Consider the following 72089-nt stretch of genomic DNA (forward strand, 5'->3'; position numbering starts at 1 on the left):
TCAGCGCAACCAGCCTGCCTTTACTTACTATAGGTTTTGGGTGGGTTATTCCAGTGATCATCCATATTCAAACAGCATATATTGGCAAATTTTGTCATTTTTACCTTGCACCTCAAGTTCATATTTAATATTGACAAAAGTTATATACTGTATATAGTATATATAATGCATATTAATACATACAATACCATATATACGACATATAAAACAATGAAGATACAATGACCCATTAAATGATAGGGTTAATCAATAGAGTGCCAATTAGGAAGTAGTCTGGCACGAATGTAGATATCAAGCCTAGACTCGCAGGTATCAGTAGAAAAACCATCGCCCTCGCTGTCACCCCTCCCAAGTCCTCCCATAAAAGGAGTAGAAAGACCTGTATATGTTCAGCATCAGCCAACTGAGCTGACACACACATCTTCATCAGTCACCCAAGCTACAAGCCACCCAAGCTACACAGCAATATGAGACCACTTCTCCACTTTGTGCTCTTCATCACCCTTGTGGGTCTGGGTAAGTCTATATTTACTATATTGATGGTGGCCAAAAACAATGGCTATAGACATTAGGAGGCACCATTTCACTGCCCTCAGGCTTTCTGATTGGCTAAGCCAGTCTTCTCAACATTTTTACCATGGAGGAACCCTTGCAATTATCTTTAGATGTCAGGGAACCCCTGCTAAAAATGATTCTATCTACACCTCAAAATACATTAGCATAATTAATACATTGTAGGTACTGTATATTTATAAAATAATAAGATATGTACCCAGGGCTGGGACAAAGGGTGGGCAGGAGGAGTAGCCACCCGTACAGGAGGGGTAGTCACCCGGGGGGGCCACGTTAATGTCTACTCTGACAGCTAGTGCTCCAACCTTGACACAAAAAACATTCCATGGATGCAATGTGTAACTACCTTCTAGCTGCTAGAGACCAAGCAATTTGCCACACATGTGCAGTCCACACTCCATGCCAACCATGGGCAGTCAGAGCAAGGGGGGCCTGAGAATGGGCTCAGGGCTTCACACCCAGGGCTTTTTTTCAGTGGTAACGCGGGGGAACGCAGTTTCGGCACCTTCAGCACTGAATGTATATAATGAGAAGGGGGTGCTGGAGGGTCTATTGATGCTGGCTGCCGGGGTATCTATTGTCGCTGGTGGGGATCCGTTTTTGTGTGGGGGTCTATTGTTGCTGGTTAAGTCTAGTGTTGCTGGTCGGGGGGGGGGGTGTGTTTTATTTTGCTGGCTGGTCAATTGTTGCTGAGTGGGATCTACTGTTGAGGGAGAGGTCTATTGTTGCTGGCTGCTGAAGGACCTATTGTTGTTGTGGTGGTATTTTGATTTGCGGGAGGTCCATTGTTGCTGGGGGGAAGTCTTTTGTTGTTTGGGGGGGGGGGGGGTCCATTGTTGCTGGGATGGTACTTTGTTGTGAGGGTGTGGGGGGAAGTATTTTATTGTGTGGGGGCCTATTGTTGCTTGGGGAGGGTCCTTTGTTTCTGGGGTGGGGTCTATTGTTGCTGGGGTGGGGTCTGTTGTTGCTCATTGCAAGGGATCTACTATATTTATTGTTTGCACTAACACATTTCATAAAAATTACTGAGTAACACGAAATACTTGGCTCTGTATTCTCTGAATGGTGCTGTACTGGGAGATGGATAGGGGGGTGGAATCAAGGCATGGTGCTTAAAGTTGGGTAGGTGGGCAGAGACGAAGGGTGACTTGGAAGAGGGGAGTTCCTGCACCTATTCCCTGAGAAAAAAGCCCTGTTTACACCCATTCTACGGCATTAGTAGCAAGGAGGAGGGGGGGGGGGGGCAGTTCCACATCCTTGCCCTGGGAGATAGACAAACCTGTCCCAGTACTGCATTTACCATCCCTAGAACACCTACAATGGCTCTATATGACAATTATCTATGCACTCCTCATCCTCCTGTTTCTGTGCAAAGCACTATGGGTGGTATGGAGGAGGCTCCCTTTAGGTTGGTGGTCAGCTGAAAAAGTGATTTTCATGAATTGTCATTCACAAGATGAAGGGCCCATAAGATTGCTGGTCACTGGGCCCCTTTACATTGGTGGCCAGTTAGAAAAAAGCCTAATTACATTGGTGATAAATGGGAGAAGGACCCACATAGGTGGCCATTTGAAGGAGGGCCTCCTTATATTGCTTGTAACTGTAAATAGGGCCCCTTCCATGGGTGTCTAGTTAGAAAGGAGCCCTTTACACTGGTGGCTAGCGGTAGATGGACCCCCTGCCCATGTACAGTACTGTACCTTTTTTTTGGCTCTCAGCGTTTCTCATGTTTCTGGAAACGCACCCAGAAATGTGCATTTCTGCCCACGTTCCTGGAACTAGGGTTGCCACCTCATCCCTTTAAACCTGAACAAATATTAATTACACAGGTTCTGTGGCTGATTAAGGTGCTAATTAACCACTTACCAACCGCTGCACGCCGATATACGTCGGCACAATGGCAGCAGTGGGCAAATGAGCGTACCTGTACGTCTCCGCATACCTGCACGTCTCCTTTAAGAGGCGCACCCGCCGCCTACAGCGTGACCGTGCCCTCGGGACTGGTGGACTCAATGTCTGCTGGTCTCCAGGCGATCGTGTCACAGAGCCGCAGAACGGGGAAGTGCCTATGTAAACAAGGCATTTCCACGTTCTGCAGAAATCTACTGCTCTCTGTAATAGGGAGCGGTGATCTCTGTCATGTCAGTGGTTGCCCATCCCCCCACAGTCAGAATCACTCACTAGGACACACTTAACACCTTGATCGCCCCCTAGTGTTTAACCCTTTCCCTGCCAGTGTCATTTACACAGCAATCAGTGCATTTTTATAGCACCGATCGCTGTATAAATGACAGTGGTCCCAAAATAGTGTCAAAAGTGTCCGATGTGTCCGCCATAATGTCGCAGCCCTGATAAAAATCACAGATCGCCGCCATTACTAATAAAAAAAAAATTAATAATAAAAATGCCATAAAACTATCCCCTATTTTGTAGACGCTATAACTTTTGCACAAACCAATCAATATAAGCTTATTGAGATTTTGTTTTTTTTTTACCAAAAATATGTAGAAGAATACAAAACTGAGGAAAAAAAATTGTTCTTTTATATATTTTTGGGGAATATTTATTATAGCAAAAACTAAAAAATGTTGTGTTTTTTTTTCAAAATTGATGCTTTTTTTGTTTATAGCGCAAAAAATAAAAACCGCAGGGGTGATCAAATACCACCAAAAGAAAGCTCTATTTGTGGGAATAAAAAGGACATCAATTTTGTTTGGGAGCCACGTCGCACGACCGCGCAATTGTCAGTTAAAGCGACGCAGTGCCGAATCGCAAAAAGTGGTCTGGTCTTTGACCAGCAAATTGGTCCGGTCTGAAAGTGGTTAAAGGAGAAGTACAGACAAAGCTCATTTGGCTGTACTTTTATGGATCACAGGAGTTCAGTTCCTTCTGCACTCCTGTGACCTGTTTTCAGCAGGCTGAAGTCTGCTGTCTGTTGATGTCACAGAGCAGGTCCAGGCTCAGGAAAGATCACGACCATATGGTCGGGATTTGCCCACATGCCTGGACCAGCACCCGGCTCAGGCTCTCAGCTGAGAGCCTAAGCCGGTCGCTCCCGCCACCTTCACAGCCCAGCGTTCCAGTGAGTGCGGTGGGGGAGCAGAGCTGAGAGCCAGTGACTGACCATCCCCAGCTCTCTGCTCAGGGAGCTCTGAGAACTGATTGGCATTGTTTGATCGATTGGTTCTCAGTCGTAAGCTCCATACACACTATCAGATTTTCTGCTGATTTTTGTCTTTAGATTTACCAAAACCATGTAGTGCAAGGGCCTGCCTGATTGCATGCAAATTGAAACTCCTAAGGTTTGACCTCATATTATATGGTGTTGGCAAATCTGAAGGAAAAAAACAGCAGAAAATCTGATACTGTGTATGGGGCTTTAGAGCCGGCGGGGGACAGATGCAGCATTGTGCCTGCTGTACCTCGTACTTGTATGAGAAAGTATCCTGTTCTCTTTGTATTGCTTCCGTTTTGTCAAATCTCTGGTGTCCCTGTTAGTTCCTCTGCTTTCCTATTAAAAACTGACCACACTAAGCAGGAGAGTACAGCGTGATCAATTCTATAATGTGCTGGAACTCAGCCTGCTCCCCCCCCCCCCCCAGCACCGCCTTTCACTGTGAAGATCAGCATGCTGCTGCTTTTCCTTCCCCCAGCTCTTATACAGCTGAGAACAGAGGGTAAGTGATCACTTATAAGAAAGGGGGGAAAAAGGTGTAGCAAGGGCCCGACCTACAGAGGCCTAATGGTGACCTCCAGAGTCAAGATAAGCTGACATCCTTCTTTGTAGAGTGGGTTATCAGGCATAGTGGGTGAGGTGCAAGAAGGAATACTGGGCGCCAGTCGCTTTTTGAATGTGAGCACTGGTGAGCAGAGTGGGTTAGGACCAGGACACCCTTGAGTAGATGCAATGCTAATTGGCAGACTTCTATAGGTAGAGAGCTATACAGTGGAAGGCCTCCAGCCAGATACTTCTGTATAAGTAGGACCGCTGTCTCCTATGGCAACTAACCTTGCAACAGTCAATAGAAGGTAGTTGTATGTAACTCTTGGTAACACAGAACAGTCCGTTTCTTATCTCACAGTATTGCACTGTAGATCTTCACTCACTGAGCTCCCAGTCTCTCACTAGACTTCCAGATCCAAGTCATCACTGGATCCCCCTGTCAGGGCTGGGCTCAGCCCTTCCTTCTCTGAGCTGGCCGCTCAGCTGTTGCTAATTGCCAGCTCCTATCTCTCCACAGTTACTCAGCTGTTGATGATATCCTGCTCGTCAGTCCTGCCTACTTAAGCTGTCCATTCCAGAGGTTCTCTGCCTTTGCCTTGGTCAACATCACAATAATGATCTACTAAGATCCTGTTCAAGACTTTCTTTGCTGACATCCCTTCTGGCTCCAGATCCTGCTTGCTGTTCCACTACATTGATCCCTGACTTCTGGCTTGGCTGACTATCCATTCTGGTTACTGAACCTTGGCTATGTTTTGACTGTTTTAACTCTACTTCTATCTCGGCCTGATTTCATGGTTTCTGACACCCCCTGAGCTCTTCTACAGCTATCCTGCTGTATACTCCTCAAGTGTCACCCCCGTTATCTTGCTGGGTCCCTGGCTTGGCACTTGCTGAAGCTTTCCCACTTCTTTGCAGTCCCCGGTTGGTGAGAAGACTGCTCTGGTACTTACTCAAGCTTACTCACTGTAGTCTCCAGTAACAAAATGGATGGTCCCTTAGTGGCGACTTTTACCTCCGATCACAACTGGTTCCCTGTCCGGCTGAACCTTCTCAACTTGGTTGGACTACAATCAAGCAGTCCCAACCCTACGCTGCTTCTTATGCTCCTGGATAGGCCTCAGACAGCCTAGCAGCCAGGTGTCTCCAGGATAGGCCTCAGGCTTCTGGCCTAGCAGCCCAGGGTGACATAACACATGTCCACCCAGACAGCCGTCCAGGTGGCACAGAACCTCGATCACCTGTCTCCACCCAAATAAATAGGCTCTGCCAGCAGGCCAAGAGACTAAAGAAACCCCTGCCAATTGGCCCTCTGACCCTGACCCTGCGAAGCCCCCTGTCATTCTAATGACACCAGCCACAGTGCCACCTAGTGACAGAAGAGAAGAGGTGCAGCAATTCCAGAATTAGAGTGGAATCAAATGATCTTCTAACGATTATCCAGGAAAATTACCACTTTGGCAAACTAACTTTATTAGCAACCCTGCCTAAACACCAGGGTACTACAAAGGTATTTATAATGTATTTATATATCCATACATAGATGTTTTGCCTTTCATTTCTATTTTAAACTGAAGGAGTTGTTTTACAAGGTGGTAGCTCACAATCACTGTAAGGCCGCGTACACACGGGCGGACTGTTCGCCCAACCTTGTTCGGCTAAGGCCGCGTACACACGGGCGGACTGTTCGCCCAACCTTGACATATACCATGTGACCCCGCCCCATTGTCACTATATAAGTCACAGCGCAGGGCGGCTCTGGCATTCCGGCCGGAGGGAGCGACGTGTCAACATCGCCTGGAGAAGAACAAGAAGAACAAGAAGAAGAACACGAACGGAAGGCGGCGACGGCGACAGAAGACCGGGCCACCGCCTGTAAAAGAGCTACAAGAAGGCGCGGTGGCCCGGCAGAAGAACCGAAGGCGGCGACAGAAGAACGGAAGACGGCGACAGGAGACCGGGCCACCGGACCAGGCGCGGTGGCCCGGCAGAAGAACCGAAGAGGGGGACAAGACCCCCGAAGTCGGGAGAAGAGGCCGGCGGCGGGGAGGAAGAAAGCCGGACTCCTCCGCTGGCAAAAGAGCTACACACACATAGCGGAGGAGTCCGGCGAGAAGACCCCCGAAGACGGAAGACCCCCGGCTGTGCAATAAAATATTTTTTCCCCCTGTGTTGTGTTTTTATTTGTACTTTATTTCACAGGTGAATGGGTAGGGGTACATTGTACCCCATACTCATTCACATAGGGTGGGGGGCCGGTATCCGGGGGCCCCCTTCTTAAAGGGGGCTCCCGGATTCCGATAAGCCCCCCGCCCGCAGACCCCGACAACCAACGGCCAGGGTTGTCGGGAAGAGGCCCTTGTCCTCATCAACATGGGGACAAGGTGCTTTGGGGTGGGGGGGCCGCGCGGCCCCCCCCCTTCCCCAAGGCACCCCCCCATGTTGAGGGCACGCGGCCTGGTACGGCTCAGGAGGGGGGGCGCGCTCGCTCGCCCCCCTTTCCTGGCCGGCCGGGTAGCGTGCTCGGACAAGGGTCTGGTGTGGACTTGGGGGGAACCCCCACGCCGATTTTTTTCGGCGTTGGGGTTCCCCTTTAAGCCCATTCCAGGCGGCGGAGCCCGCGACGTCTCCTTCGCGGGCCCCGCCTACCTGTACACGCGCTCGAAATGGGCGGACTTGCCTCCGCCTTATGTGGGCGAGTCCGTTCATTTCAAAAGTTGAGCGAACTGTTTGCCCAACCTTGTTCGTCAAACAGTCCGCTCGTGTGTGGGCAAGTCCGCTCATGCAAATTTTGAGCGGACTGTTTGATGAAACTGTTTGCCGAACAAGGTTGGGCGAACAGTCCGCCCGTGTGTACGCGGCCAAACAGTTTCATCAAACAGTCCGCTCAAAATTTGCATGAGCGGACTTGCCCACACACGAGCGGACTGTTTGACGAACAAGGTTGGGCAAACAGTTCGCTCAACTTTTGAAATGAACGGACTCGCCCACGTAAGGCGGAGGCAAATCCGCCCATTTCGAGCGCGTGTACAGAAGGGCGGGGCCCGCGAAGGAGACGTCGCGGGCTCCGCCGCCTGGAATGGGCTTAAAGGGGAACCCCAACGCCGAAAAAAATCGGCGTGGGGGTTCCCCCCAAGTCCACACCAGACCCTTGTCCGAGCACGCTACCCGGCCGGCCAGGAAAGGGGGGCGAGCGAGCGCGCCCCCCCCTCCTGAGCCGTACCAGGCCGCGTGCCCTCAACATGGGGGGTGCCTTGGGGAAGGGGGGGCCGCGCGGCCCCCCCACCCCAAAGCACCTTGTCCCCATGTTGATGAGGACAAGGGCCTCTTCCCGACAACCCTGGCCGTTGGTTGTCGGGGTCTGCGGGCGGGGGGCTTATCGGAATCCGGGAGCCCCCTTTAAGAAGGGGGCCCCCGGATACCGGCCCCCCACCCTATGTGAATGAGTATGGGGTACAATGTACCCCTACCCATTCACCTGTGAACTAAAGTACAATAAAAAACACAACACAGAGAAAAAATATTTTATTGCACAGCTCCGGGGGTCTTCGGGGGTCTTCTCGCCGGACTCCTCCGCTATGTGTGTGTAGCTCTTTTGCTAGCGGAGGAGTCCGGCTTTCTTCCTCCCCGCCGCCGGCCTCTTCTCCCGACTTCGGGGGTCTTGTCCCCCTCTTCGGTTCTTCTGCCGGGCCACCGCGCCTGGTCCGGTGGCCCGGTCTTCTGTCGCCGTCTTCCGTTCTTCTGTCGCCGCCTTCGGTTCTTCTGCCGGGCCACCGCGCCTTCTTGTAGCTCTTTTACAGGCGGTGGCCCGGTCTTCTGTCGCCGCTGTCGTCGCCGCCGCCGCCTTCCGTTCTTGTTCTTCTTCTTGTTCTTCTTCTTCTTCTCCTGGAGATGTTGACTCGACGATCTCTCCGGCCGGAATGCCAGGGACACGCTCCGCTGCCACTTATATAGTGACAATGGGGCGGTGTCACATGGTATATGTCACATGGGTTGGTCACATGGGTTGATGTCACATGGGGACTATGACATCGTAAGGGGGCGGGGTCACCATGTGACCAACCCATGTGACATATACCATGTGACACCGCCCCATTGTCACTATATAAGTGACCGCACAGCGCGGCTCTGGCATTCCGGCCGGAGAGATCGTCGAGTCAACATCTCCAGGAGAAGAAGAAGAAGAACAAGAAGAAGAACAAGAACGGAAGGCGGCGGCGGCGACGACAGCGGCGACAGAAGACCGGGCCACCGCCTGTAAAAGAGCTACAAGAAGGCGCGGTGGCCCGGCAGAAGAACCGAAGGCGGCGACAGAAGAACGGAAGACGGCGACAGAAGACCGGGCCACCGGACCAGGCGCGGTGGCCCGGCAGAAGAACCGAAGAGGGGGACAAGACCCCCGAAGTCGGGAGAAGAGGCCGGCGGCGGGGAGGAAGAAAGCCGGACTCCTCCGCTAGCAAAAGAGCTACACACACATAGCGGAGGAGTCCGGCGAGAAGACCCCCGAAGACCCCCGGAGCTGTGCAATAAAATATTTTTTCTCTGCGTTGTGTTTTTTTTTGTACTTTATTTCACAGGTGAATGGGTAGGGGTACATTGTACCCCATACTCATTCACATAGTGTGGGGGGCCGGTATCCGGGGGCCCCCTTCTTAAAGGGGGCTCCCGGATTCCGATAAGCCCCCCGCCCGCAGACCCCGACAACCAACGGCCAGGGTTGTCGGGAAGAGGCCCTTGTCCTCATCAACATGGGGACAAGGTGCTTTGGGGTGGGGGGGCCGCGCGGCCCCCCCTTCCCCAAGGCACCCCCCATGTTGAGGGCACGCGGCCTGGTACGGCTCAGGAGGGGGGGGCGCGCTCGCTCGCCCCCCTTTCCTGGCCGGCCGGGTAGCGTGCTCGGACAAGGGTCTGGTGTGGACTTGGGGGGAACCCCCACGCCGATTTTTTTCGGCGTTGGGGTTCCCCTTTAAGCCCATTCCAGGCGGCGGAGCCCGCGACGTCTCCTTCGCGGGCCCCGCCTACCTGTACACGTGCTCGAAATGGGCGGACTTTCCGAGCGGGAACAGTCCGCTCATTTCGAAAGTACAGCGGACAAGCCCACACACGGGCGGACTGTCCGCTCAAACACAGTTTCAGCGGACAGTTTTTCGGAATTTCCGAAAGACTTTGTCCGTCCAACTGTCCGCTGAAACTGTCCGCTGAAAGCCCACACACGAGCGGACTGTCCGCCCAAACACTGTTCAGCGGACAAGGTTGGGCGAACAGTCCGCCCGTGTGTACGCGGCCTAAGTATCCAAACATAAAAAAAGTCACAACAAATGTTGATAACATAAATACATATACAGTAAGACAACATAAGTAAGTAGGTAAAAAATAGTATATTTTAGAGAAGAAATGATTAAAAGTGATTACCTCGTTGAAGCCAAGGAGTCCATATTTGGTGAAATAGATTATTTTTTGGGATATATTTTAGCATCATTTTTAAGACACTAAAGTATACATTGCATCTTGTTTACTAGCTTCCAGCCTCCAGTGCTTCCATTTTAATGGCCTGCCGGACCACGCCCATGAGGAACAGGTGGTGAAAACTTGTGAGAGCACTCACCAACACTGCTCCTCCTCACTTTTTACTTATAGAGGTGAGTATCAGACCCCCTCAAGTCAAACATGTAATGAGACAAGTCTTGTGCCTGACTGCTGCTGTCATACATGAAGAAGGAGGAGCTTATGCTAATACATTCTTATCAAAGTTACAGCAAGGCTGTTGGAGATATGCATAAAGGGGATCATGTGCTCCTTGGGGGGGGGGGGGGGGGGTCAACAAAAGTGCAGTGAGAGGAGATCCAATTAGAGATCCAATGGGGGAGGAGCTTGTGATGGCTTGGTGTTATCAACAAATTAGTGGGAGAAGCTTAGCTCTTACCTGTCTGTTAGCAGAGATTCAGTGGTGAGGTTCTTCTGGCTATCTGCTAGAAAAGATTCAGTGGCAAGGTAATCCTGCCTGTCTGTTAGCAGAGATTCAGTGGTGAGGAGATCCTGACTGTCTTTTAGAGGAGATTCAGTGGTGAGGTGTTCCTGCCTGTCTTAGCAGAGATTCAGTGGGATGGAGCTCCTGTCTGTTAGCAGAGATTCAGTGGGAAGGAGCTCCTGCCTGTCTGTTAGCAGAGATTCAGTGGTGAGGAGATCCTGACTGTCTTTTAGAGGAGATTCAGTGGTGAGGTGTTCCTGCCTGTCTTAGCAGAGATTCAGTGGGATGGAGCTCCTGTCTGTTAGCAGAGATTCAGTGGGAAGGAGCTCCTGCCTGTCTGTTAGCAGAGATTCAGTGGGATGGAGCTCCTGTCTGTCTGTTAGCAGAGATTCAGTGGGATGGAGCTCCTGTCTGTTAGCAGAGATTCAGTGGGATGGAGCTCCTGTCTGTTAGCAGAGATTCAGTGGGATGGAGCTCCTGTCTGTTAGCAGAGATTCAGTGGGAAGGAGCTCCTGTCTGTTAGCAGAGATTCAGTGGGATGGAGCTCCTGTCTGTTAGCAGAGATTCAGTGGGAAGGAGCTCCTGTCTGTTAGCAGAGATTCAGTGGGATGGAGCTCCTGTCTGTTAGCAGAGATTCAGTGGGATGGAGCTCCTGTCTGTTAGCAGAGATTCAGTGGGAAGGAGCTCCTGTCTGTTAGCAGAGATTCAGTGGGATGGAGCTCCTGTCTGTTAGCAGAGATTCAATGGGAAGGAGCTCCTGTCTGTTAGCAGAGATTCAGTGGGATGGAGCTCCTGTCTATTAGCAGAGATTCAGTGGGATGGAGCTCCTGTCTGTTAGCAGAGATTCAGTGGGATGGAGCTCCTGTCTGTTAGCTGAGATTAATTGGTGAGGAGCTCCTTCCTGTCTGAGATTCAGTGGGAAGGAGCTCCTGACTATCAGCAGAAATCCAGTGGTGAGGAACTCCTGCCTGTCTGTTATCAGAGATTCAGTAGGAAGGAGCCCCTGTCTGATAGCAGGCAGTAAACCAATGCACCTTGTCTTTAAGGCTGGGTTCACACTGGAGCGATGCGGGAACGCCGCAAATCCGCGGCGGGTTCCCGCATCGCATGCCTCCCGCCGGCAGTTCACACTGCCCTATGCGGACTGCTGGGAGTGTCAGTGAAACCTTAATGACACCCCCAGATCAGTTCGCATATCGCAGTGCGATCTGCAAACTCGGACAGGAATCGGATCGCATGGTGTGATATTGCCATTACTTACCATGGTAAAAGGAGTGGGGGGCCGTATCAAGAGGTGTATTGTCTATGGGTATAGAGCAGAGGTGGGCAACTATGGCCCTCTAGCTGTTGTGGAACTACAAGTCCCATCATCCCTCTGCCTTAGAAAGTAACTGTCAGTCTTCCCATCATGCCCCTGCCTCTGGGAGTTATGCTTTTATCTGTCAGTCTTCCCATGCCACATGGGACATATAGTTCAACAACAGCTGGAGGGCTGCGGTTGCCTACCCTTGCTATAAAGTAACTGCTATTATTTTTACCTCTAGATCTATTGATCGGAGATGTGTTGGTGAAGGGCTGTTCTACCGGGAATACCTGTAACCAAACGCAGAGCGGCCCTGTGAAATTCGTCCACACCAAGGAAACCGTCCTGTGCTGTGACACCGAATTGTGCAATGAACACTTGATGCCAGGTGAGTACCGATTCTCAACAAAGATGTAGGATTGGCTGCACAACTGCGGGTTGTCATCTCCATCCTTGTTTCACTGGGAGACTGGGAGCTTCACCTTCACTGGTGCATACTTTAAATATATATATATATACACACACAACCAAAAACATTAATGTATTTTATTGAGATTTTATGTGATAGACCAACACAAAGTGGCACATAATTGGAAAATGATAAATGGTTTTCAAAATTCTTTACAAATAAATATCTGAAAAGTGTGGCGTGCATTTGTATTCAGCCCCCTTTACTCTGATACCCCTAACTAAAATCTAGTGGAACCAATTGCCTTCAGAAGTAATCTAATTAGTAAATAGAGTCCACCTGTGTGTAATTTAATATTCGTACAAATACAGCTGTTCTGTGAAGCCCTCAGAGGTTTATTAGAGAACCTAAGACCCCTTTCACACTGGGGCGCTTTGCAGATATTACAGCACTAAAAATAGCGCCTGCAAAGCGCCCTGAAAGAGCCACTCCTGTGGGGCTTTTACACTGGAGTGGTGCGCTGGCAGGACACCAAAAAAGGTCCTGCTAGCAGCATCTTTGGAGTGGTGAAGGAGCGGTGTGTATACTGCTCCTCCACTGCTCCGGCATTGAAATAAATGGGCAGCGCGGCTATACCACCAGCAAAGCGCTGCTGCAGCAGTGCTTTGCTGGTGGTTTTAACCCTTTCTCAGCTACTAGCAGGGGGTATTTAGTTAGCGGCTAAATAGCACTGCAAAATTGATGGTAAAGCGCCGCTAAAAATAGTAGCGCTTTACCACCCACTGCCCCAGTGTGAAAGGGGCCTTAGTGAACAAACAGAAACATGAAGGCCAAGGAACACACCAGAGAGGTCACAGATAAAGTTGTGGAGAAGTTTAAAGCAGGGCTAAGTTATAAAAAATATACCATGCTTTGAACGTCTCACGGAGCTCTGTTCAATCCATCATCCGAAAATGGAAAGAGTGTGGCACAACTGCAAACCTACCAAGACATGGCCGTCCACCTAAACTGACCAGCCGGGCAAGGAGAACATTAATCAGAGAAGCAGCCAAGAGGTCCATGGTAACTCTGGAGGAGCTGCAGAGATCCACAGCTCAGGTGGGAGAATCTGTCCACAGGACAAATATTAGTCGTGCGCTCCACAAATCTGCCCTTTATGGAAGAGTGACAAGAAGAAAGCCATTGTTGAAAGGAAGCCAAAGGAATACCCGTTTGCAGTTTGCAAGAAGACATGTGGGGGACACAGCATACATGTGGAAGAAGGTGCTCTGGTCAGATGAGACTAAAATAGGACTTTTTAGCCTAAAAGCAAAACGCTATATGTGATGGAAAACTAACAATGCACATCACTCTGAACACACCATCCCCACCATGAAACATTGTGGTGGCAGCATCACGTTGTGGGTTGCAGAAAACCTGTTAGGGTCTGCAAAAGACTTGAGACTGGGGTGGAGGTTCACCTTCCAGCAGGACAACGACCCTAAACATACAGCCAGAGCTACAATGGGACGGTTTAGGTCAAAGCATATTCATGTGTTAGAATGGCCAGACCTAAATACAATTGAGAATCTGTGGCAGGACTTGAAAATTGCTGTTCACAGACGCTCTCCATCCAATCTGACAGAGCTTGAGCTATTTTGCAAAGAAGAATGGGCAAAAATATCACTCTCTAGATGCAAAGCTGGTGGAGACATCCCCAAAAAGACTTGCAGCTGTAATTGCAGTTCAACAAAGTATTGACTCAGGGGGGCTGAATACAAATGCACACCACACTTTTCACATATTTATTTAAAAAAAAATTGAAAACCATTTATCATTTTCCTTCCACTTCACAATTATGTGTCACTTTGTGTTGATCTATCACATAAAATCCCAATAAAATACATTTATGTTTTTGGTTGTAACATGAGAAAATGTGGAAAAATTAAGGGGTATGAATACTTTTTCAAGGCACTGTGTATATATATATATATATATATATATATATATATATATATATGTATGTATATATATATATGTATATGTATATATATATATGTATATGTATATATATATATGTATATGTATATATATATATATATATATATATATATATATATATAATGTATCTCACTACTCCCTTGGGAGCTGCTGATATTATTTTGAGTCTTTGCCGTCACTTCTGCCCACAGTTCACCATACCAGAAACTAAGGCCGCATACACACAGGCGGATTGTCTGCCCAACTTAGTCCGCTGAACCGTGTTTCAGCGGACAATCCGCTCGTGTGTGGGCTTCAGCGGACTTTTTCAGCGGACAGTCTGACGGACTAAGTCTTTCGGAATTTCCGTAATTTTGTCCGTCCAAACTTGGTTTCAGCGGACAGTCCGCTCGTGTGTAGGCAAGTTGGACGGACTAAGTATGGCGCATGCTCAGAAAGGATTTACACGCCGAAGGTTGCATTGCAGTGTATTGGACGTCGAATTTCTAGTCCTGTCGTACGTGCTGTACACGTCATCGCGCAAGCTTTCGGCGGACTGTCTGCTCATCGTGTGTGGTCAAGTCCGTTCATTCAAAACGGACTGTCTGTCGGATTGTCTGACGAACTTAGTTGGGCAGACAATCCGCCCGTGTGTACGCGGCCTTAGAGTCTATACTGGGCCTTGTGCCCACCGATGTATGCACCAGTCACTTAGTTCTTTTTTTCCAATGCTTTTTATTAAACAACTTGAGCAGTAGAAAGATAGAGGGTTAGGGGAGAGTTCAGATTCACCTTGTGCAGATCATTGAGGAACTTGAAATCCCAAAGACAAGTATACATTCAGTCAATGGGTCTTGCTCACCTGGATAGGCCTCTCTCACTGACCTAGCAGCTGGAATGATGCACGGACAAAAGTCTCTGCCACAGACTTGATGACGAGAACAATAACTATTAAACAATCCTCTGCCACAGGATTCAGTATTAGTGGATCAATCCTCTGCCACAGTATTAGTGGAACACGGCAACACAGTACCAAAGCTCCTTTAGCCATCTGGCAGTACTGTGAGGTAGATTGGTTTGGATGCGTCCTCCAATTAGGTCACCAGGCTCCTCTTGAGATACCAGCCTTTCGCTCGGTCCTCTACAAGATGAGTCCTCCCCTGGATCTTTCAATTGTTGGGCTTCTTCCCACAGGACAGACAGCGCAGGACCACCTCTTTACCAGTAGGCCCCAGACAGCTTCTGGGCCTACTTGCAATAACGTAGCCCCGAGCCAACAAGGCCCCAAGGCAGAAGAGGAGTTGTCACATACCTTAGGCCAGGAGGGCCATGAGATAAGAGACGAAAAAATGGCATCTGCCCCTTAAGTATCATTTCCCAGAATGCACAGCGGTGAACCACTCCCACTGACTATTTCTGGGGAAAGAGGGACACTTAAAGAGGGATTCCACCTAAAAAAAAAATATTAAAAGCCAGCAGCTATAAATACTACAGCTGCTGACTTTTAATAAAGGACACTCACCTGTCCCGGGTTCCAGCGATGCCGGCAGCCGAGGCCGATCGATCTCTCTGCTGCTGCCGCCACCATTCTAGGTGAAGGAATCAGGAAGTGAAGCGAACCGGCTTCACTTACCGGTTCCCTACTGTGCATGCGCGAGTCGCGCAGCGCAATAGGAATTGTCCGCGCTGTCACTGGGACCCGTGTGTGTCCCAGCAGACAGCGCGGCAGGACAGGAAATGACATAGACTCCCATGGGAGTCTATGCCCGAAAGTGGGTGTAAATACCTGTCTTTGACAGGTATCTCCACCCCCCTCCCTTCTGTAAGGTGCCAATTGTGACACCGGAGGGGGGGAGGGTTCCGATCAGCAGAAGTTCCACTTTAGGGTGGAACCCCGCTTTAATACACCTTAGCTTGTTGCCCTTCCATCACTGGCCTGTGGTGACAATGACACGAACAGACAACCCAATAAATTTACATGCCTGATCAAAAGGAGCAGGGCACTACATATATATAGACCACATAGACTAACAATTATTTTTTGTTTAAGGACCAGTTCTTCCGGAGTTGTTATGGGCTCTAATGTTACCCTGCCATATGCCTCTGCTTTCATTAATGAATTTGAACATAAGTACATATTCCCTATTGAGCTATTATAAACTCATTGCGCCACTTGGTGGCACTTCATTGACGATACTTTCATCATATGGCAGGGCAACATTGAGTCTTTGATAAGATTTGATGGGATGCTAAATAAATTTTGTCCTGGAATACAATTTAAAATTAACATGGGTTCCTTTTTTAGACACAAGAATCTACATCAATCAGAGCCGTATTGAATCTGATCTATATACTAAACCTACGGACAGTAATCCATTATTGTCATTTCACAGCTTCCATCCTCCACATGTGTTAAGATCTATTGTGAGGAGTCAACTCTATAGGGTAAAACGCATAGTGAGTGATGTGATTGTAAGAAAGAGAAGACTGGAGGAGATGTGTCAAAAATGTAAAGAACGGGGATACCCTGAGAATATTATTACCCAGGAATTTAGGAAAGCGCAACAGTAGGAGACAAAGGCAATTTTAGGGAGATGAAAACATGAATTGTGAAGATTACCCTTTTCTTTGCAGTTCCATAGTTATAGTGAGGACATTTTTAAAATCATCAAAAAGCACTGGCCCCTACTGAAACGGGCCACAAATAGAAGTTTTTCAACAGATCCCAATGAAGACTTATAGGAGAAATAAGACACTCAGAGATTCATTGGTGCGGTCAGAATATAGGCCGGGGAACATGAAGTAAAAATGAAATTTTTAGGCAGGAAGAAAAAAGGTTGCTTTCCCTGTCTGAATTGTATTCAGTGCAATCTGTTAATGAAAGGTGATCACTATATACATCCTGGCAATGGGGAGAGGATCATGATAAAAAGTTTTCAAAAACATGCCAGTCCTCTTATGTAATTTATATTTTGACATGTCCTTGCAACCTAATATACGTTGGAGAGACTACTCAAAAAATTAAAGACAGGATTGCTTACCACAGTAGTACTGTAGACACAAACAACCAGGTTCGCCAGTTTCCAGGCATTTTCTCGAACAAGGACATAAGGATTCAGATTTAAGGTTTATGGTTCTAGAGGAAGTATTCAGAGATCGGAGAGGAGGTGATAGGATTTTAAAATTGAAACAGAGAGAAGTATGGTGGATAAATAAATTAAAGTCCCTGTATCCTGAAGGAATGAATAGGGACTGTGATTTAAAACTGTACTTATGAAGTTTGTGGAAGGTAAAATCCATGTTTCTTTACACGTTGAATGGAACCATGTAATACGATTAATGTGGAGTAAAAATTTGAGATGGATCTTGGCTTTCAGTCAGCCCAAGGAGACAATAGAGATGTGATTTTGTGTGTTTTTTTGTCTTTTTTATTTTTTCTGCTTTTCCAATCTTTGAGCCTTATATGAATTGACTGATTTGTTGTAGTGTAAATATGTACAGAGATTGCTCCTTGTTCAGGAGGATAAATAACGGGCATGCACTAATGAATGTTTAGATTTAATGGGTATAATGCCCCGTACACACGAGCGGATTGTCCGTCGGAAAAAGACTTGGATGGTTTTTCCGATGGAATCCCTTGCATACACACGGTCACACAAAAGTTCTCTGAACTTTCGACCGTCAAGAACGCGGTGACGTACAACACTACGACGAGCCGAGAAAATGAAGTTCAATGCTTCTGAGCATGCGTTGAATTATTTCCGAGCATGCGTAGGAATTTGCACAGACGATCGGAATTTCCGATCTGAACTTTTTCCAACCGAAAAATAGAGAACCTGCTCTCAATCTTTTGCTGGCTGGAATTCTGCAAAAGTCCAATGGAGCATACACACGGTTGGAATTTCTGACCAAAAGCTCACATCTGACTTTTGCTGGCAGAATTTCTGATCGTGTGTATGAGGCATTAGGATCCTAGTTTGGGGAGGGTTAAAATTTTGAATTCAAAGTGATGGTATTAATGGGATACACCTGTGAGGTTACAACCTGTGGTATTGGTATAAAAATGAGGTTGTTAGTAGAACATTGCACAAAGCCTCTATGAAGAGCATGGTATTGTCCCAAAAGGGAAAAAAACAGCTGTAACTGATTATAAAAGTGTGAGCTGGAATTTAAAACTCCCTTACCCCCAGACTGATGATGCTGTTGTCTGAAAGTGTCTCTGTTGCTCCTTCATCCAGAGTGGAGGCAATGTAAGGAGCAGCAGACTGATGTGTTATCATTCTGCTCTCCTCTTCCTAAGGAGCTTACAGTCTGTACTAAAGACACCAAGTTTAAGGTGAAAGTTGAGTGCCCAACCAGTGTGTAGGAAAAGTAGAGCACCCTGGTAAAGCCTGCACACACAGGGAAAGCACACCAGATCCATGCTGATGGCATCACTGGTGGAATTTTATAACCCATGACTCCACAGCTTCCAGCCCAGAGCACTCACCACCAAATTACTATTAATATTGCAGATCTAGGCGAGGATCCACGGATAGAGTGTCTGGCATGTCAAGGAAATCCGTCAACTTGTGGAGGCAGCAATCATCCAAGCCTGAGATGTGGGCCGTCCCAGAAATCCTGCATTGAGGTCTCCATCACCACTGCACTCAGTCAAGGTGTGTTTTATCATATTTACTACAGTTAGAATGAAAAATATTATATATATATACTGCATATACCGAAATATTGAATACATTTTTCTTTGGCCAGTATGTGGAGCTCTAGGCTCCTTTTTTATGTGTTTTACATGCTATCCTTGCCTGCTTTGCTTATAAAAATGTTGTTTACAGAGATCAGTAGCTCAACATGAAATATTCATGTGTATGAGTCAGAGCAGTAAATCACCCCCTTCTGCCCATGCACACATACACACACTCTAGTATCATAAGCAGCTACCTTTGTTGTATCTTAGTTCTGCAGCCTCCTGCAGCCTTTTTGCAATCACTTCTTTTCTACATGCAATGGCTTCATTACATTTCTCAGGACAGCAGTTGACCTAGCCTTTGCACAGTATGTGTTGAAATGCCCATTTGTACCCTCAATCAGTTGCCTGTGGGTCAGGATGATAACACAGGAGCACATGGGAAACAAGGACAGAGAATTTTAGTCTTATGTTGCTAAAGGAAACTTAAAGCCGAACTCTGGGATAAGCAAATGTAGTGCCCTGGGGTTTAGTCTGGGAGCTCCTCACCAAATTCCTTAGCAGGGGTACCAACCATAGTTAAATTGTTAGCGATCCATTGATTTCTCCCTAAGCTTTGCTTTGTTGTACTTTTCTCTTCTACCACTAGGTGGCCGGGGACTTGGTGGTACTAGATACGAGATGGGCAACCCAAGGTCAAGTTATGGGTATGTGGGTGTCCCAGCCAATAGGCAGGGGTTTTCTTTAATCCATTGGCCTGCTGGGAGAGCCTATATATTCTGGTGAGGTCAGGTGATCTGTGCCACCCGGACTGCGTCTGGATGGATGTGTGTCGTTTTCACTCGACTGTTGGGCATATCCTGGGGGCATCTGGCTGCCAGGCTGTATAAGGGCCTATCCAGAAGTAAGAGGGCAGTGCAGGGTTGGGACTGCAGCTTGCAGTCCAACCAAAAGGGATGATTCTCTCAGCTGGAGAACCTGTCAGTGGTCGGAGGTAGAAGGGAAGCTGTCGCCACTAGGGATGAGCCAAACACCCCCCCCCCCCCCCCGGTTTGGTTCGCAGCAGAACATGCGAACAAAATTTTTCGAACACGCAAACACCGTTAAAGTTTATGGGACATGAATGTGAAAAATCAAAACTGATAATTTTAAGGGCTTATATGCAAGTTATTGCCATAAAAAGTGTTTGGGGACCTGGGTTTTAAAACGGCAAGGAGCAGTGATTTTAACCACTTCAGCTCCGGACCAATAAACACCTTAAGGACCAGAGGTCTTTTTGCAATTTCGCACTGCGCTGCTTTAACTGGTAATTGCGCGGTCATGCAATATTGCACCCAAACGAAATTTGCGTCCTTTTCTTCCCACAAATAGAGCTTTCTTTTGATGGTATTTGATTGCCTCTGCGATTTTTTTTTTTTTGCGATATAAATGGAAAAAGAGTGAAAATTTTGAAAAAAAAAGATATTTTCTTCTTTTTGTTATAAGAAAAATCGAATAAACTAAATTTTAGTCATACATTGAGGGCAAAATTTATTCAGCCACATGTCTTTAGTAAAAAAAATGTCAATAAGCGTATATTTTTTGGTTTGCGCAAAAGTTATAGCGTCTACAAGCTAGAGTACATTTTCTGGAATTTACACAGCTTTTAATTTATGACTGCCGATCTCATTTCTTGAGGTGCTAAAATGGCAGGGCAGTACAAATCCCCCCCAAATGACCCCATTTTGGAAAGTAGACACCCCAAGGAAATTGCTGATGGGTATGTTGAGCCCATTGAATATTTATTTTTTTTGTCCTAAGGGATTGAATAATGACAAAAAAAAATAAAATAATTTTTTTTACAAAAAGTTGTCACTAAATGATATATTGCTCACACATGCCATGGTTATATGTGGAATTGCACCCCAAAATATATTCCGCTACTTCTCCCGAGTATGGCGATACCACGTGTGTGGGACTTTTTGGGAGTCTAGTCGCGCACGGCACCCCGAAAACCAATCACCACCTTCAGGATTTCTAAGGGTGCAAATTTTTGATTTAACTCCTCACTACCTATCACAGTTTCGAAGGCCATAAAATGCCAAAATAGCACAAAACCCCCCAAAATGACCCCATTTTGGAAAGTAGACACCCCAAGCTATTTACTGAGAGGCATGTTGAGTCCATGGAATATTTTATATTTTGCCACAAGTTGCGGGAATATTACAAACTTTTTTTTTTTTGCACCAAGTTGTCACTAAATGATATATTGCTCACACATGCTATGGGCATATGTGAAATGACACCCCAAAATACATTCTGCTGCTTCTCCCGAGTACGGGGATACCACATGTGTGGGACTTTTTGGGAGTCTAGTCGCGCACGGCACCCCGAAAACCAATCACCACCTTCAGGATTTCTAAGGGTGCAAATTTTTGATTTAACTCCTCACTACCTATCACAGTTTCGAAGGCCATAAAATGCCAAAATAGCACAAAACCCCCCCAAATGACCCCATTTTGGAAAGTAGACACCCCAAGCTATTTACTGAGAGGCATGTTGAGTCCATGGAATATTTTATATTTTTCCAAAAGTTGCGGGAATATTACAAACTTTTTTTTTTTTGCACAAAGTTGTCACTAAATGATATATTGCTCACACATGCTATGGGCAGAAGTCAAATTACACCCCAAAATAAATTCTGCTGCTTCTCCCGAGTACGGGGATACCACATGTGGGGGACTTTTTGGGAGCCTAGCCACGTACGGGACCCCGAAAACCAAGCACTGCCTTCCGGATTTGAATATAAAATGCTATAAAAAACAAACTAACCAGAGTCACCCGTAACACTTATACGGTGATCAGTGGTGAAAGGGTTAACTAGGGGCAATCAGGGGGTTCAAATTTTTATTAGGTAGTATATGGGGGTCCCTGGCGCTATATAAAAACCTGACGGGGAACCTAAATAACTAACTGGCTAACCAGCGTCACCAGTGACACTTATACTGTGATCGCTGGTGAAAGGGGGTGAAAGGGTTAACTAGCAGCAATCAGGGGGTTAAAACCATTATTGGGTAGTATATCGGGGTACCTAGCGCTATAAAAACCTGGTGGTGAACCTAAAAAAATAACTAGCTACCTAGCGACACTAGCGACACTGATGCAGCGTTCAGAAAAATGATCGCTTAGTGACACTGGCAAAAGGGGGTGAAAGGGTTAACTAGCGGAAATCAGGGGGTTAAAACCATTATTGGGTAGTATATGGGGGTACCTAGCGCTATAAAAACCTGGCGGTGAACCTAAAAAAATAACTAGCTACCTAGCGACTGTAGCGACACTAATGCAGCGATCAGAAAAACGATCGCTTAGTGACACTGGCAAAAGGGGGTGAAAGGGTTAACTAGCGGCAATCAGGGGGTTAAAACCATTATTGGGTAGTATATCGGGGTACCTAGCGATATAAAAACCTGGCGGTGAACCTAAAAAAATAACTAGCTACCTAGCGACACATGCAGCGATCAGAAAAATGATCGCTTAGTGACACTGGCAAAAGGGGGTGAAAGGGTTAACTAGCGGCAATCAGGGGGTTAAAAACATTATTGGGTAGTATATCGGGGTACCTAGCGCTATAAAAACCTGGCGGTGAACCTAAAAAAATAACTAGCTACCTAGCGACTGTAGCGACACTAATGCAGCGATCAGAAAAACGATCGCTTAGTGACACTGGCAAAAGGGGGTGAAAGGGTTAACTAGTGGCAATCAGGGGGTTAAAAACATTATTGGGTAGTATATCGGGGTACCTAGCGATATAAAAACCTGGCGGTGAACCTAAAAAAATAACTAGCTACCTAGCGACACTAGCGACACATGCAGCGATCAGAAAAATGATCGCTTAGTGACACTGGCAAAAGGGGGTGAAAGGGTTAACTCTAGGGGCAATCAGGGGGTTAAATCTTTATTGGGGGGGTGATAGGGGGCTACCCTGGACCTAACACTAACTGTCCTGACAGTTTTTACTGTCACAACTGACACTGAATGCATTGATCAGTAAAGAAATGATCAATGCAATCAGTGACACTGTGACTGGGGGGGGAGGGGGGGCGGGGGGGGATCGGGGGGCGATCGGGGGGGGATCGGGGGGGGTTTGTGTGCCTGTGTGTACCTACATGTCAGTGTAGTGTTGGTGCACACTTACTTTTACTCTTCTCCTCGTAGTCCGGTCAAAAAGACCGCCCCGAGGAGAATGACATCACTTCCTCCTTCCTGTGTAAACAATACACAGGGGAGGAAGCTTCTCATTGGCCAGGAGCGATCCAGAGGGGGTGGCCGAAAACCAACGGCCATCCCCTCATCACGGAGCGCTCCTGGACCGAATCGGACCGCCGTAAACAGCGGGAGGGGGTCCGATCGGACCCCCCACCCGCTGGAAGGCAATCACGTAGATGTACGTGATTGTGCCTGCCTGTGCCATTGTGCTGACGTACAATGGCAATACGGCGGTCCTCAAGTGGTTAATAATGCTTAAAGTGAAACAATAAAATGAAATATTAATTTACATATAGTGCCTGGGGGGTATCCTTAGTATGCCTGTAAAGTAGAACATTTTTCCCGTGTTTAGAACAATACTACAGCAAAATTACATTTCTAAAGGAAAAAATTTAATTTAAAACTACTCGCGGCTGTAATGTATTGTCGGGTTCCAGCAATATAGTTGAAAATCATTTAAAAAAGGGAATGGTCCTCCGACCAAGTCCATTACCAGGCCCTTTGGGTCTGGTATGGATATTAAGGGTAACCCCGCAACCAAATAAAAAAAAAATGGCGTGGGGTTCCCCCAGGCCCCCTATACTCTGAACAGCAGTATATATACTATACGGCCTGACCTATATACTCTGCAGAAAATTGGGCCTTAGGTATTGGTGGTACCAGAATACTGTAAGCCCTCCCAGTTACTCATGTAATTAAATCAAAAAATGTAATTACATGCCCCTGTTAAACAGGGGAAGAAAAATTGGGCCATGGGTGGTGGGGGTGGTGCCAAAACACTGTGAGGCCACGTACACACGGGCGGACTGTTCGCCCAACTTAGTTTGTCAAACAATCCGACAAACAGTCCGCTCAAAATTTGCACACACGATGAACGAACAGTCCGCTGAAACCGTGCGCGATGACGTGAACGGCACGTACGACGGGACGAAAAATACGACGTCCAATACACTGCAATGCAACCTTCGCCGTGTAAATCCTTTCTGAGCATGCGCGAAACTTAGTTTGTCGAACAAGCCTACACACGAGCGGACTGTCCGCTCAAACCAAGTTTCAGCGGACTGTCTTACGGGAATTCCGAAAAACTTTGTTCGTCAGACTGTCCGCTGAAACTGTCCGCTGAAGCCCACACACGAGCGGACTGTCCGCTGAAACACTGTTCAGCGGACAAAGTTGGGCGAACAGTCCGCCCGTGCGTACACGGCCTAAGCCCTCACAGTTACTTTTGTTGGGTGCAAGAACGGGCCCTGCTGTGAAATATTATATCAAGAATTGTAATTACATGCCCCTGTTAAACACGGGCAGAAAAATTGGGCCTTGGGTGGTGATGATGGTGCCACAACACTGTAACCTCTCACAGATACTCTTGTTGGGTGCAGGAACGGGCTCTGCTATGAAATATTGGATCAAAAATTGTAATTACATGCCCCTGTTAAACATGGGCAGAAAAAAATGGGCCTTGGGTGGTGGTGGTGCCCTCAACCAAAAATATTGTTGGAAGCTAGCATCATCAAGATTGAGGAGGAATAGGATAATCATCATAGGCAGTCTTCTAGGGATCCCACATCCATAGCAAATCCAATCAGTTACATCAGCATCAGGTGATTGATAGCTGCTGATTCATTTTTATGAATATTAGTCTATCAATGGAGTCTATGGACAGGCACACTCGTTGATCCATTACAAACCCTCCAGCAGCACTGAATGTGTTTTCAGAAAGCACGCTGGATGCAGGACAGGCCAGTAGGCCGTGGTCCACATCCTCAAGACCCAGTAACCCAATGGATGCTCTGTTGGAAAGGTCTCCAAGTCTGTTCTTGTCCCTAGATATTCCTGCACCACCTTCTCCACCGCTCTTCCTCTGACTGAACGAAGCCTCAGCAACATGTTGTCCAGCACCAGGAAATTGTAACCTCCCAGGGTCTGGAAATGCATTGCACAAACCTTTCTTCAAGGCCTCCTGAAAATGTTGCATCCTTTGCTCCCTCTGCAAAGGCAGGATGCGTTCTGCAACCTTACCCTTTTAACATGGATCAAGAAGGGTTGCCAGCCAGTAATGAAGCCTCTCCTTGATACCAAGAATTCTAGGGTCCTTTTTCAGGCTTTGCAGAATCAGGGAGGCCATGGAGCATAGGTTTGCAGAGGCATTTGATTCTGAGTCCTCCGGTCACTAAGGATCACATGATCCGTAACTACCTCCTCCCAGCCATGTACAACTCCTTGAGTTTCTGGGAACTGAAAACCATCCCTTGAAGACTGCTGCTAAGTGTTATCCTCCACATCCATGCTGACACAATCCTCCTCCTCCTCCTTTTCTTCCTGTGCATTTGGTGGGCCTGCAAAAATGCTAGATAAAGGGGGCCTTGAGATATAAGGAAGTCCTCCTCTTCCTCCCGCTGTTCTGCCTCAAGTGCCTTGTCCATGATTCCACGAAGTGTGTGCTCCAACAGGAAGACTAGAGGGACAGTGTAGACAGAGTGACAGGACTGATGCATGCATTGTCGCAGCTCATTATCCTTGTGTTCACCTCAAATAGTGACAGGACAGTGCCTGCATCCTTGATCAGTAGCCACTGGCATGGCAAAAAGAAGCCAAGCTCCCCTGGCCCTGTCCTGGTGCCATACTCGCACAGGTACTCATTGATGGCCCTCTGCTGTCTATGCAGCCGCTGAGTTCCACCTGGTGGGCATGTCACAAATGAGGCGGTTGGTGGGCAGGTTGCATTCCCTTTGAATGTCAGCCAGCCGAGCACTGGCATTGTATGACTGGTGGAAATGATGACAGACTTTTCTGGCCTGCCTCAGGAGATCCTGTAAACCTAGGTACCTGCTCAAGAAACGCTGCACTACCAAATTCAGGATGTGTGCAAACATGGAACATGGGTCAAGTGTCCCAGTCAGAGGGCGGAGAGAAGGTTGGTGCCATGGTGCACAATATTGCAAAAACATTGAAAAAAGCTGAAAAACTCACTGCAAAGCTACTGGCGTTTTTATAATGTTATTTTAACGTCCAGTGTGCATGAGGCCTAAGGCCGCGTACACACGCGGGGACTGTTCGCTCAACTTTGTCCGCTGAACAGTGTTTCGGCGGACAGTCCGCTCATGTGTGGGCTTTCAGCGGACAGTTTCAGCGGACAGTCTGACGAACAAAGTTTTTCGGAAATTCCGAAAAACTGTCCGCTGAAACTTGGTTTGAGCGGACAGTCCGCCCGTGTGTAGGCTTGTTCGTCAAACTAAGTCTCGCGCATGCTCAGAAAGAATTTACACGCCGAAGGTTGCATTGCAGTGTATAGGACGTCGTTTTCTAGTCCTGTCGTACGTGCCGTTCACGTCATCGCGCACGGTTTCAGCGGACTGTTCGTTCGTCGTGTGTGGGCAAGTCCGTCCATGCTAATTTTGAGCGGACTGTCCGCTGAAACTGTTTGACGAACAAAGTTGAGCGAACAGTCCCCGCGTGTGTACGCGGCCTAAGCCCTTGTACACACGGTTGGACATTTTGACAACAAAATCCGATGGATTTTGTCCGAAACTGGTGTTGCATACACATGGTCGGACAAAGTTGTGGGAAAATCCGATCGTTCGGAACGAGATGACGTTATTTCATTACGACGGGACTACGTTCAGGCTAGCAGCCAATAGCTTTGTCCGATCGGAATTCTCTACAAACGATCGGACAAAGTCCTATCGGATCATGTTGTCGGAAAATTTTATATCCAGCTCTCAAACTTTGTTGGTCGGACATTCCGACGGAAAAAGTCAGATGGAGCCCACACACGGTCGGATTATCCGACAACAATGTCTGATCGGACATTTTCCATCGGAATTTCCGACCGTGTGTACAAGGGCTTATAGTTTCAATTTCTATGCTATCAGGCAGGCCCTTGCACTACATGGTTTTGGTAAATCTGAAGACAAAAGTCTGCAGAAAATCTAATGATCGGAATTCTCGTTGGAAAAAGCTCTGATGGTTTTCCCGTTGGAATACACATGATCGGAATTTCCGATAGAAAGTTTTTTCATCGGGAAAATTGAGAACATGCTATCAAATTTTTGCTGACGGGAATTCAGCCAGCTAAATTCCGATGGAGCATACACACGGTCGCAATTTCCAATGAAAGGCTCTCATCTGTCTTTTGCTGGCCGAAATTCCGATCACGTGTACACGGCATAATATGTGTGTATGGGGCTTTAGGCGTGATTCACACTAATGCGTTTATTGATGCATTTTGCATTTTGCAGAAATGCAGGGAAATTTTTTAACATGGGTTCCTATGGAACATGTTCACATCAATGCATTTTTGTGCCTATGCGTTTTTGGAAAGGGTCGGGGACTTTTTTTCATGAAAAATGCAGCGTTTTGCATGTAAAAGAAGTCAATGGACCCGCATCCAAAATGCAAGTACTGTGTTTTTACCGTGTTTTTGCTGCAATTTGCGTTTTTCGCTGCAAATATGTGTGTCCAAAAATGCAGCAAGCACCGCAAAAAGCACTGCAGAAACTCTCAAAAGCAACATGCATAGATGTGAATCGAGCCTAAGGCCCCTTTCACACTGAGATGTTTTTCAGGCGCTACAGTGTTAAAAATAGCGCCTGAAAAAAGCGTCTCCTTTCACTCCAGTGTGAAAGCCGGAAGGCTTTCACACTGGAGAGGTGCTCTGGCAGGATGGTAAAAAAAGTCCTGCTAGCCACATCTTTGGTGCGGTAAAGGAGCGGTGTATTCACCACTCCTAAACCGCTCCTACCCATTAAAATCAATGGGGCAGCGCGGCTATACCGCCGGCAAAGCGCTGCTGCAGCGGCGCTTTGCGAGCGGTTTTAACGCTTTTTCAGCTGCTAGCAGGGGGTAAAACAGCCCCGCTAGTGTCTGAATACCGCTGCTAAAACGATGGTAAAGCGCCGTTAAAAATAGCGGCGCTTTACCGCCGATGCCGCTCCCACCCCAGTGTGAAAGGGACCTAAGTGTCAGTGTGTTTTAGGTAGGATAAAAAAAATGTGCACTATTGTTTCTGGGCTGTACTACGGCTACAAACAACTACTAACATACACATATGTGGTATCGCTGCGTTCATCTGGAGCAGGAGAATTACATTTTGGGTTGTTCTTTGGTGGAAGGTTAAGGTAGTAGCAAAAAATATACAGCTAAATTTAAAAAAATACTATTTTGGGACAGTTTTCCCTTTATATTATATATTTAAAAAAAAAAAAGTTTTTTTTACTATTTTGGGCCAGTTTTCCTTTAATAATATAAACAAATCAGGGGGTATTCATGACCATTTGCCACCAACTGAAAGCCCAATTTATCCTGAAAAAAAGTGGTATAATCCACCTGGATGCACAAAGTAGTTGTGATGATATGTACGGTTTTACTAACATGTGCCAAAATTGTGTTTAAGCATTGAGATTTGTTTTACTCTTAGGCGCGAAGGGGTTAAACTTCAACATGTCTGCATTAATCAATGGCTAAAATGGTACAATAGTCTTCTACTGCAAAGGTCAAGGACATAAAGTACAACATGTTTATGGTCCCGAAAAACAAACTTACTCTAAATAGGGAACCAGTAAGTGATCCAGTCCATTCCTGTCCACCGAAAGCCAACATGTAGCTTTTTTTGGGTGGCGTTGGCCTTTAAAAAAAAACACCAGCCTGATGATGATTCAGAATTCAGTCCCATGAAACACAGAAAATGGTTTTCTTTTATTGCCTGCAAGCTGTTTATGTAGCAGAGAAACTGTTAGAACTTTTATTGCTGCGTTTTATGTTTGTGGGACCCGCCTCTCGCGTCACACTACCTGATGGAACTTTCTAGTAGAACTTATTTATTGGAGGCTGATTCATTAATAGGACTGAGCCTGTAGCCATGTATACAGTAATAGATGTATGAGGCTGAAATGGCATTTTTTTTCCCCTGATATCGCCCTTTTTTGTTTTTCTGAAATGACGCATGCTTTGTGCGGTGACACCCGGCGACATTTTATTGAAGCAGTACCGGGACAAGCCCTTCTGGTGCCCAAGGCGAAGATGCCAAAGTGACCCGCCCAGCCACCAAGCTCTTTAATTCAGAGCTACAAAATTTAACACAAATGTCAAAAAAAAAACTTAAAAAAAATAAAAAAAATAACTAAAATTGCAAATTTTATGATTAAAAAAATAATTAACCTAGGAGGCTATGTAACTGGGCCCGGCAGAATGTGATACATATTTCATGACCCGGCCATCAACTAATTATATTCTTCTATGTTAATAAGTAGTGTACACCTCACCAATATTCCTACCAAATATAGTTTATTTTTCAGCTTAAAGTTTTGAGACGCTGTATCTTGAATTGTGCTGTTGGAAGAACTTCCAGATGTTTATGTTTAAAATCACATCTCTAGGACCTGATGTTTACTGAATGTACTTTTTATGACACTGTCTTGTTATCTGACTTTGAATAATTAATAAAAACATATTGAAAGTTAAAAAAAATAATTAAGAATTAATCAAAAAAAATTAAAAATCCTGTGATTTGACCCCTTTTTAAAGGTGATTGTAGATCAAATTTTTGTTAACCGTTCAAATCCCTATTTTCTGTGTTTTTTTTAGCTCTAAATTAGAAACCTTGGGGGATTGGCACACTTTGGCACCCTCGCCTTGTATGCAAGCGGACCTTATCTCCATATTCTAGAGCCTTTTTTAAAGTAAATTAGCAGAAACAAAAGTTTAACCCTAAAGTCTTTTGTTACAATTTAGTTAACCCCAATACATATTTAGCTCCTCAAATCTGTGTCTGTTTTTGTTGCATCAAATTTTAAAGGGTTGGGTGGAGGGGGGCACTTTGGCATCCTTGCCTTGGGTACAGGAGGACCTTGTCTAAGCACTGATTTGAAGATGCCCTTTATAAGGTGTGCTTCATTTGGTGCAAAAAAAAAAAATGACCTTTTTAAAAGGGTGCAAGAATCTGCCTAGACAAGGTCCCCTGGCACCTAAGATGAGGATACTAAAGTGTGCCCCTCTACCACCCACCCAAGCTTTTCAATTTGATGCAAAAAAAAGAACCCAAATAAACAACAACAAAAAAAAAAAAGAATCAAAAGGGAAGTGAATTTTGCAGTTAATAAAATATTTAGGATTAATTAATATTTTAAATACAAATTTTAGGGTTAGGAAAACTAATTAGGGTTAACTGGCTTCAAAAGCAAACAAGAGCAACAAGAGCTCTGAACTCCCACTGAGAGCAAGGGGCCAGTATCAAGAGCATGGAACCAGCAGTGATAACAAGGAGCCAGTATCAAGAGCATGGAACCAGCAGTGATAACAAGGGGCCAGTATCAAGAGCATGGAACCAGCAGTGATAACAAGGAGCCAGTACCAAGAGCATGGAACCAGCAGTGATAACAAGGAGCTGGAACCAGCAGTGATAACAAGGAGCCAGTACCAAGAGCATGGGACCAGCAGTGAGAACAAGGAGCCAGTACCAAGAGCAAGGAACCAGCAGTGATAACAAGGAGCCAGTACCAAGAGCATGGAACCAGCAGTGATAACAAGGAGCCAGTACCAAGAGCAAGAAACCAGCAGTGATAACAAGGAGCCAGTACCAAGAGCAAGGAACCAGCAGTGATAGCAAGGAGCCAGTACCAAGAGCATGGAACCAGCAGTGATAGCAAGGAGCCAGTACCAAGAGCAAGGAACCAGCAGTGATAACAAGGAGCCAGTACCAAGAGCATGCAACCAGCAGTGATAACAAGGAGCCAGTACCAAGAGCATGAACCTAGCACCAAGATCATTGAACCCACACTGAGAGCAAGGAGCCAGTATCAAGAGCATGGAACCAACTGAGCAGTGAGAACAAGGAGCCAGTACCAAGAGTATGGAACCAGCACCAAGAGCATTGAACCCACACTGAGAGCAAGGAGCCAGTATGAAAAGCATGGAACCAAAACCTAGAACAAGACGCCAATACCAAGAGTATGGAACCAGCACCAAGAGCATTGAGCCCACACTGAAAGCAAATAGCCAGTATCAAGAGCATGGAACCAGCAGTGAGAACAAGGAGCCAGTACCAAGAGCATGGAATCAGCACCAAGAGCATTGAACCAACACCGAGAACAAGGAGCCAGTACCAAGGGCATGGAACCAGCACCAAGAGTATTGCACCCACACTGAGAGCAAGGGGCCAGTATGAAGAGCATGGAACCAGCTGAGCAGTGAGAACAAGGAGCCAGTACCAAGAGCATGGAACCAGCACCTAGAGCATTGAACCAACACCGAGAACAAGGAGCCAGTACCAAGGGCATGGAACCAGCACCAAGAGCATTGAACCCACACTGAGAGCAAGGGGCCAGTATGAAGAGAATGGAACCAACACAGAGAACATGGAGCCAGTAGCAAGAGTATAGAACCAACACAGAGAACATGGAGCCAGTGCCAAGAGTATAGAACCAGCAATGAGAACATGGAGCCAGTACCAAGAGTATAGAACCAGCAATGAGAACAAGGAGCCAGTACCAAGAACAAGGAGCCAGTACCAAAATCATGGAACCAGCACACAAAGTAAGGAATAAGTACCAAGAGCATAGGACTAGCTTCAAGAGCAAGGAGCCAGTACCAACAGCATTGAACCCCATACTGAGAAGCAAGAAGCTTATACCAAGGGCATGGAACTAGCACCAAAAGAATTGAACCCACACCTGAGAGCAAGCACCAAGAACAAGTAGTCAGCACCAAGAACTAGGAGTCAGTAATGACAACAAAAACCCAGCTAGTGCCAAAACCAGGGAGCCTGCGAGTGCCTGTGTGGTTAAATATATAAATTGAATGGATAGTTTAGGCTTGTCCTCATATTATACAGTTTTGGTAAATCCAATGGGGATTATAAAGGGATTGCACAATTACATTGTAACATGTATGGCCAACATTAAGAAATAAACTCTACTGGAGGACTAACAGTAACATCAGTAACGTTTTCTAAGCCACCTGCTGACTTCTCTCGAACAGTGGCCAGGCAAAAACAGCTATGATGGACATCTCTGGGCACTTTTAGAACCATGTGGAAGGAAGAGTGTCTCCTCCACAGAAATGTTTGTTTCTCCCCATCTTTTTCCTTATGTTATTAAAGTGACTTTTCCATGTTACCCTTTTTCCAAAAAAAGAAATTATTTTCCAAAGTGTTTATCCCCTGCTCTTGTAATTGCCTCACCTCCGTTCCAAGAAGTTTGCACAGAGCTTGAAGGCAAAATATAGGTATCCCCTACAATGTTTTTTAGTTTAGTGGACTGAAACTTTTATTTTTGGATAGATACTTATAAAGAATAATTAACAGCCAAGTACTCATCTGTATATTCATTTTGGGTTAGCGTTTCCCCTCCTTATAAGCATGACAGCCAGGCAACTTGCATTTGCAGAATGGGAAGTCAGCAGTTATTATCTGCAATGTTTGATTGTATTTTTTTACTAGAATTGCATTATTAGTGGTGTGTTTTGTTATATATGCTTTTGTTATTATTGAAGAGATCTGTTTTGTTTTTGTTATTCCTCTCATATAATATATAAAAAGCAACCAATTTCTATAATCACTTATGATTCGATGAGGTCAGAATATTATATGGAGGTCAAGTTGCTCTCCTCAGCTTTCGCATGCAGGTCCTTTTGCTAGGTTTTGCTTTCCCGAAGCCTAAATTGCTCTTAATAACATGCTATGGAAGCAGTGCATTAGTCCTGACAGATTAGGATGGCTTTAAGAGCGGTCTTGCTCACCTTAATAACCCTTCGCCATTAGGGCAAAAAAATTGCTCGGTGTTCGAAAAATACCAGGAAAATAGTCAGCTGTGCTCTGATTTGACAGGTATATCAAGGCATAAATAAAAAGAATAGTCTTTATGCACTTAGGTTGTATGCCTACCCCATCTGACAGCACTCAACAACCTTTCCATGCAGCACTAGTTTTACTGTTAGGCAGCGCCATCTAGTGGGAGAATTAGGGTAGTACATGCCACAATACCAAGGCTGTTGTTCTGTAGGTCACATTTCTCATTTTAAGGGAGAAAAAAAGTACAATAAGGAAAAAAGCTCCAAAAAAAATATTCAATATTGTTGCTAAAGTTCTGTTGAAACTGAACTATGTGTACCTGTAATCCTTCTTTTATATGAAAGTGGAACTCTGTGCGGAAAAAATAATATACTCTGTAGTTATATCTCAATCAGTGATCTCCAAACTGTGGCCCTGTGCTTGCTTTGACCTTGGGGTTCTCACCCCCCCCATGACCTCAGTGAAAGGACACTATTCTTCCCAATGACACCAACAATGGGCCACTATTCTTCCAAATGACACCAACAATGGGCCACTATTCTTCCCAATGACACCAACGGTAGGGCACTATTCTTTCCACTGATGCCAACGATCGGGCACAATTCCACCCACTAACAACAATGACATGCACTATTTATCCTACTAACACCATTGATGGGGCAAAATTACTCCCACTGAAACCAATGATGGGGCATTATTCTTCTCACTGACACCAACAATGGGGCACAATTTTTCCCAATGACACCAACAGTAGGGCACAATTCCACCTACTGACAACAACGACGGGCACTATTCCTCCCACTGATACCAATGATGGGGGCACGATTCCTCCCACTGATACCAATGATGGGGGCACTATTCCTTCCACTGATACCAATGATGGGGGCACTATTCCTTCCACTGATACCAATGACGGGGCACTATTCCTCCCACTGACACCAATGATAGGGGCACTATTTCTCCCACTGATGTCAATGATGGGGCACTATTCCTCCCACTGATACCAATGATGGGGCACTATTCCTCCCACTGATACCAATGATAGGGGCACTATTTCTCCCACTGATGTCAATGATGGGGGCACAATTCCTCCCACTGATGTCAATGATGGGGGCACTATTCCTCCCACTGATATCAATGATGGGGCACTATTCCTCCCACTGATGTCAATGATGGGGGCACAATTCCTCCCACTGATACCAATGATGGGGGGCACTATTCCTCCCACTGATACCAATGATGGGGCACTATTCCTCCCACTGATACCAATGATGGGGCACTATTCCTCCCACTGATACCAATGATGGGACATTGTTTTTTCCCACAGATGTCAGGACCTTTTCTACTGCCAGCGGCCATAGTCACCCCCCCCCCCCCCCCCCCCAAAGTAAACTGTCCCCTTGTTTAGAAAGTCTGGAGACCCCTGCTCTAAATTAATAATGACAGTGAGAGGCGATGTAATAAATGGAGATGCAAACAACAATTAAACAAGCTTTTTTCTAGTACAGTAGGGAGGAATTAGAGGCTATGTAAGATTTTTATTAGTGTCTGAGACCCATTTGGGAGAGTTCATCCTTACATCCTGTCCAACCTGTATGCCATGGTGTCACCAGGAAAGGAATTGAAGGTAAATCTCACCAGTGGAGACACAGACCTAACAACTTGACCAAAGTTGTAAGCCTATCCTACTCTATCCAAATACTTAAAGCTTACATTTAATTTGCTTATATTAAGCCTTTCCTGGTTCCCCCTACCCCTCATCAACACGATAATGGCATTTTTTTTTTTTTTTTTAATTAAACCTTTCTACTTCCATTACATGCCCTATTTTAGACTAAACAGTGTTATTACTGGGTCTCAGTGCATCTCTATGCAATGCAGGCAGAACATGGCTGGTGGGAGGGGCTGGTGGTGTGTTGTACGTATCACAGCACCCCATCTCCCAAGAGCTCTTATCCCTGATGTAAGCAGTGGGCTGACCCTTGGGAGGAGTTATTCAAATATCAGAATGCCCTAATGGGTGGTTGTCAGCCGGGAGGAGTTAGTGCATAGCTCCCAACTGTTCCTGATTTAGAGCAATGTCCCTCTGTCCCTCATTCCTCCTTATTTGTCCCTCATTTTGGTCTGATCTATATAGTTGTATATAAAATGCACTTTTTTATCTTTCAAAGTTTTTCCCAGTGCTAAACCTTTCATCTGATTTCTAAATTGCTGTATTTGTCAATTTTAAAATCCAATATAAAGGAATAGTAGTGGTAAAAAAAAAAGCACTTTTGGGTTTACCTAATAATGTTTTTGTATAATTCTTCTTTAAGGGGGCGTGGCATGGGGGTGTGTCCTATGCCTACATACTTTTGCCAATAGGTGTCTCAAGAAGTTGGGAGGTATGAGTGAGTGTTCCTAAGAAGGTCGCATTTGCATGCAGACTGCCCTAAGAAATGTCCACATGATGCTGAGCCTCCGTAACTGAAAAAAAATAAAAAATGAAAAGGACAGGAAGAGACAGTCGGGATAGGGAGGAAAGGGCTAGATGATGCTGGACATCCTCCAGCCAGGAAACGAGGAAGGCTCTGGCTGCACATTTTAATGCACACTGTGAGAAGCTCACAGTGTGCAGTGAAGTCAGAGTAAGCTGTTTTATTAGATGAGAGGAGCCGGTACAACTGTACAAAAAAACTGAAGGGAAGGCTGGAGCTGAGCGTTCAGAATGAAGTCATATAACACGCGGGACACTTTCAAGGCCGGTGACTGGCTGTTTATGCAGTAAGAACGCTCTCCTTTTACACCCGAAGTGTCTTTTTAATACCATATTGCATTGTTTATTATCAGCGTATCGCAGTTTTCTTTTGATGCATCGGCCCCAGCTGTGCCAGTATAGCGTTTCTATTGTTTTGTCTCTTTTTATTGCAGACATCCATCACACCATGATGAAGAGCTGTAGCAATAGTTCATCATGTCCAGGACTTGCTGCTTTCAGTAACGGGCAAAATCCGGTTTCGTATTCTTGCAACCATCACTGCTGCAACGGCAGCCTGTGCAATAAAGGAAACTTTGCAGGTAATACCGTCCGCATGGAGTATGTTTATTTAAAGTGTCACTAAACCCGCACGATAAAAAACGATCAATAAACGGTGTGTTACATTCTGCTCATACTCACTCAGTCACTATGAGATTTGTTTTCTGTATTCTGCAAAAAACCTGGTTGATTCTACTGCTCTCTATCTCCCCCTTCTGTCCATGTCCCCGCTGCAGTTGGGGATTTTGCAGTGCAGCGTTGGCAGCTCTGCACATGCTCAGTTTTCAGTGAGTTTCTATGCTGAGCATTTCCCCCCCTATCTGTCAGGAGGGACATTCCAGCAGACAGAATGGCTCTTTTAAACAGCTTCCTGCACATAGGCGCAGGCTAATTCGTATTCCTGTTCATGCGCATAGAAATTGTGCAAGTTCTCATGCATGAGAGAATGCGCATGTTCGTGCCAAGGGGGCTATTTAAACTGAGCCTGTGCTATGCTTCAGTGCTGTCTTGTCCACAGCTTTCTCATGCAACTTGTTACTCTGCATCTGACTACTCCTGAACTCTGCCTTTGCCCACGATTCTGCATATGCATCTGCACCTGAACCGTCTGCCTGTGTGTAACCCAGTTCCCCTGACTTTGCTTCTGTCTCTACTGCTGCTGGACTGCCTGCTGCGAGCCCCTGCCTATGCTCCACTGGTGTCCATTTGGCATTCCTGCTCCCCTCTGATCTATTCACGGTCCCAGCCTGCTCCTGTCTCCTGCACACGAGTGTCCATCCAGCACTCCTGCTCCACTCTAATGTGTCGTTGGCCTCATTGTGCTCCTGTCTCCAGCTCATTGGTGCCCATCCAGTAGTCCCGCTCCGCTCTGATCTACTGATGGTCTCAGCCTCCTCCTGTGTCCTGCTCACTGGTGTCCATCTGGCACTCCTGCTCCACTCTGATCTACTGACGGTCTCAGCCTGCTCCTGTATCCTGCTCACTGGTGTCCATCCGGCAGTCCTGTTCTGCTGCAGTCTTCCCCTGATGGATCTAGAGAGTCCATGCAGCCTGGCTGCTTGCAGGACCAATAGGCACTTGTGCCACTCTGCACTCCTGCGCTACCTGTCTGCTCTATCAGTGGCCCTGAGTCAGAGGTGTAAGAGAGGCCTTCTTTATCCTATCAGACTCTTCCACCATCACATCTGAGCAGCCCATGCGATTGTAGAGTCACACATGTGGGCGTATACACAGTGGTAAATGACAGCCCACTCCCTCCCTCCTCCTCCAGGCCCACGAACCAGCTAAACACAATGGGGTGGGATATTACATATAGATTGATGGAGGCTTCATCTCTCTTTTATTCTAAGACACAGGCTGAAGGGGTGAGAGGCAGCATGTGATTGGCAGAAATCCACCCACACCATGTTATTGCCAAAGAACAATTATATATTTAGTGTATGACGATTTAAAAAGGGCTGTTTTTTTTTTTTTATTACCGGCAATAGAGGACTAGAAGCTCCTCCTGCTTATGTTTTCCTGCAGACTGGCTGGGAGAGAGTTAGGTCCTGTGACAGCTACCACAGCTCCAGGAACTTCCAGAAACCTATGAAGGGTTCCACAGAAACCTGGTGGAGAATGGTTGGCTTAGACCAGTGATGGAGATTGGAGAACCTTGGCACCCCAGATGTTTTGGAACTACATTTCCCATGATGCTCAACTACACTGCAGAGTGCATGAGCACAGACATACCAACCTGCAAAAACGAATTTCAGGGAATAATTTTCACCCGCCCACCACATTTTTTCACAGTGCTTCTGGGGAAGGGGTGGGGGGAGGGGGGGTTATATGGCAGTAGATGGTGTCAGCAGTTTTTTATTTATACATATTGATTTTCTTTACAATTGTATTTGTTTTAATTTTTTTTTATATTGCTTTTTGGGGGAGGGGGTTGGGGCAGTGGACAGTGTTGGTAGGGCAGGGGAGAGTGGTGTCAGTCATTTTTTTTTTATTTATTTTTTTGAATTTAATTTTATATATATCTTTTTTCCATTTATTTTTATTTTTTGTCAGCCCTGTTGGAGGGCTTTGGTGAGATACCGGGGGACTAAATGGACCTCTGATATCTCCCCTTTGAGACAGAGAAGGGGACTGAGGACACAGATTCCCCAGTCCCTTTCTCAGCATTGAAGATGATTGGACAGGAGGCAGAGGCTCCTGTCCATTCAGAAACTGAAGCAGGGTAACACACAGTTTACTCTGCTCAGTTATCACAGGACACAGGAGCGATCGGTAGCAAACGCTCTCTATGTCCTATTCAGAAAAAGGAACAGAACAGTAAATTACATATATACCGGTGCCTTCCTCTGCCTTCCTCTGCTCTCCATCCTGTCAGATCTCCCCCAGCAGCTGGCGGGAGAGGAGGGGAGCCATCTGCGGGGGGGACGAGGGGGGGCAGAGGAAGACACAGAGGGGGACTGGAGAAGAATGTGGGGGGCAGAAAAGGACACAGAGGGGGACTGTAGGAGAACAGGGGGGCGAAGAACATGGAGGGGGCCGGAGAAGAACAGGGGGGCAGAGAAGGACACAGAGGGGGGCCAGATGAGAACAAGGGGGGCGGAGAAGGACACAGAGGGGGGCCAGAGGAGAACAAGTGGGGCAGAGAAGGAAACGGAGGGGGCTGGAGGAGAACAGGGGGGTGGAGAAGGACACGGGGAGTGGAGAACACAGAGTGGGGCCAGAGGAGAACAGGGGACCACAGAAGGACCCAGAGGGGGGCCGGAGAACAGCGGGGGCGGAAAAGGACACAGAGGGGTGCCAGAGAAGGACAGGGGGGCAGAGAATGACACAGAGGGGGGGACGGAGGAGAACAGGGGGGTGGAGAAGGACATGGAGGGGGGTCGGAGGAGAACAGGGGGGGCAGAGAAGGACACAGCGGGGGGTCGGAGGAGAACAGGGGGGGTGGAGAAGGACACAGCGGGGGGCCAGAGGAGAACGGGGGGCGCAGAAAAATGCGGAGGGGGCTGGAGGAAAACAGGGGGGCGGAGAAGGACACGGAGAGGGCCGGAGAAGGACAGGGGACTAGAGGATTGACCGGAGGAGCAAACAGGGAGCAGCTGGGAATGATCGGTGCAGCGGGAGGGACATTTGTGATCACCGATCTCCCTGTATAGAGTTTTAGCCAACAGCCAAGGGAGGGAGAGAAGGAGAAGCGGCTGTCAGCTGACAAGATATACAGGGAGTATAGAGAGCAGACTGCGAGCCAGGTCTTCTCATCCACATCAGTGCCTGACCTCACAAATGCGCTTCTGGAAGAACAGTCAAACATTCCCACAGACACACTCCTAAACCCTACAGACTAATACCCTGTACACACAGTCGGACTTTCCGACGGAAAATGTGCGATCGGACTGTGTTGTCGGAAATTCCGATCATGTGTGGGCTCCATCTGACTTTTTCCATCGGAATTTCCGACACACAAATTTTGAGATCTAGATCTAAAATTTTCCGACAACAAAAGCCAATCGCTTAAATTTCCGATTGTGTTGTACGTCACCTCGTTCTGAACAATCAGATTTTCCGACAACTTTGTGTGACCGTGTGTATGCAAGACAAGTTTGGACCAAAATCCGTCTGAAAAAATCTGATGGATTTTGTTGTCGGAATGTCCGACCGTGTGTACAGGGCATAAGACTGGGATGCCATGAGTGCCGGTTCACACAGGAGCGACTTGTCAGGTGACTTAGCCGCCTGACAAGTCGCGCTCCGTTCTGTACTATGGAACCGTTCTAATAGGAGTGACTCAAGTCGCTCCGACTTAGAAAAAAGGTTCCTGTACTATTTTTGAGGCGACTTCAGTCGACTTGCATTGACTTCTATACAGAAGTCGTTTTGCAAGTCGCCGCTGAAGTCGTGTGCAGGTCGCGTCTGTGAGTCGCGCTGCAAGTCGTTCCGCCCCTGTGTGAAACCGAGCCTTAGAGTTCACGTGTGTGTAAAGGCAGGTGTCCCAATACTTTTGGTAATATAGTGTAATTACTATTTCTGGATGTCCCCTGTAAGATAGGAAATCCTTACTTTTGGAGTTCAGGTTCACCTTAAAGCTCACCTATTCATACAAAAAAAATAATAAAACAAGTGTGTGATTCTGTTCCCTCTCAGTTGAAGATCCCGGAAATGAGAATGGACTGGAGTGCTACAGCCGATCGTCTCCAGAAGACGCCGGAACTATGCGGTGTAAGGGGCCGATGACGCAGTGTGTGGACTTGATGGGTAAGATGTGACAAGACCTGGCGAGATGCGAGTTGATTAGTCTGAGGTTGTGGGTGCTCCTACCTACCTTTGTGAGTTCCTGCTCATCCTTTTCTGGCCATATAGATCTGCCCCCTCCAGTCACTCCTCCCTGGAGTCAATATTCTGAGCTTTTTTTTTTAATACTTTTTTATCTTCCAGCTGGTCACATGATGGGCTGGCCACCATTTCTCTTAGACCTTCTCCCAGTGGGTGGTCCTTGGTGATGTAAATATGACAGTACAGTTGACCACATCACTATACATATGTATGGGGCAACATGATGACCTCCCTACGAAGGTTCATGACACTTCACACTCACATGATGTCCTCAATCTTCTGCGGTAAATGACCCTAAGGTAGGGACCTCAAACTTAATTCAATCGTGGACCATTATGGTTGCCCTCAAAGGGCCAGTTGTATCTCTAAGACTAGATATCCAGTACACCCCCTCCCCCACATCAGATGTCAAGAGTCCCCCCACCCTCCCTTACATCACAGTGCACCCCCCTTATCTTGTGCTGCTGCATGGAGGAAGCTGGAGGGCAGAGTTGGGAAGCAGAAAGTGCAGGGTCTGGAGGAGGACCAGAGGAGTGCTGGAGTCAGCTGCAGCAGTTTGCTGAATGCCAAGACTGGGGAGACGGAGAAAAGGGGGTGCTGTGGCTGCACAAAGAGGTGCAGAATCTGTAGGATGAGTTCTGTCCTTCTCTCTGCTGCCAACTGCTGAGACGGGGGGGGGGGGGGGGGGGGGCAGAGACGAGCCTCTAAAACAGTTGCACGGAGAATCTGGCAGCGGAGTTCTGTTTTCCTTTCTGCTGCCAACTGCTGAGACAAGGTGGGACGGAGACGATGGGGGGTGCCACAGCTGCAGCAGAGGTGCAAGGGCCACATGAAATGGCCTGGTGGACCAGATTTGGCCCCAGAGTGGGCCTCGTGTTTGACACATGTGCTGTAAGCCTGTGTACACATGATCGGAGAATCCGTCGGAATGTGTCCTATTGGACCGTGTTGTCGGATAATCCGACTGTGTGTGGTATGTATCGGACTGTTTCCGTCGGAATATCCGTCGGACCAAATTTTCAAACTTGCTGGAAATATTTTCCGACAAACTGGGCCGATCGGACATACTGCGATCATGTGTAGAGAATTCCGATCGGACAAAGTGACACGCATGCTCAGATCAAATTCCTACACCAAAGCTACTAGCGTGAACGTAGTCCCATCGTAACGAAATAACGTCATCACGTCGGATTTTCCGGCAACTTTGTCCGACTGTGTGTACGCAACAGTTTTGGACAAAATCCGACGGATTTGGTTGTCGGAATCTCCGACTGTGTGTACAAGGGCTAAGATATCAAACATCCACACAATCAGGACAAAACAATCAGGACAAAAATTACCGTACTTCCTCTACTATATGTGCTTTCTATATCATCAGTACCATCCAGTGGCCTCAATTCCCAATTGAGGTATTTCTGGAGAAAAACACATTAAGGCCATTAGGTGGCGCTGATGATATGGGAATTACACATATTAGGCAATTTTCTTGGTGATTGTGCAGATATTTTATGCATTGACCCCCTAAGTGCCATTCAACCTGGAAGATTGAGGACATCTAGTGGATAAAATGAATTACTGTGGGGGCAGCATTGGAGACAAGGTGTGTGTTGCAGCAAGAGCTCCTTTTTTTAAAATCTGTTTTAAACCCCTGCTGGGGGATAATTTTAAAACATTGGGCTTCAAAATAGGTAGGCTCATTTACACCCAGTGTAAGGCTCTTTTTTTTTTTTTACCCTGCTGACAGTCAGTTAATTATATTTTATTTTTTCATCAGGCACAGGAAATTACGGTATACCAGTTATGAGTGGATGTGCCACCGAGGCCTTCTGCCAAGGGCTCTACCCAACATTTCCCATACCCGGATGGACAAGAACTGTGTGCTGCACAAAGTCACTCTGTAATCATGGCAAGAACACCGCTGCTACCCAGGATGTAAAACATTAAAAGCAAAATATACTCTGCTCATTGAGAACGAATGAAGATCCCAAACAGGGCTGATTTAAATTACAAGTGGGCCCATGCCAGTGACCCCCACCTGCGATCCCTTGATGCCTTTTACCAGCAAGCATTGCGATGCTTGCACATTGAAATAAGCTTGTATTAAGCTTCCTCAAAACTGGAGGTCAGAGAGAATAAAGAAATCATTTTATATTCACAGAACCAAACTGAAGTGTGATGATTATTGCATTAGCATACAATACTGCGAAAGCTCAAAAATCTTCAGCGCGGGTAAAGCCTGCGTTTTCCATGCACATAAATAAGCTGCTAACGTAACAAGATGATAAATGTTTCAGTAATAGAATTTCCGAATATGTAGTGCTGTTAAAGGAAAGCTTCCACGGTGAAGTGTGATGAAACACAAATATGACTTCCACAGTAGCGTTGTAACGGTAACTCAAGTGCTGAGTAGTAGTGTTGACCCGCCGTTCTCAAACAGGGTTTTGTGGAACCCTAAGGTAGCTAAGGTAGGTTCCTCCAAAGGTAGCTAGGGGTTCCTTCAGCTGTAATTTGACTGACCTCCCATCTGATGGTGCCTGAATAGTTTCGGGTCTAGGGCCACTTGCCACCACCAGGACACTAATGATCTTTGTCCTTGTGCCTGGAAAGGAGGCATTCTAACTACCACTGTAAGGGGGTGTTTTCCCACTGGCTGGCAATGTAAGGGACATTTTTCCCACTGCCCTCTGATTTTAGCCAGAATTCCCTGAGACTTCAAATTTATTTCAAGGGTTCCTCTTGGACAGGGGTCTCCAAACTTTCTAAACTAGGGTCCCGTTTATTGTCCTTCAGACTTTAGGGGGGCCGGAATGTGGCCATTAGGAGAAGAATAGGTGCTGCTGTGAGTGGGAATAAGCAATACCCCATCTGTGGTGTCAGTAGGAGGAATTGTGCCCTAACGTTGGTGGTATTGTTAGGAAATGTGCCCTATCATTGGTGTCAGTGGGAGAAATTGTGCCCCCTCATTGCTGTCTTGGGGCCCCATTGTTAATGTTATTGGGGGGGAAATGTGCCTCATCGTTGGTGTCAGTGGGAGGAATTGTGCCCCTTTAATGGTGTCAGTGGAAGGAATTGTGCCCCAGTGTTGGTATCAATGGGAATAATTGTGTTCCATCATTGGTGTTATTGCAAGGAATTGTGCTCCATCATTGATGTTAGTGGGAGGAATTGTGCCCCATCCTTGGTGTCATTGGGCCCAATTGTTAAAGTCATTGGGAGGAATTGTGCCTCACTGTTGGTGTCAGTGGCAGGAATTGTGCCCCTTTAATGGTGTCAGTGGAAGGAATTGTGCCCCAACGTTGGTATCAATGGGAAGAATTGTGCCCCATCATTGGCGTCATTGCAAAGAATTGTGACCCATCATTGTTAGTGGGAGGAATTGTGCCTCCATTGTTGTTGTCATTGGGCCCAATTGTTGATGTCATTGGGAGGTATTGTACCTCATCTTAAGTGTCAGTGGGAGGAATTGTGCCCCATCGTTGGTATCAGTGGGAGAAATTGTGCGCCATCATTGGTATCAGTGGGAGGAATTGCGCCCCATCATTTTTATCAGTGTAAGGAATTGTGTGCCATTGGTGTCATTGTGCCCAATTGTTGGTGTCATAATGAGGAATTGTGCCCCATCGTTGGGGTCATTGAGTCCAATTGTCTGGTCATTGCAAGGAATTGTGCCCCATCATTGGTATTAGTGGTCCCAATTGTTAATATCTTTGGGAGGAATTGTGCCTCATCATTGTCGGCAGTGGGAGGAATTGTGCCCCATCGTTGGTATCAGTGGGAGGAATTGTGCCCCATCGTTGGTATCAGTGGGAGGGATTGTTCCCCATCATTGTCGTCAGTGGGAGGAATTGTGCTCCATCATTGGTATTAGTGGTCCCAATTGTTAATATCTTTGGGAGGAATTGTGCCTCATCATTGTCGGCAGTGGGAGGAATTGTGCCCCATCGTTGGTATCAGTGGGAGGAATTGTGCCCCATCATTGGTATCAGTGGGAGGGATTGTTCCCCATCATTGTCGTCAGTGGGAGGAATTGTGCCCCATCGTTGGTATCAGTGGGAGGAATTGTGCCCCATCGTTGGTATCAGTGGGAGGAATTGTGCCCCAATCGTTGCTATCAGTGGGAGGAATTGTGCCCCAATCGTTGCTATCAGTGGGAGGAATTGTGCCCCAATATTGATGTAATTGAGCCCAATTGTTCGTGTCATTGCAAGGAATCGTGCCCCATCATTGATGTCAGTGGGAGGAATTATGCCCCCTTATTGGTGTCGGGAGGGGGGATTATGCCTCATTGTTGATATCAGTGGATGAGATAGTGCCCAACGGGCCACATAAAAGCGGGCATGGGTCATTTTCACCCTATAACTGATTGAAGTAAGAAAAAAAAAAAAAAGAGTACAAGTTCGAAGCTTGGCTAGAAATGGACATCCAAGCTCATCTCTGATAATGAATATTTAAACTTTACTATCTGCCTGCCCTTCTCCACAATGTCAAATTTGTTAGCTGTGTGAAGAACGAAGTCTATCTACAAGGCGTAGAATTAGTCCTAACAATTGATATATATGTCTTCACCCTTCTAGTTCTTCCTTTACAAATACACATCTCTCATCTAGGCAATGGGCCAAATTGTCTGTTGTTTTTACACATTGACATATCCTATCCGATAGCAACAACCCATCATAACGTCAGACACCAGGTGTAACTCCTGAACGTTGCACAATCCATATAACGTCATTTATAGAGATGAGAGAACCAATTTAATCAATCAATTGACTTATTTCCAGTTACAGAGAAGACTTCCGCGTCTCGCTTACGTTGTCAGAATACCAAATTCGTCTTGTTTTCCTGCAGTCCCCACCCGACACGCCCGGCCTTTATGTCTTACCTCTCATCCAGCTGCATTCCACAAGCACAAAAAAAGATTTTTCATTTAGGTTCCTGAGAGACCCTTCCACTCCTTTATGACCAATGTATTTGAAGAAGCATCAAAAGGACCAATCAAATGGTTAAGTAATAAAAAACATATCGTAGAACAAAAATTTCCAATAAGTATGCAACTTACCTAAAGAAAAAAAAATGAGTACATAGGTAACATATATTGTAGCTTTTGAATGTTAAAGTGACCCTGTTGCTATAAAATTAACTTCAAGAAAAATATTATACGCCACACATCACTACAAGCGAAACGGCCTCAGCCTAGGCTCCATCCAGGCCCCCCCCCCAGGGCCGCTGATACGGGCGTAAGGGGGCATTCTGTAGGGGGTCTGGGCAGCATGGGGAAGGGGGTTTGGACAGGATGGTAGGACAATTACAGAACAATGCACTGTGTCTGTATCTTTCCCTCCAGCAGCTGAAAGACGGTTTCTCCCCCTCTCCCGTCTCTGCTCCCACCCACAGGGCTTATTCATATCGTTGATTTTGCCACGTTTTGCGGCTGGCGATCAAAATGTTCCTAACCTGACCGCAATTCTTACGCGTCCAGGAGAGGTTGATTAAAGCATGAGTAATGAGTTTTTTTTTTTCAGACCAGCAAGGGAAAAGTCATAATGAGCTAGTATGCACCGCATACTAGCTCATTATGAAATACTTACCTTAGAACGAGGCCCTAACATCTCGCCCGATCCACGCCTAGGGAACTGACATGTTCCCTCGGCGTGTCTTCCGGGTATCGCGGCTCCGGCGCTGTGAGTGGCCGGAGCCGCGATATCGTCACTCACGCACATGCATGCGGGATATTTCTTTCCGGTAGGGTCTGGCGTCTGCCGAACTTTCAGCCGAGAATCCCCTGTGCGCATGCGCCGCTGCAGTCAGCGGCGCATTGCGAGGGGAATAGCTCCTAAACTGCACAGGTTTAGGAGATATTTTTTTACCTACAGGTAAGCCTTATTATAGGCTTACCTGTAGGTAAAACTTATAAAAAAAAGACTATACAATCGCTTTAAGGGAAGTGGTACCTTCCCTAACTGCAGCAGCTCCTAAATGATCCTAAAAGCCTATGTGTACATGGACACAGAGGCTATTATGGAGTTGAGTTTAGGAGATTTGGCAAAAAATGCTAAAAGCTCCTAAACTCAAATTTAGGAGCGGTAGTGCACATGAAGCCTAACGGGGGCACAGAGAGAAATAAATGTGACATACATATACAGACATATGAAGTAGTGAATGTTAGAGCGAGAGCAATAATTCTAGCGCTAGACCTCCTCTGTAACTCTAAACAGGTAACCTGTAATGTCGCGTACACACGATCGGACATTTCGACAACAAAATCCATGGGATTTTTTCCGACGGATGTTGGCTCAAACTTGTCTTGCTTACACACGGTCACACAATGTTGTTGGAAGTTCCGAACATCAAGAACGCGGTGATGTACGACAAGCCGAGAAAATTGAGGTTCAATAGCCAGCGTGGCTCTTCTGCTTGATTCGGAACATGCGTAGAACTTTGTGTGTAGGAATTGTGTACACGCGATCGGAATTTCCGGATTTTGTTGTCGGAAAATTTGAGATCCAGATCTCAAATTTTGTGTGTCGGAAACTCAGATGGAAAATGTCCGATGGCGCTTATACACGGTCAGAATTTCCAACAAAAAGTTCCCACTGACCATGTGTATGCGGCATAAAGGCGTTTAAAATGTCGCCTATGCAGATTTTTAAGTATAACAGTATGACCCCTTTCACACTGGGGCGTTTTTCAGGCGCTTTAGCGTTAAAAAAAGCGTCTGTAAAGCGCTTGAAAGAAGCTGCAATCCCAACGTAAAAGCCCGAGTGCTTTCACACTGAGATCCCTTTCACACGGGCGTTTTTCAGGTGCTTTAGCTTTAAAAAAAGCACCTGTAAAACACCTGAAAGAAGCCGCAACTGCAATCCCAATGTAAAAGCCCGAGTGCTTTCACACTGAGGCGCTGCGCTGGCAGGGCTTCAAAAAAAGTCCTGCAAGCAGCTTCTTTGCAGCGCTTTTGGAGCAGTGAATACAACGCTCCTAAAGCACCCCTTCCCATTGAAATAAATGGGAAGCGCTTGTAAAACGCCTGAAAAGCGCTATTGGCAGCAGCGTTTTGTGGGCGCTTTTAACCCTTTATTTGGCCACTAGCAGGGGTTAAAAGCGCACCAATAATGCTCGAAAAACGCTGCTAAAGCACTGCTAGTTTAAGCGGGCGCTTTGCGAGCGTTTTTCGGGTGCTGGCAGTGTGAAAGGGCTCTTAAAGCACTTGGGCTTTCACATTGGGACTGCAGATGAGGCTTCTTTCAAGCACTTTACAGGAGCTTTTTTTTAACACTAAAGCGCCCAAAAAACGCATGAAAAACGCCCCAGTGTGAAAAGGGTCTTAGTCGTCATTCCATGAGTGTGCACAATTTTTTTTTTTAAATCAGGAAATCGTTTTGATTGCGAAATAAAAACATGGTATTTTAACAGACTACCATCAGATACGTGTTTTACATTACTTTGTGAAATATTACAAAAAACATCCCGATTATACAGTACCTCTATAGATCTGTCATCAAAAGTTATACTAGAACACATGGATGCTATACAACAGAAATATGCATGTTTTCCATGGGTAAAACAATTTTTTGCAGCTGTATAAAGTTATTAAGTGAGAAAATAGATTCCTCACATATAGAAAAAGAAACAAGCCAACTAATACTTATGCTCCATACACACGGTCAGACATTCCGACCGCAAAATCCGTCTGATTTTTTTTTGGGCGGATTTTGGCCGAAACTTGTCTTGCATACACACAGTCACACAAAGTTGTTGGAAAATCCGATCGGTCGGAACGAGGTGATGTACAAAACGTACGACGGGACTACGTAGAGGTCAATAGCCAATAGCTTTCATCTCCAAAAAAATTTCTGAGCATGCGTGCCACTTTGTGCGTCAGAATTCTCTACACACGATTGGAAAAAAGTCAGATTGGATTTTGTTGTCAGAAAATTTTATATCCAGCTCTCAAACTTTTTCTGTCGGAAATTCCGATAGAACATTTTCCATTGGAAAAGCCTTTTTCTCCCAATTCGCGAAATCCCTCTAACTTCAGTATTTCCCTATATTGAGAGTTGCTCCAAGGTGGGGTACAGGACAGAAACTCTGACACCTTTAAAGTTGTCTTGGTATAGTTCCACAAGTTTTTGGGTAGAGTAATGCTGCGTACACGCTATCGGAATTCTTGTCGGAAAAAGCTCTGATGGTTTTCCCGACGGAATTCCGACCAAATTCGGCTCAAGCTGTCTTGCCTACACACGGTCACACCAAATTCCGATTGTTTAGAATTCCGATTGTTTAGAACGCGGTGACGTACAACACGTACGACGGGACTAGAAAAAGGAAGTCCAATAGCCAGTAGCCAATAGCTTCTGTCTCATGGTTCAATCTGAGAATGCGTGATTTTTGGCGTGTCGGAATTTCATACACACGATCGGAATTTCTGATAGAAAGTTTTTCCGTCGGGAAAATTGAGAACATGCTATCAATTTTTGGCTAGCGGAAATTCGGACAGCTAAATTCCGATGAAGCATACACACGGTCGCATTTTCTGATGAAAAGCTCTCATCTGTCTTTTTTTGGCCGGAATTCCGATCGTGTGTACGCGGTATAACTGTTGGGAAATCTGAAGAAAGATGAGGAAAGCTTCCTTAAATGAACAAGAGCGGAATAGACTGACTCCTCAGGGAGAAGCAGGTTCCTGATTGAATCAAATGGATCCACTTGTAGACAAAAAGTGCCAGCAAAAGACCGGTCTTCAAGTGGTTAAATTGCCACGCCTCGTATATACAGGGCCGTCTTTAGGGCAGGGCAAAAGGGGCAGCTGCCCTGGGTCCTGTCATTGTTGTGGGGCCCAAAGCAGCTGCCTCATACTTGCCAACTATCCCAGTTTAAATTCCATTGTGCCTTGAAGTTTTAGTCCTGTGTTGTGTCCTGATATCTCAGTGTGGAGTGCTGTTACTAATGCTGCCCAGCTCCGCTCTATTGTTGTGTACAGATGACTCACCTGCAGACCCTGTGTTTACATGTAAATTACCGGCATTCATATGTAACTAGTGGCAGCATTACTAAATAAATAGCTGCGGCCGGCGGCATTGATATCTAAATGAAGGTGGCATTCATATGTATATCATGCTCCCCTGCAGTGAGGAGATGATGTGCAGTAACCTCTAGCAACCGATTAGTGAGCAGGATTACTGTACAGTAATATCTAGCAACCAATTAACAAGCAGAAATAATTTGCTGTAACCTCTAGCAACTAATCAGTGAGCCGTAATGTGTGCTGTAACCTCTAGCAACCAGTCAGTAAGCAGTAATGATATGCTGTGGCAACCAAACACAATTGCTGCCTGATCTGATACAGTAAACTGATTTTAAAGAGGAAGTAAACCCTTCCAAACAACTTGGACCTATAGGTAAGCCTAGATTAAGGCTTACCTGTAGGTCCAAGCAATATCTCCTAAACCTATATGGTTTAGGAGATATTTGCCCGAAAATGGGCACCGCTGTCTACGGCGCATGCGCCGTAGACAGCGGCGCGCAGGCGCACTAAATGCGGCAAATCCAAGAATGGATTTGCCAAATTTGTCGACTCCCGTGCGCATGCGCGGGAGTGACGTCATCGCGGCTTCGCCGTATGACAGCAACGGAGCTGCGAGGCGCGACTCCCGTGCGCATGCGCGGGAGTGACGTCATCGCGGTTGCGCCGCTGTCATTGGTCGGAGCTGCGAGACGCCACCAGCAAGATGGACGCGGCGGACTACAGGGATCAGCGGCGACTTCGCTGGCTCCTGTGTCAGGTAAGTGACACATAATGAGCTACTATGCGATGCATAGTAGTCCATTATGCTTTACCTTTGCAGGGAAAAAAAGAGGAAGTAAACCCATCAGGGTTTACTTCCTCTTTAAGTCCAGCTGCTATTTATTGTATGCCTCAGAGCAGAGAAATTGAATGGGGGGTGGGGCCCAATAAATTTTTTGCCCAGGGTCTAATCAATATTAAAGATGGCCCTGCGTATATAGCAGCAACAATTTACAGCATGCTCTACATATTGTACATTCACATCAGTCCCTGCTCTCAAGGAGCTTACAATCTATTGTCCCTATGCATACACACACACACATACCTACTAGAACCAGTTAACCAACTAACATGTCTTTGGAACGTGGGATGAAATCCACGCAATCACAGGGAGAACATGCAAACTCCATGCAGACGGTGCCCTAGTTGGGGGATCTGAAGAGAAGACCTGGGTGCTGGAGTGTTACCCCCTAAGCCATGGCGCTGCCCATTGTTCAGTGACCTGCAAGGAATCTGACACATGATTCATCTTGCCACCGACCACACCCAACTGAAATTGCAGATTTCTGATGGAGATGGCTTTTAAAGAAGCCGATAAACCATGCAAAGAATACAAAGCAATGATGTCAAAGCGTTCGCAGGGACGGTGATGTCAGACGCCTTTCTATATAAAACCTTGACATAAGCACAGTTCAAACAGAAGTCATTGAGAAGCTGTCGTCATGATATCACTAAAACGCGTAGAGGGTTTGTGTGGACAGGCGTGTTCCTCTACCAAAGTATTGTTTCTAAAAATAATTCAAATATGTGATAATCACATGTTGTCTAAATGCAAGTGTCACGTTGTATGGATTCTTCCTTGAGTCTTGGTGTGCTTTGTGTATTTCTTCCAGTTCTGTGCAGGAATCCAGTGTGAGACTTTCCCCTCCTGTAATAAAGACCGCTCACTGCTGCTCTCTCCTTGTGCAGGGGGACTGGTCTTGTCTCCGCCCCTTCTGTAGTTTTCTGCAGGCAGCCGGTACTGGGTGGGGCCTGCTGGGCCCCTCCCACAGCTCTGCTCTCTGCACGGGCTATATACAGCACAGTGATGATGTCACCACTATATTTGCAAGATAATATCTGGTTTTGCAAAGGCATATGATGCACATATGATTTATTGAGTTCAATGCATTAAGCTGAAAAATACTAAAGGTGTAATACTACTTCAACCACTTGACCACTGGAAGGTTTTACACCCATCATAACCAGAGCTGAACCCTGTGCTACTTTAACCGCTTCCCGACCGCCTCGCGCAGATATACTGCGGCAGAAGGGCGCGTGCAGGCAGATTAACGTACCTGTACGTGGCCCTTTAAGAAGGCCTTTAAGAGGAGCATCTCCCCATTCTGTCACTGAGCACCGCTTCCGATTACAGTGTCGTGTCACACACAGTTAGAATCACTCCCTAGGACACACTTAAAGTGGGGTGCCCCCTAAAAAAAAAAATGTAAAAGTCAGCAGCTACAAATACTGCAGCTGCTGACTTCTAATAATCGGACACTTACCTGTCCCAGGGTCCGGCGATGCGGGGGAATGAGGCCCCCCTTCGCTTGCGGTGCCGGCATTCTTACTGTGGGCACCTGACTGTGGCTTCACAGCCAGGCACCCACTGTGCATGCGCGAGTGGCGACGCGCACCGTGATACGTGACAGGTCCCAGATGACTGTGCAGCGCCGAGGGGAAGTGATGTCAGTGCCCGAGCACTGAAGGAGGCAGACTACGAGGGGCCCCCTAGCAACAGGCATTTAGAGTTGAGTAAAAAAAAATGTTTTTTTCCAATTATTTTTTATTTTTTTAATGAATTTTAAGCTAGTGGTTAACCCCTTCACTGCCAGTCACATTTACACAGTAATCAATGCATTTTTAATTCCACTGAACGCTGTATAAATGTGAATGAGTCCCAAAATCGCGCCAAAAGTGTCTGATCTGTCCGCCATAATGTCGCAGTCATGATAAAAAACGCAGATCGCCGGCATTACTAATATAAAAAAAAATTAATAAAAATGCCATAAAACGATCCTATATTTTGTAAATGCTATAACTTTTTCGCAAACCGATCAATAAACGCTTATTGTGATTTTTTTTTTTACCAAAAATATGTAGAAGAATACGTATCGGCCTAAACTGAGGAAAAAAAAATTTTTTATGATTTTTTTTCAAAATGTACGCTATTTTTTTGTTTATACAGCAAAAAAATAAAAACCGCAGGGGTGATCAAATGCCACCAAAACAAAGTTCTATTTGCGGGGGGAAAAAAACGTCAATTTTGTTTGGAAACCATGTCGCACAACCATGCAATTGTCAGTTAAAGAGACGCAGTGCCGAATCGCAAAAAATGCTCTGGTCTTTGGCCAGCCAAATGATCCAGGGCTTAAGTGGCTAAGGCTGCTTTTACACTGATCCTTTTTTGTTCAGTTCAAAAAAAGCGGAAGACAAATGCATCCCTGTAAATCCTATGTAGCTCTTAATGGCAGTAAGTTGCGCCTCAGTGGCGTTTAAAAAAAATCACGCTTACTCTATTTTTGGTCAGGTAAAAAACGCACACCAAAAACACAACTCCCCATTGAAAAGAATGGAAACTGCATCAAAAACGCACCAAAAATGTGACAATAAGGCATATGCATTTTTCATGCGGTTTTGCTGCAAAGCAGTGTGAAAGTGCCCTAGCTGGCAATTGCTCGATCATGCAACACGGTACTCAAATTAAATTTATACAATTTTATTAATGAATTTATGTTTATTTTATTTTCCCCCTTTTTTTCTTTTCAGGCTCAGTTTGATATTTAAGTGGACAATTGGGATGGTTTTGATCTAAAGTGATACTAAAGGCTCGTTTTTTATTTATTATTTTTAAATAACAAATATGTCATACTTACCTCCACTGTGCAGCTCGTTTTGCACAGCGTGGCCCTGATCGTCTATTTCCGGGGTCCCCCCGGTGGCTCTTGCGGCTCCTCCCCACATTAGATAACCCCCTAAGGCCGCGTACACACGCGCGGACTGTTCGCCCAACTTTGTCCGTCAAACAGTTTCGGCAAACAGTCCGCTCAAAATTAGCATGGACGGACATGGCCACACACGACGAACGAACAGTTTGCTGAAATCGTGCGCGATGACGTGAACGGCACGTACGACGGGACGAAAAATACGACGTCCTATACACTGCATTATAACTTTCGGCGTGTAAATCCTTTCTGAGCATGCGCGGAACTTAGTTTGACGAACAAGCCTACACACGAGCGGACTGTTCGCTGAAACAAGGTTTCAGCGGACAGTTTTTCGGAAATTCCGTAAAACCTTGTTCGTCAAACTGTCCGCTGAAACTGTCCGCTGAAAGCCCACACACGAGCGGACTGTCCGCCCAAACACTGTTCAGCGGACAAAGTTGGGCGAACAGTCCGCCCGTGTGTGCGCGGCCTTAGAGAAGCGTGGTCCTTAGACACCGAATGCTGGACTCTGCCCCGCCCACGTCATTGGATATGACTGACAGCAGCGGGAGCCAATGGCTGTGCTGCTATCAATCTATCTAATCAAGATCCAGGAACCCGTGGAGAGAGGGACGGCGGGGACATGGAAATTCAGGGCTCAGTTTAGTAAAACGGGCGGTTGGGGGCCGATGAGTGTTTTTTCACCTTAATACATAAAATGCCTTAAGGTGAAAGAGCACAAACCTTTACAACCCCTCTAAGCTTTTATCTTTTTTTTTTTTTATATATGTTCTCCTTTTTCTATTTTGTATTAATAGCCGTTATATTGGATTTGGAAACCGTATTAATATATTTTAGGATCAATGTGTATGATGTTTATGATGTCTTGTGTTTTGTTTTTTTGTTTGTTTATTAAGAAATTTAATAAAAAGATTTATATGAAAAAAAATAAAAGTATACTATTTTTTTTACACCATTAGACCTTTCTTTTGGTGGTATTTAATAAGATGCATTAAGGTGAAAGAATACAAGCCTTTACAAACCCTTTAAGCTTTTTTTTTTTTTTTTTTTATTAATATATGTTCTCCTTTTTCTATTTTGAATTAATAGCCGTTATATTGGATTTGGGAACCGTATTAACATATTTTAGGATCAATGCGTATGATGTTTATGATGTCTTGTGTTTTGTTTTTTTGTTTGTTTATTAAAAAATTTAATAAAAAGATTTATATAAAAAAACATTTTTTACACCATTTCTTTTACACAATTTATACAATTTTGTACACCATTACACTATTTTTTTTACACCATTAGACCTTTCTTTTGGTGGTATTTAATAAGATGGATTAAGGTGAAAGAATACAAGCCTTTACAAACCCTTTAAGCTTTTATCTTTTTTTTTTATTATTAATATATGTTCTCCTTTTTCTATTTTGAATTAATAGCCGTTATATTGGATTTGGAAACCGTATTAATATATTTTAGAATCAATGTGTATGATGTTTATGATGTCTTGTTGTGTTTCGTTTTTTTGTTTGTTTATTAAAAAATTTAATAAAAAGATTTATATAAAAAAACATTTTTTACACCATTTCTTTTACACCATTTATACAATTTTGTACACCATTACACTATTTTTTTTTACACCATTAGACCTTTCTTTTGGTGGTATTTAATCACCACTGAGTTTTTTTACTTTTTTGCTATATAAATGAAAAAATACCAGAAAATTAAGAAATAAAATAAAATATTAATTTTCTCACTTTTTTTTTTTTTTTACATACTTTCACCAGTGCAGTCCAGCATCATTATATTACTGTTGTAGCAGTAATCAGGGATACTGGCACAATTTTTTAAAACATTTTTTAGCATCTTTTTTTTTTATCATGACTAGGGATGAGCCGAACACCCCCCGGTTCGGTTCGCACCAGAACTTGCGAACGACCCCCGCGTTCGGTACGAACGTTAGAACCCCATTGAAGTCTATGGGACTCGAACGTTCGAATTGGAAAGTGCTAATTTTAACGGCTAATATGCAAGATAGTGTCCTAAAAAGGGTTTGGGGACCTGCCTCCTGCCTCAGGGGACATGGGTCACTGGAAAAAAAAGTTTTAAAAACTGCCGTTTTGGCGGGAACACTGATTTTAATGACGATTAAAGTGAAAAAAAAAAAGTGAAATATTCCTTTAAATATGGTGCCTGGGGGGTGTCTGTAGTATGCCTGTGAAGTGCCACGTGTTTCCCGTGTTTAGAACAGTCCCTGCACAAAATGACATTACGGTAAACGGAAATAACACCATTTAAAACTGCTTGCGGTTTTAATGTTATATCTGGTTCCTGCAATATGGTTGAAAATCATTGAGAAACATGGCATGGGTAGCCCTCCCTGCCCATTACCAGCCTATTTGGGTCTTGTACGCATATTAAGGGGAACCCCATACCCATATTAAAAAAATCAAATGCGTGTGGCCCCCAGGCCCTATATACTCAGAACAGCAGTATACAGGCGGTGCAAACAAGACAGGGACTGTGTAGGTTTGTTGTGTTAAGTTGAATCTGTTTGTCATTTTCAACCGGTACATTTTTAAAGTGTAGCTCCAGTCAAAAAAACTATCTTTAAGCTTTTTGGAAAACATAGGGAAGGGTTATCACCCCTGTATAATTTGTTTTGTCGTCCATCTTTTTTCATCTCACTTGCTGCTGTCTCCTTGCGTTTGCAAGTAGGAGATGTTTGTAAGTTGGATGTTTGAAAGTAGGGGCCTGCCCTATATTATAGCGGTATGTACTGGGTACAGAGCACGCAGACAGCACGCACTATCTCCTAACACTACTGACTGCAAGCTCTATTATTAACCACTTGTTAGCCCAATGTTTGCATAAAGTGAAAGATGAAGTTATGCTGAGTAAATAGATATCAAACATGTCACTCTTCAAAATTGCACATGCCCGTGGAATGGCGCCAAACGTCGCTACTTAAAAAATCCCCATAGGCGACGCTTTAATTTTTTTTTACTGGTTACATGTTTTGAGTTGCAGAGGAGGTCTAGGACTAGAATTATTGCTCTCGCTCTAACATTCTCGGCGATACCTCACATGTGTGGCACATGCGAGCACATGGGGACATGGGCGCTTTAATTTTTATTTTATTTTTTTATTGTTCATTTTACTTTATTTATTTTAGTTTGACATTTTTTTCCCCAAAAATATATTTTTGATAACTTTTATTCCTATTACAAGAAATGTAAACATCCCTTGTAATAGGAATATGGGGTGACAGGTCCTCTTTACAGTGAAATCTGTGGGGTCAATATGACCCCACATCTCACCTCTAGGCTGGGAAGCCTGAAATAAAAAATAAAAAAAAGATTCTGGCTTTGATCGTACTGGCGAGTTGGTAGAAGCACCAGAGGGCGGTGAGGGGTGGGGGGCGTCTATGGCTGGGTATTTCAGGGTATCACCGAGTATGGCTGGGTATCTCTGAGTATGGCTGGGTATGGCAATTTATGGCAGGGTATTACAGAGTATTGGCGGGGTGTTGGCGGGGTACTACAGAGTAATAGCAGGGTACTGCAGAGTATTGGGGGGTACTACAGAGTAATGGCAGGGTACTGCAGAGTAATGGCAGGGTACTGCAGAGTATTGGGGGGTACTGCAGAGTAATGGGGGTTACTGCAGAGTAATGGGGGTTACTGCAGAGTAATGGGGGGTACTGCAGAGTAATGGCAGGGTACTGCAGAGTAATGGGGGGTACTGCAGAGTAATGGGGGTTACTGCAGAGTAATGGGGGGTACTGCAGAGTAATGGCAGGGTACTGCAGAGTAATGGCAGGGTACTGCACTGCAGAGTAATGGCGGGGTACTGCAGAGTAATGGCGGGGTACTGCAGAGTAATGGCAGGGTACTGCAGAGTATGCACTGGTATTGCAGAGTATTGGCAGGGAATTGAGGGGTTAAATTCGGTGAGCAGCGATGTGGGCACTGCAGATGCAGCCCACATCGCTGCTGACACCGATCTCTTTCCCCTCCGCTGTACCGATCGGTACAGAGAGGGGAGGGAGGAACCGGCGTCATAACATGACGCCGGTTTGTTTCCAAGTGATCACTCCGTCATTTGACAGAGCAATCACGTTGTAAACGGCCGCTATGAGCGGCCGTTTACCGTGATCCGTGATGCGCCGGGTCCTGTGGACCCGGCGGTCACGGATGCTCTCGAGTGCGCACACCTCGGGGCACGCGAGAGCAGAATTCTGGGAGGCCGTTAATTAACGGCCTCTCTGAGTTAAACAAACGCCCTGAAGCCGTTAATCGGCAATGGGCAGTTGTTAAGTGGTTAAAGCTAGATCACTAGCTATATAGGTGAGGTGAATATAGTGGTGTATACTGCAGTCAGGGCACAGACAACAACCACTACACAGCAGCAAGATAGGAAATCAGCCAAAAACGATTGGTGTGTACTGTGTTGAAGGTACACAGAACACCCACTGCTTCAGATGCTAAGTAACACACTACACGAAGCCGCCTCAAAGGCGGCCTTATATAGTGTGGGGCGTGCACTACACAGCCTGAGCTATGATTGGCCACAGGCAGGATGCCTGTGGCCAATCATGGCTCTCCTCGCTGCCGGCGCTGCGATTGGCCAAGCATGCGGGGTCACAGTGCATGCTTGGCCAATCATCGGGCAGCAATGCACTGCGCCAACGCAGTGCATTATGGTCCGCGCGTGCGTCACTCGAATTTTGACGCGAACGGCCAAAACGTTCGGAATTCGCCGAACGCACGAACAGCCAATGTTCGAGTCGAACGTACGTTCGACTCGAACACGAAGCTCATCCCTAATCATGACTCATGACTAACCAAGAAATGTTTTTTTTCAGTAAAGCAAATAAAAATAGCCTGGAACGTGTGAAAAGGAGGCCAGGGCTCCACCTGTTGGCTGAAGAAAATAATAGAGAATTTTTGCATTCAGGATTTTGTATACCTGACCAATAATAAATGTCAAGTTTATGGTAAAATAAAAAAAATAAAAAAGTTTTGCCGTTAGTTCTACTTTAATCATAATGGGCATGGCTGCCTCAAACGCAGGGCTGTTCTTGGTGGTTACAGACAACAGCTCAACTTTTGTGTCAGTTTTCTCTGCTAAACTTCATACGGATGATTATTTTTGGTTTTTTACCCCCCTCCTGGGTTCCTAACATCTTATTAATAAGTTCCGGGAAGGTTATTCATCTGTGTCTTTTAGGAACACGTCTCACACTGGCGCCGGATTCTATTGCCGCCAGAAAGTAGATTTGTGTCATATCTCAGTGCGAAAGAAATTGCAACCTTTTTCTCGCGTCTATAAATAAATACATCATCCAGAATACTAATTTTATCAGAACTGTAGGAGTGCAGTATATGTGAAAAACGGATCCCCTCCAGAGAGCCGTTATGCTTCTCAACGCTTCATTAGCGGCGAATAGTTTTAGAGGTAATCAGGGGCGTCAATTGAAATCACGGAAGCCCCCGTAACCAATACTTTAATGGGCCCCCAACAGGAAAAAACACCATTGTACGGCGTCCTGATTGCTATGGCAGGTGATGAAGGACTGGAGAGGGCGCTGCAGTGATATTGAGGTAAGTACAGACAACAGGAAAAAACACCATTGTACGGCGTCCTGATTGCTATGGCAGGTGATGAAGGACTGGAGAGGGCGCTGCAGTGATATTGAGGTAAGTACAGATCTGAGGAAGGGGAGAGTGTTTTTTTTTTAGATGTAAGAGCATCTAGGGAAATGTCTTGGGGCCAGCATCAGTGAGAGTAAAAAATGCCTTAGGCTTGGTGGTCAAAGGGAGTAAAAAAATTAAATAGCACCTGTGGTCAGTAGGAAGAGGAATAGTGCCCCCCCCCCTTTTGGTATCAGTGGGAGGAATAATACCCCTATTGTTGGTGTCAGTTAGAGAAATAGTGCCCCATCATTGGTGTCAGTGGAAGGAATAGTGCCCCATCGTTGGTGTCCTTGGGAGTGATAGTGCCCCATCACTGATGATATTAGTGCTCCATCATTGGTGTCAGTGGAAAGAATAGTGGCCCATATTTGGTGTCAGTGGGAGGAATAGTGCCCGATCACTGGTGTTAGTGGGAGGAATAATACCACATCATTGATGTCAGTTAGAGAAATAGTACCCATGACTGGTGGGCACTATTTCTCTAACTGACACCCTCATTGGTGTCAGTGGAAAGAATAGTGCCCCATTGTCGGTGTATTGGTGCTCCATCATTTGTGTCAGTGGAAGAAATAGTGCCACATCATTGGTGTTAGTGGGAGGAATAGGGCTCCATTGTTGGTGTCAGTTAGAGAAATAGTGCCCCATCACTGGTGTTAGTGGGAGGAATAGTTCCCCATCATTGGTGTCAGTGGAAGGAATAGTGCCCCATCGTTGGCGTCAGAGAAATAGTGCCCCATCATTGGTGTCAGTGGAAGGAATAGTGCCCCATCGTTGGTGTCAGTTAGAGAAATAGTGCCCCATCATTGGTGTGAGTGGGAGGGATAGTGCCCCATCACTGATGATATTAGTGCTACATCATTGGTGTCAGTGAGAGAAATAGTGCCCCATCACTGGTGTCAGTGGAAGGAATAGTGCCCCATCATTGGTGTCAGTGGAAAGAATAGTGCCACATCGTTGGTGTCAGTGGGAGGAATAGTGCCACATCTTTGATGTCAGTTAGAGAAATAGTGCCCCATCACTGGTGTCAGTGGAAGGAATAGTGCCCCATCACTGGTGTCAGTGGAAGGAATAGTGCCCCATCACTGGTGTCAGTGGAAGGAATAGTGCCCCATTGTTGGTGTCCTTGGGAGGGATAGTGCCCCATCACTGATGATATTAGTGCTCCATCATTGGTGTCAGTGGAAAGAATAGTGCCCCATCGTTGGTGTCAGTGGGAGGAATAGTGCCTGATCACTGGTGTTAGTGGGAGGAATAATACCCCATCATTGATGTCAGTTAGAAAGATAGTACCTCATCACTGGTGTCAGCGAAAGGAATAGTGCCCCATCGTCTGGGCACTATTTCTCTAACTGACACCATCATTGGTGTCAGTGGAAGGAATAGTGTCCCATTGTTGGTGTGCTTGGGAGTGATAGTTCCCCATCACTGATGATATTAGTGCACCATCTTTGGTGTTAGTGGGAGGAATAGGGCCCCATCGTTGGTGTCAGTTAGAGAAATAGTGGGCAATCACTGGTATCAGTGGGAGGAATAATACCCCATCATTGGTGTCAGTTAGAGAAATAGTCATCACTGGTGCCTTATATCAGTGGGTGGAATAGTGCCCCAAGGGCCAGATAAAGGCTAGCAAAGGCTCTCAGACCACAGTGTGGAGACCACTGCTTTAACCACGGCACGTGAACACGCCACGTCTGCAAAGTGGCGTGTTCCCGGGAATCGCCGTATGGGTACGTTGGCACCTTTAGGAGCCATAGCATGCATGCCTGCACCCGCTGCGTGTGAGGGACACGATACGCATGGCCAGTGGGCCACCCACAATCGCAGGCACGAGAGCCAGAACAGGGGATTTGTGTTTGTAAACACACAAATACTCGTTCTGACCGGAGAGAAGAGACAGATCTGCTGTTTGTAGTAATTACGAACAGCGATCTCTCTCCTCCCCCCAGTCAATCCCATCCCCCCACAATAAGAAACACTCACGAGAGAACATATTTAACCCCTTGATCGCCCCCTTGTGTTAACCCCTTCCCTGCCAGTAACATTTACACAGTCAATGGTCCCAAAAAGGTGTCAAAAGTGTCTGATCTGTCCACCACAATGTGGCAGTACTGCTAAAAATCGCAGATCCCTGCCATTACTAGTAAAAAAAAAAAAAAATAATAATAAAAATGCCAAAAAAAAGGCCATAAATATATCCCCTATTTTGTAGACGCTATAACTTTTTGCGCAAACCGATCAATTTACGCTTATTGCGATTTTTTCCCAGAAATATGTAGAAGAATTCATATCGGCCTAAGCTGAGGAAGAAATTTTAAAAAAAAAAACATTTTTGGAATATGAATTATAGCAAAAAGTAAACGTTTTTTATTCACAATTGTCGCTCTTTTTTTTTTTTTATAACGCAAAAAATAAAAACCACAGAGGTGATCAAATACCACCAAAAGAAAGCTCTATTTGTGGGGAAAAAAAGGGACGTCAATTTTTGTTTTTGGGTTCAACGTCGCGCGACCGCGCAATTGTCAGTTAAATAGTGACGCAGTGCCGAATCGCACAAAATGGACTGGTCATTAAACAGGAAAATCTCCCGGGGCTGAAGTGGTTAAATCGAGCCTTTCTCTAATATAAAACTAAACTGAACTCTGGGATTTAAAGAAAGTAAACTAACATTCCGGGAGGAATGAAAACTCTTAATTTGGCTCTTTTGCCTCTATTTAGAATTTAAAAGGCCAGACTCTCCACTTTGCCTCCCATTTTTCCTCCAAGCTTTAAATCCTACACTAGATGTTCTCTCTCTGTAGATCACAGTACAATCCATACTCCTTCTCACTTGTCACTTGTTCAACAACAAAAGACTGTAAAATATGCAGACGGGTCAGAAAAGCTGAAAATATCAGCAGGGAGTGGAAGGTAAGAGGGAGGGAGGGAGGCAGGAGGGAGGGACAGGTACAGCCGGGCAGACCAGGTCTATCGGGGACAGACAATTGAGTCAAAGAAACGAAAAATAAGGAGAATTCATGAAAATGAGCAAGTTGCTGATACTTCATCTCCTCTTCGCTCTTCTCCCGGCGGGTGAGTACACTATAGATATATATTGTGTATACATTTGGAAGTAGAATCGATCTTCATCTCTAAGGAGGTGAAAGAATAGTAAGTCCTACTAGACAATATAAGATTGAACTTGGCTATGGTCTATCTGTACCAGTGGTCCTCAACCTTTTCAGAGCCCGGTAAATTATTCCAAACCTTCCCAACAGTATAAAAAGTTATAAAGTCGCACTATTAAAGTATGGGAATACAAAACATGTACTGAAATGCTGGAAGGCTCTGGATGGGACTAGTTGTCATTGTTGGGGGGGGGGGGGGCAGGGGTGGACTGACCATTTGGCCACTCGGGCATTGCCCAAGGGCCCCGTGCCACTAGGGGGCCTCATCAGGGTTGCCAGCCTTAGTAAAATCAGGGACAGTATGCAAAAATCTGTATTTTTTTTTACATCTGTCTCTGATAGGTTCCTTACCGACATCCTTTTGGTCTAAAAATCCTGAGAATATAGCTGCCTCACCTCTCCAGTACCTTCTCGGCCAATAGAAATGTGTCTGTGTATACTGTGTGTACATGTATGTGTATACTGTGTGATTGTATACTGTGTGTGTATACTGTGTGGCCCCATAATCTCTGATTTGCCTGGGGGCCCCATAATCTCCTATTGCCCGGGGACCCCATGAGTTTTCAGTCCACCCCTGGTGGAGGGGGGGTTAGGGGACTCTTCAGCAGATTTGCTAGCCCTGTAGAAAATGAGGTTTCTAGATAGGGATGGGGGTCTCTTCAGAAAGCGGGGGACTTTTCAGGGTACTGTGGGAGATTGGAGGGCACTATAGGGGCTAGGAGGGTCTGTGGGAGGTTGGGAATCACTGTGGCACACTGTTGGAAGTTGGGGGCACAGTGTGGGGGGGGGGGGGGGCAGAGCTCTGCAGCAGGTTGGGGGCACTGTGGGGGGATTACGGGCACTGCAGGCAGTGATGGGAGTTGGGGGAATTATTGGAGCCATAAAGCGCTGTGGTAGGTTACGGGATCTGCGGCTGGAGGCCTAGAAGGAGGCCTGGCACTGGATAATAGCCCATTGGTTGAGAACCACTGACCTGTACCATCTGAGCACCAAACATGCCTGGAAGTAGCCATATTGAAATTCTGGAAGGCCCTGGATTGGGCTAGGTGTCACTGTTGAGGGAGGGAAGGGGGTTCTGGCGGGAGTTAGGGGAGTCTGCAGCAGACTTGATAGCCATGTAGAAAACAAGGTTTCTGGAAGAGGTTGGGGGTCTCTCCAGAAATCTGGAGGGCTTTTCAGGGGTACTGTGGGGCACTGGAGGGTACTGCAGGGACTAGGAAGCTCTGTGGGTGTTTGGGAGGCAACGTGGAGGGCACTGCAGGGACTAGGAGGGTCTATGGGAGGTTGGAAGGCACTGTGGGACACTGTTGGAGGCTGGGGGCACAATGGGGGGTGATGCTATTCAGCAGGCTTGGGGAACTGTAGGGGATTGTGGGGCACTGCAGGCAATTATTGAAAGTTAGGGGCACTATTGGAGATGGGAGGCACTGTGGTAGGTTAGGGCAGTGGTCATCAACCCTGTCCTCAGGGCCCACTAACAGATCAGGTTTTATATATTGCCTTGGGGAGATGGAGACTAGAATACTACAATCATTGAGCAGCAAATGATATCACCTGTGATGTATTTCAGTTATCTTGCAAACCTGGCCTGTTAGTGATCCCTGAGGACGGGATTGATGACCACTGGGTTAGGGGATCTGCAGCTAAAACCCCAGGAAGGGGAAGGTTGGGGGGCAATGTGGAGGGCATTGCAGGGGCTAGAAGGGTCTGTGGAAGGTTGGGAGGCTCTGTGGGCACAATTGGAGGCTGGATTTACTTTGGTAGATTCGAGAATCTGCAGATGGAGACCCAGGAAGAGGGAGGCCACAACCTGTCACCGTACAACAACCAAGGGGTTGAGAACTACTAATCTATACCATCTGACCACCAAACAGGCCTGGAAGTAACATTTAAAATACAGTATATCTTAAGCCCAAACTTTCTTTTTTAGCTTTGGATGGAAGGGTGATGGGTTATAGCACCTGGTTAGTTTTTATTACTGTTGTCTGTATCCCCATTTGGGGAGTTTACTCTCGCTATTTGCCCTGGTGTCCAATGTAACAGAGTAAAAGAAAGAGAGAACCACAATTTCCATTTGTCACCAGAACAGGAAGAGAGGAGAAGCCTTCCAGAGGAGACACTTAGCCCTTGTACACACGTTTGGACATTCCGACAGCAAAATCTGTCGGATTTTGTCCGACGGATTTTGTCCGAAACTGTTGCATACACACGGTCGGACAAAGTTGTCGGAAAATCCGATCGTTCAGAACGTGATGACGTTATTTCGTTACGACGGGACTACGTTCAGGCTAGTAGCCAATAGCTTTGGTCTAGGAATTTGATCTGAGCATGCGTGGCACTTTGTCCGATCGGATTTCTCTACACATGATCGGAGTATGTCCGATCGGAGCGTTTTGTCAGAAAATTTTACAAACAAGTTGGAAAACTTGGTCCGTCGGATACTCCGACGGAAACAGTCCGATGGAGACCACACACAGTCGGAATATCCGACAAAACGGTCCGATCGGAATCTCTGACCGTGTGTACAAGGGCTTACAGATGTACTCAGAATCCATAGTAGAGCAACCAGAAGGAAACTATTTTTATACCCCCAATACCTTATTTACATCTGGTCCATCAGTATAGTAAGTCAGTGTTCCCAAAGCTGTATGTAAAAATTTCCCAATGGCACCATCATCATGACAGCCCTATTGGGTCAGAGGGCTATCCTTTTACCCTGTAAGATCCAAAGTATGTGCACTGAAACCTGTGGATGGTGTTGTCAGGGGATGTTTGCTCCTGTTCTTGTGACAACTCAAACTTTTGGAATGACAATGATCATCCAGACAATTAGAGAGGATGAATGTGCCCAGCACGAGTAGGAATCTGATTGTGGTTCTATCAACTTGGTCCTTCAATGTACATGAGGATGTAGATGACCACATCCCAGGACAAGAGCTGGTGGGGGAACAAGGAATACGGTATTAGAAGAAAATGGGAAGAGTTACTGCTTATTCCTCTACCCCTAGGCAAAACAAGCAATTAACCCTTTCAATTAGTACATTTTACACTTACCTAGACCTCAGCTTTAGATTGTACCCCATAATCTCTGATGTAAGTTAAAGCCACCTCCAATAAATACTTCTTTTAAGTTTCAGGACAGGAGAGGTTCTCACCAGGACAGAAAGTGATGGGTGATTTTCAGAGTGGGGGCACATAACAAAATACTTTTAGGAAAATGGGGAAGGGTTAGAAACCCTGTCTGGTTGTTATTACCTGTACAAAGTCCTTTGATCTGGGGGGTGAAGAGAGGGCACCACTACTATAGCCATCACAAATGTTATTACTGTATTTTGCCGCATGGGCTGGATAAACATAAAAAAAAGAAGACTTGGCAATTAAAACATTTATTTAGCTGTTTGTCTGGAGTGCCGCTTTAAATGCCTTTTAATTGTATAATTAAAATATAATATAAATAATTAAATAAATAATAAATAATTAAAATGACAGATGCAAGTATTTGAAAAGCAGATGACAGTCATCATATCACTAAAGAGCGTACATAGATACAATTATATTATATGTTGTGCTAATCTCATACCTGATTCTCTCCCAGGTCTTTCTCTGAGATGCACCCAATGTACAGGATTACCATATTATTGTCCAGAGTCTACACAGCAATGTATCCTCAACCAGACCAGCTGCATGTCACAGTCCTTCACCGTTGTAGGTATGGTATGATGGCTTAAACCTCGGCACACATACAGTGAACACATAGGGCACAGTTCATTGCATACTTCACAACTGTCCCTGTACTGTTCCCATTTGGAACCAAATCCTTCTTTCTCTCTTCTTGGGAGGCATGTCGTTGAATGTATGAGGACAAGGATAATGTACCACAAGACGCACTTCAACCATGAATAAGCCCCATGGGCAGGACGAAACGCGTCAACATGCGTGGCCAGTACAGAAATGGGCTTCTATAACTTCTCTGATGCACAGGATTGCTTGGTGTGCAGATTGTAGTACATTATCCTTCCCAAACCGTCTATAAAACCCCTAAACGAATGGGTATTGTTGGCTGATTGGAATGGTGGTCTGCTATCGTTTGATTCCTGCTGGTTGGGAAGGAACCGGCTTCAGCCCCAACCTTAGCCCATCACTAGTGACAGGTAACACTGCTCCTCCATAGATAAAGTGTAGTGAGTAAGTTTTGCCACCCTAGCACAGGAAATGTATTACTGGCAGGATCACCAGGTGAAAAAAAAGAAAAAAAAAGAAAAACAAAACAAATGCAGCCACCAGATCTGGGAAGCTACAATATATCACATCTTTATTCTTGACCACTTCAATATTGGGCACTTTCGCACTTTCCTGCCCAGGCCAATTTTTAAATGACAATTGCGCGGTCGTGCTGCACTGTACCCAAACTAAATTTTTATCATTTTGTTCCCACAAATAGAGCTTTCTTTTAGTGGTATTTGATCTCCTCAGCGTTTTTTATTTTTTGCTAAAGGAAAATTTTGAAAGAAGTTTTTCTTATAAAATGTTGTAAATAAGTAAGTTTTCTCCTTCACTGATGGGCACTCATAAGCTGCACTGATGGTCACTAATTAGGTGGCACCGATGAGGTGGCACCAATGAGATGGCACCGATGAGGTGGCACTGATGGGCACTGGCGATGGGCGTTGATAGGCGGCACTGATGGGCACTGATAGGTAGCACTGATAGGTGGCACTGATATGCGGCACTGATGGGCACTCATAGGTGTCACTGGTGGGCACTGATAGGCGAAACTGATAGGCACTGAAAGGCTGCACTGATGGGTACTTATGGGTGGCACTGATACACGGCACTGCTGGGCACTGATAGATGGCACTGAAAGGTTGCATTGATGAGCACAGATGGCTGGCACTGGATTTTACTGATAGGCATCACTGGCACTGGCAGGCATTTTTCAATGGCACTGATTGGCATTTCCCTGGTGGTCCAGTGTGGTGACCATCCCTGGGGGTCCTGGGTGGCATCCTGGTGGTCCTGGGCGGGCATCCAAAGGGGAGCTGCGCTGATAAATAATCAGCACAGACCCCCCCCCCCCCCCCCATCAGGAGAGTGGCTCTCCTCTACTTGCGCCTGTCAGACGCGAGTGAGGAAAAGCCATTCAACGGCTCTTCCTGTTTACATCGTGGATCAGCTGTGATTGGACACGGCTGATCACATGGGTGGCAAGTGGTTAAAGTGGTTGTAAACCTCAGACATGAAATATAAACAAAGCATATCCCTCTATAGTGTGTTCTTGTCTCCATCCAGAGCACTAAGTGTCGCTTTTGGTCTGCTGCTTCCTTCCTCTACTATCAGAATGAGTCACTTCTGACAAGTTTTCCTGACACCAATAGAAAAAAAGTGACAAGGGAGGGACCTCCAGCACACAGCCTGTGATTTGCAGCCTCAGCTCTGTTCCTGTGTGCTGTGTGGAGGGGGGTGTGTCCCTTCCCTCCAATCAGCTCTCAGAGCTCTCCTTACTGAGCTCTGCGGAGTGTAACTTCAGCTCTCTGTGACTTTTTTTTCTGAACTCTCAGATCAGCTTTAAAATTCAGCACTTTGAGCAGATGTCTAAAAGAAAGGGCAGCAGATAAACAGGTACAACTTATGTAGGAGGATTTCTTCACTGGGTATATGTAAGGGGTTACAACCGCTTTCCGTTTAGATACTTTTTAGGGCCCAATTGCACTAAGAATCACACAGGAATACACTGCGCGTTCCTGTGTAACTCAGGCCTTGTTCACCTTATTGCAGAGAGGGAACGAGCCTTCCCGCTACACGATTCTGACATCATGATTTTCACGTGATTCTGCGTGCTGCATAGGGTTGTGCACTCACTTCAATGGGCTGCCCTATGTGCGTTTGTCACCCAAAAACAAGCTCCTGCTCCTTTTCGTGTAACAAGGCTCACATGATTCCTATAGGCGCGGTTTGCTGGGATTGTCATACGATCCTGTCGCACAACTATCGCAGCAGTATCGCATCACATTTGGGGTGCCATTGAAGGATAACGACCCTCAAAAAGGGGGCTGTACTGCGGTTCCTACACGATTTGGGATTTTGCAATCCCAAATCACAAGATGTGAACGGGGCAGGTCATTGCAGTGCGATTTCAGCTGATTCATTTTTAATGGGCTGAAATGGCACCGTACCACAACGAAAGTAGCGCATACACAATTTTTTGGAAAGGCACTGCAACTTTTGTACTATGCGATCTGTTGGGGGAGAACACACTGCTTTTTTCTACCTGCTTTTAGGGTGTCATTAACATTGCACTGACGCTCACAGCAGATCGCAAGGGCAGTGTAGTTTCAATACGGTGCGGGAAATCTGCATGGAATGCGGGTTGCCCATACCGTATTCAAGTGTGAAAGGACCCTCCAATTCCAATCTTCTGTGAGGAGGAAGGGGACTTCGTGAAAAAAAATGTTTTGTTAATTGCTGCAAAAACGAAACAATATATAAATTATATACATACATTTTGCATGTTTTATAGTATTTCTGTTGTTTGTTATTTTTTGTACAATTTAATAAATGGCAAGAAAATGAAGCTATTGATCCTAAACTGAACTAACAGGATTGTATTCTTGCAGAGTATGGGACCATCACAGAGAAGACGTACAAGGGCTGTTCTCAGGGACTCAGGTGTAACCAGTCGGTGTATATGGACTTGGGCTTTAAGAAGACATATATAAGTTCCTATTGCTGCGAAACAAATATGTGTAACAACGCCACAGTCTACGGTAAGAAACAAAGTCCTCAGTTCCAAAAGCTTGACAATACTCACCTGTAATACAAAATGCACTGACGTGTCTCAGGAGGGACGAAACGCATCAGGTGGAGTGGCCAGAGGCCACACATCTCGTCAAACATTAGGCTTGGTTTGAGAGGCGTCCCTTTGTAATATAGCCTGAAACTTCGGGATGAGTGAATGACTCTTGCTCCCATCTCCTGAGTACCAGTAAGGATATACTGAAACTTCAGGTTAGAGCGCATGATCATGATCGCAAAGATGTCCCACTGTCCAACGTTCTCAGGCCAATATGGCTCTGGAAGCAACATTGTGAGTCATGACAGCTGTAATGGACATCTAGAAACATATACAAAGACCAATAAGAGTGCCAGACTAATGAAATCAGAGTCCAAATATTTAAAAAATTGGTGTCCATTTAACTACTTCAGCCGCAGAAGAATTTACCCCCTTCCTGACCAGGCCATTTTTTGTGATACGGCACTGTGTCATTTGCGCGGTCGTGTGACATTGCATCCAAACAAAATGTACGTCCTTTTTTTCCCACAAATAGAGCTTTCTTTTGGTGGTATTTGATCACCTCTGCGTTTTTTCATTTTTGCACTATAAACAAAATAAGAGCGACAATTTTGAAAAAAACACAATGGAGGTTATTTACGAAAGGCAAATCCACTTTGCACTACAAGTACAAAAGATACACAATACAATATATTGCTACATTGTATCTTTTACTTGTTTTCTATAAAAAGCTAATTTTTTCCTCAGTTTAGGCCGATATGTATTCTTCTACATATTTTTGGTAATAAAAATCACAATAAGCGTATATTGATTAGTTTGCGCAAAAGTTATAGCATCTAAAAAATAGGAGATATGTTTATGGCATTTTTATTATTATTATTTTTTTTACTAGTAATGGCGATCAGTGATTTTTATCAGGACTGCAATATTGCGGCAGACAAATCAGACACTTTTGACACATTTTTGGGACCAGTGACATTTATACAGCAATCAGTGCTATAAATATTGTAATTATTATTATTTCAGGTACTTGTATATCGCTGTCAATTTACACAGCGCTTTACATATACATTGTACATTCACATCATTCCCTACCCTCAAGGAGCTTACAATCTAATGTCCCTAACTCACATTCATATACTAGGGCCAATTTAGACAGAAGCCAATTAAAGCGGGGTTCCACCCTAAAGTGGAACTTCCACTGATCGGAACCCTCCCCCCCTCCGGTGTCACAATTGGCACCTTTCAGGGGGGAGGGGGGGTGGAGATACCTGTCAAAGACAGGTATTTACACCCACTTCTGGGCATAGACTCCCATGGGAGTCTATTCCTCTTTCTGTCCTGCCGCGCTGTCTGCTGGGACACACACGGGTCTCAGAGACAGCGTGGACAATTCCTATTGCGCTGCGCGACTCGCGCATGCGCAGTAGGGAACCGGGAAGTGAAGCCGATTTGCTTCACTTCCTGATTCCCTCACCTAGAATGGTGGCGGCAGCAGCCGAGAGCCGAGCGATCAATCGGCCTCGGCATCGCTGGACCCCGGGACAGGTGAGTGTCCATTTATTAAAAGTCAGCAGCTGTAGTATTTATAGCTGCTGGCTTTTAATATTTTTTTTGTAGGTGGAATCCCTCTTTAACCTAACAGCATGTCTTTGGAGTGAAATATGTACTGATTACTGTATAAATGTCACTGGCAGGGAATGGGTTAACACTAGGGGTTAACTGTGTTCCCTATGTGTGTTCTAACTGTGGAGGGGATGGGACTGACTAGGGGAGGAGAGAGATTGGTGTTCCTACTGCCTTGCACTGAAGAAGTCCTGCCTAGGGACGTAACGCGTACGGGGGGCAGGTGTCACGTATGACGTCACCATTACATTGGTTATAGAAACGGACGTTTACTTTTATGCCGGCACTTGGATCTGAGTTGTAAGTGTTATTCTATTAAATGTTTATTATTAAAACTGCAAAGCAGAGAGCACTAGATCGTGTCCTTTATTTTTGCATATGATACCATACTTTTGATGGAGTTGGATCTGGATGCTGTTTCAAAAGAGGATCTGTGTGTTCAGCCATATATTTACCTCTTTGTGACGTGTTTCAGGTCGAAGGCTGGAGGTGAGAGGCCATCTATATATGTATTGGAGGGATCACGGAATTATCAGATCTTATCAACTCATATTGTGTTTACCTTTCCACCTGCACTATTTCGGATCATTTATTTATGGACATTTAATGTATTGCGCAGCACTGTTTACTTTTATGATTATCTGAGGGATTGATTGAATTTACCTTGAGTGTCTGCTGGCAGTTATACATATTTTACTCATAGGTGTGTTAGTGCTGAATATTGTATCTTTCCCTACTTAGTAGGAACACACAATCTCTCTCCTCTCCCCTGACAGAACCGGGATTTGTGTGTTTAAACACACAGATCCCGGTTCTCGCTCTGTCACAAGCGATCGCTGGTGCCCGGCGGTCATTGCACCTGCTGGGCGCTCGCATTGGGTCCGGGGACACGCTGCAGGCGCGTGCGCACGCCTCCTACAGCGTCTTAGCTGACGTACAGCTGAAAAAAATAATACTGAGATGATGCCTGCAGCTGCACACATCATCCTATGATAAAAACTTGAAGTCCAGCAAGGTATGGGTACATAGCTGGCCATCAAGCGGTTAAACATGAGATAATGTTTGGGCTGGCCCAAACCCATGGGAAACTAGCACATGATAGTAGGCCATCAGCCCAGCCAACTGTAGCAGTGGAATTCTCTGGCCACAGCCACATAACAAAAGAGCAGGGAGGCTGGAGACATCATTGACCTAATATAGACATATTTGGTCAATGACTTTCGCCAACTTTGGTCATGTGGCCATACTAGGTCAATGATGTCACCAGCACCCCCTTGGTTACATGCGGCTGCAGAGTGGGGAATTCTCTGGCCAGGGCTGATTGGACCAGCAGCCGATTCCCCACCCCGTAGCTTCACGTAAAAAAAAGGGCTGGGGAGGCTTGTGACATCATTGACCTAATATAGTTAAATGGCCATGCTTGAACAATGTCATTGAATATAGTCATGTGGGCTCACATGATGTCACCCACATCGCAGCCCCTTTTCTACGTGTGGCTGCGGGGTAGGAAATTCTCTGGCCACAGATGATTGGGCTGGTAGCTTATTCATCAGCCACACATAATAATGGTCCTAGAAGCAAAAGATCATCAGTACGCACCCTCCCAAGCATACAGAGTATCTGAGCCCCTAAGAAGGGGGAGTCCTTTGAATCCCGAAACACGTTGCTGGTATATATGTTGAATGCACATCGATATTAAACATTTCTGGACTCTTTGTTCATTGGTCTGGCAATCTCCTTGGATGTTGTATATGTGGTTTCCAAAATTCAGACCCCCTACTTACAGGATGCTCTGTCTGTGTTTAAGAGCAGACTCACAGAGGCCATATGAATTTGTTTGACCTGTTTCTGGTACAATTGTTTTTATTGACATAAAGAAACAAAGGAAACCAGATAACAAATTCCCACGCAGGGGATATGGGCATGGAGCACAAGACAGAAGATCATGCTTGTTTGACCTGTTTAATTGGGTAAAATCAGGTCTCCTGCCTTGGCATGGCTGTGCTGTGTGGCAGAGCTGTGCAAAACACAGGACTGGATGAAGAGAAATACTACTTTTTTTGCTTTAA

The 72089-nt window shown here is 45.7% G+C and overlaps 2 protein-coding genes across 2 annotated transcripts in view; both read left to right on the top strand.

Annotated features, from left to right (window-relative positions):
• Positions 1 to 378: 378 nt before the first annotated feature.
• PLAUR (plasminogen activator, urokinase receptor) lies at positions 379 to 42150 on the top strand. Its single transcript, XM_077456064.1, has 7 exons — positions 379 to 516; positions 9817 to 9936; positions 11810 to 11956; positions 18451 to 18594; positions 35560 to 35706; positions 39803 to 39913; positions 41766 to 42150. Exons 1-7 carry the CDS (start codon positions 468 to 470, stop codon positions 41933 to 41935), a joined length of 888 nt encoding a protein of 295 aa, XP_077312190.1. The 5' UTR covers positions 379 to 467; the 3' UTR covers positions 41936 to 42150.
• Positions 42151 to 61358: 19208 nt separating this feature from the next.
• The window catches only part of LOC143933707 (urokinase plasminogen activator surface receptor-like), a 16635-nt gene continuing 5904 nt past the window's right edge, over positions 61359 to 72089 (top strand). The window contains exons 1-3 of the mRNA XM_077456696.1: positions 61359 to 61509; positions 65200 to 65313; positions 68219 to 68368. Of these exons, the coding sequence (XP_077312822.1) occupies positions 61455 to 61509; positions 65200 to 65313; positions 68219 to 68368 (319 nt within the window). The 5' untranslated portion in view covers positions 61359 to 61454. The remainder of the gene's footprint in view (positions 61510 to 65199; positions 65314 to 68218; positions 68369 to 72089) is intronic.

Source organism: Lithobates pipiens, unplaced genomic scaffold (genome assembly GCF_037356315.1).
Source record: "Lithobates pipiens isolate NorthernLeopardFrog02 unplaced genomic scaffold, aLitPip1_a1.2 Scaffold_27, whole genome shotgun sequence".
Taxonomy (NCBI): domain Eukaryota; kingdom Metazoa; phylum Chordata; class Amphibia; order Anura; family Ranidae; genus Lithobates; species Lithobates pipiens.

What these genes read in the sequence shown, in the direction of transcription:
- PLAUR (XM_077456064.1), top strand. Translation starts at nt 468, where the DNA reads ATGAGACCACTTCTCCACTTTGTGCTCTTCATCACCCTTGTGGGTCTG. An exon ending in CTCACTTTTTACTTATAGAG is followed by an intron (nt 9,937 to 11,809) that starts GTGAGTATCAGA and finishes TTTTACCTCTAG; the next exon opens with ATCTATTGATCGGAGATGTG. An exon ending in CAATGAACACTTGATGCCAG is followed by an intron (nt 11,957 to 18,450) that starts GTGAGTACCGAT and finishes TTAATATTGCAG; the next exon opens with ATCTAGGCGAGGATCCACGG.